The sequence below is a fragment of the Macaca thibetana genome, chromosome 9 (genome assembly GCF_024542745.1).
Source record: "Macaca thibetana thibetana isolate TM-01 chromosome 9, ASM2454274v1, whole genome shotgun sequence".
Taxonomy (NCBI): domain Eukaryota; kingdom Metazoa; phylum Chordata; class Mammalia; order Primates; family Cercopithecidae; genus Macaca; species Macaca thibetana.
Genome location: NC_065586.1, coordinates 45,679,344 through 45,742,211, shown reverse-complemented (window position 1 = coordinate 45,742,211; position 62,868 = coordinate 45,679,344). Strand labels below are relative to the sequence as shown.

The following is a 62,868-nucleotide window of genomic DNA, read 5'->3' as shown; positions in this document are numbered from 1 at the left end:
AGCCTCTGGGGACAACTGCCCTTCCCCCCCCCCCCTCCACATGGTCCCTGCCCATGAGACCCTGCCCTGCTAATTCAATGCACTGCCTTGGTGTGAGCACTGCGATTCTAATGACAACACCCCATGGCCCTAGACCTCCTGGGCAAGGCTGGGTCCAGACACAGATCCCGAATGCCCGCGGGGGAGAAGACAAGAGGCCTGGGGAGGCCCAGGACCAGACATGGGCCCCAGGCCCTGGTGCCCTCCCATTGGCCTTCCAGCTGCTGCTGCTGTGACCAGATCCCCGTCCACCCAGCCCAGCCCATGGGCCCCAGCAGGCCCTCTGTGCCCCACCTCTGGGGCAGACCCCTAAGAGTGGGACCCCTTTCTAGCCAAAGAACCTGAGATAGCCCCAAATCCTCCTAACCATGATGGATCCTGATCTGAGGGGCTGGGCTCAGGTGACTCCTGCAGGGAACTTCACCTGCCTGGATGAGGTCAAGGGTGAATTAGGTGGGGCCTGCCCCCCCACCCCATCATGGAAGAGGTTCAGCCCACAATGGCCCAAGGGGGCCACCCTTGGGCCCAGGGACCCCAGTCACCATATCCTGAGTCAGAAGGTCAAGTCCAGCCTCAGGCAGGGAGAATCTGGTTTTGACAGGAGCAGATACATTCTCAAGGTGGAATTTGCCCAACAAACTAGCTTGGCAAGGGACTAGCTGGCTGAATCACTGAGTCAAGGAGAGCCAGTGTTTCAAATAGCAATTTGCCAACTTAGCAATGACCAATTCTGAAAAACAATTTGTTTATCTGAAGTACTTAAATACTTAGGCTGTCTCATGTCTGAAGCCTGATGATGCCTTGTGTGATTTAAAGGACAGACGTCACGAATGCCGAGAGTTTTGTGGCAGTCCATCCTGCCGGTGTCTTCTCCCACTTTTGTTCTGTGGATTTGAGCTCACAGCTTGTGCTGTGCCCACCGCCTGCCCCCGCTAACGAGACTCCCGGAAACTTGGCTGGCCAGTCACCAGAGGAAGAGGGGCCCGGCAGCGCGCCAGCATCCACCCACCTGTGGGTACCAGTCAGGCTCCTGGGGGAAGCCAGAGGACGTATTCGAATGGGTACTTGAGGAAAGGGGCTGTTCACAGAAGTGTGGACAGAGTTAAGGGAACCGGTGAGAGATGAGGAATGCCCTGGAGCAGGAAGAGGGCGAGCTGTTCTCTCCCTGGGTCTAGAGGGACAGGAAAGGTGTCCGCAGACCCCAAAGACAGCTGTGGGTGTAGAGGAGGATCATCAGGAGCTGCAGTCATCAGTAGAAAGATGTGGCCACTGCCAAACCAGCAAGGAAGAATCTGAGCAAATAACTACCTCTCCTCTCTCTCTCCCACCTCCTGTGACATCCCCCACTGTCTGAATTCCACTAGGGCCAGAGAGCGAGGCATGCTGGTGATGCAGCCCAAGAGGGAGCGGGCAGAGAGGAGCCAGTGGGTATGGAGGCGAAACAGAGAAACAGAGAATTCCAGCTCACTCTGCGGGATGTCTGGGTCTGATAGAAACATGGCAGCAGCTTTATTATTATTATTATTATTATTATTATTACTACTACTACTACTACTACTACTATTATTTTGAGATGGAGTTTCACTCTTGTTGCCCAGGGTGAAGTGCAGTAGCACGATCTCGGCTCACTGTAACTTCTACCTCCCAGGTTCAAGAGATCCTCCTGCCTCAGCCTCCTGAGTAGCTGGGATTACAGGCACACACCACCATGCCTTGCTAATTTTTGTATTTTTGGTAGAGATCGGGTTTCACCATGTTGGCCAGCCTGGTATCGAACTCCTGACCTCAGGTGCTCCACCTGCCTCGGCCTCCCAAAGGGCTGGGATTACAGGTGTGAGCCACTGTGCTAGGCCTGTAGCAGCTTAATTTTACAGTGTCCCTTTTCTCCTTCTGGAAACTATATGGAGCAACAACAAGACTGAGGAGGAGGAGGAGGAGGAGGAGGAGGAAGAAAAAGCCCATCATCAACACACACATCAAACTCAACTTCAGAGAAATTAGGAAGCTGGGAAGCCACGTAAACCCAAAAGCAGGTGACACCAGCAGAACCAACACAGGAAGCCAGGGAAGTGCAGAAGAACAGGGCATGGGGGGCGACCTGGGGGGGATCTTCATTGTTGCCAGCAACACACACTCCCAGGAGGAGAGGACCCTCAGAGTGAGAACGGAGAGCTGCGGAAGTGAAGAATGAAGGAGCAGGTGCTGCCCGGGGAAGTCCAGGGGTGCGGAATCTGAGAGCATCCCTTCCCAAGAGAGGCGGGAACACTTGGGAAGGCAGGGCTGAGTCGCTGGAGGCTGTATCTGTGAAAGGAGGCTGGCAGTAGAAACTGCCTGAAGCCGAGTGGGTTCTGAGAGGCAGAGGAGCAGTGCTACAGAGGTGAGGCTGATGCTTCTGTGCAGGAAGGGCAGGCTCCTGAGGAAGGGAGCCCCGAATGCTCTCCACTAGATTCCCAGGGAGCCCCACTCCCTCCACAGGCACCTCGCACTGACATCTGGGAAATGCCATTCATATTGGAACCTCCGACACACTGCCGTGAATGTGAGGGTTTCGTGACTGATGGGGTAGGTTTCTCTCCCAACTCAGTAGTATAATTTCCATTTATTCCTCCCCCAGCCTCCCTGAATGTTCACCTCTTAGATAGCCACAGTACGGTGATCAGAACCAGGAAATCCACATTCTCATATTTAACCAGATTAAAATTATTTCACAAAATAAACAATTTTATTAATTTAATACATTTAAATAATGTTTAAATATATTTAAATTATTTAATTTAAATTGAACATATTAGCTAAACTAAAGTCCTTATTGGAGTTTCACCACTTTTTCCACTAATGTCCTTTTTCTGTTCCCAAATGCCATCCAGGATCACGGGGCATTTAGTTATTTCTTAGTCTCTTGACATTTTGTAGGACTGCAGTGACAGTTCCTCAGTCTTTCCTTACCTTTCCTAACCGTGACACTTTGAACCAGTACTGATCAGTATTTGTCAAATGTTCCTCGATTTGGGTTTTTCTGATGTATTTCCATGATTGGACTGAAGTTATGCACTTTTGGCCATTACAGTACAAAAATGATGTGGAATCCTTCCCCGTGCATTCCATCAGAGTTATGGCACTGATAGTTCTTCTTACTGATGATGTTGAACTTGTTCACTTGGTTCAGGTTTCTGCTTGAACAGGGACCTGGGAGGCAGAGCCTGCAGGGAGCCAAGATCACATGACTGCACTCCAGCCTGGGCTACAGAGAGAGACTCCACCTCAAAAAAAAAAAAAAAAAAAAAAAAAAAAAGATACACTTTCTGTTATTTGGGTAGTATATTTACTCATACTAGCTCACTAACTAAACAGAGCTGCAGATCAGTTCTTATTCCAGCACATTCTTTTTACAACACTTAAGATGACTAAATGTGACATGAAATGGGGAAGATTTAAAAAAAAGATGCCTTTGACTTCAGCATGAAACAGATACAAGTGTATGATGAAAATACAACCGCAATAAAAGCGCCACTTACCGTAAATGAGTATAACTTCTCATCAGATATGCTCAAAGATCCATCTGCATGTCTATAAAATAAGAGTGTGCATTACTTCAAAAACTGTTAGTATATTAGTATCACATATGTTTAGTAAAATACGGCCTCCTGTGTGCTTTGCTGTTTACTTTACCGAAGCAGTTTTTACAAATTTTTCTCCTGGATCCTGACTTGCAGAGGGTTTCCTGACTTCTTCTTTCTGAGGACTTCATGTCCTGTTCTGTGAAGTCTTTTCTATGTAACCAGTCAGAAATGCCCGTAAGTACTGACTCTCCCTGACAGGCAATGGCAACAAACCAAATATATTTTCACTCTTCTAACCACACACTGAAACACAAGAATGTTTTACAAAGCAGTAGTGATGAACTTTAATAAATGTAAACGTGATTCAGATTTCCGAGCTTCCTTTCTCTTTAGTTCTCTGTAGTATATTCTCATGATGTATTTGTGTATTTTCTGCTGTTTGAATTAAAAACTCATCTGCCTTTTTAAGAGGCCAGTCTTTGATGAACTTTAAACTTTGTAAAGCTAATGCATTGTGCCTACGTGATAAACCAGTGGTTCCCCAAATGTGCTCTGTGGACCTCTCAGGATCCCCAAGACCCTTTCCAGAAGGCCTAAGAGGCCAACTGTTTTTTTTTTTTTTTTTTTCCGAGACCGGGTTTCACTCTTGTTGCCCAGGCTGGAGTACAATGGCACGATCTCGGTTCACGGCAATCTTTGCCTCCCAGGTTCAAGTGATTCTCCTACCTCAACCTCCCAAGTAGCTGGGATTACAGGCGCCCACCACCACGCCCAGCTAATTTTTGTATTTTTAGTAGAGATGTGGTTTCACTATGTTGGCCAGGCTGGTATTGAACTCCTGACCTCAGGTGATCTGCTCGCCTTGGACTCCCAAAGTGCTGGGATTACAGGCCTGAGCCACTGTGCCTGGCCAACACTGTTCTGAATCATACTAATTAAACCTGAGAAAGCTGATTTAAAAATTTAAAAATTTGTAAAAGTAATACAAAGTCATTGCCTGCTTTTTCGTTGACATTTGCCATGACTGTATAAAAGTAAAAGTGGGTAAAACTGCTGGTTTCTCAGCATAAATCAAGGCAGTGGTACCAATTACATTAGTCACTCTATTCTTTACTATCCCCTATAGTTAAAAAAGGTAGCCTGAATTACTTAAGAATGTCTTTGATGAAGCAGTAGAAATTAATGTTATTAAATCTTGACATGTCTCTTTACGATTCTGGTAAGTGGAAAGTTAACAAGAAGCGCTTCTGCTGACTGCAGTACAGTCATTGTTGTTGTTGTTTTTTTTTTTTTTTTTTAAAAAAAAAGAATTCGTGATTTAATTGTGAACTGAACAACCAATTTTTTCACAGAACATTGTTTTTATTTAAAAGTACAACTGGGCCGGCGCTGTGGCTCATGCCTGTAAAATCCCAGCACTTTGGGAGGCCAAAGCAGGCAGATGGCTTGAGCTCCTTCAGCAGTTCGAGACCAGCCTAGGCAACATAACAAAAACCTGCCTCTACCAACAACACAAGAAAATTAGCCTGGCGTGGTGCCACACATCTGTGGTCCCAGCTACACAGGAGCCTGAGGTGAGAGGATTGCTTGAGCTGAGATCATGCCAAAGCACTCCAGCCAAGTGACAGAGTGAGACTCAGTCTAAAAAAAGAAGTAAAACTATCATTCTCAAAAATAAATGAAGTGAGAGTTTGTTCCTTCAAGGAAATTGAGTATTTGTTCCCAATGATGAAATTTAAGCTTTCCTGAGAACTTTGAAAAACTTGTTCCTTCTACTGTAGCCTTGACAGCTTTTCAATACTTAAAGGCGTTTTAAAGTAAGATTGGTGATTAAACTAAAAGTGATTTTTGACATAATAAAACATAAACCAATATATTCCAAGTAACTAATGCATAATATTGTAAATGCAAGTATGGGGGAAAGATCCATTTACTGTGCAAGAAAGATCAAGGAGTACTGATGGAATAAATTTATTAATATGGAAAATGCCACTGTAACTAATTTAAGAAACTAGCACTTGTGAAGTTTTGATTTAGTATTAAAGAATACCCACAACTGTCTGAAAACTTTAAAAATACACCTTTTACCAGCTACCTATTTGCATGAGGTTGGGTCATCTTATTGCTTCTTTTTTTCTTTTCTTGAGATGGAGTCTCCCTCTGTCACTCAGGCTGGGGTGCAATGGCGAGATCTCGGCTCACTGCAACGTCTGCCTCCCAGGTTCAAGTGATTCTCCGGTCTCAGCCTCCCAAGTAGTAGCTAGACTACAGGCATGCCTCCCAGTGCTGAGATTACACCATGCACCCAGCCATCTTATTGCTTTTTTTTTTTTGGGTACTTTCAGCAGAGGCGGGTTTCACCATGTTAGTCAGGATGGTCTTGATCTCCTGACCTTGTGGTCCACCCACCTTGGCCTCCCAAAGTGCTGGGATTACAGGCGTGAGCCACCGTGCTCAGCCTCTTATTACTTTTTTATAGCAAATTGTAAAGAAACATCTAGAGAATCCAGTTGTCTCCTATTAAGCTCAACATGAGAGACTTTAAATAATACAAATACATGACACACTTTTTACTCAACTTTTGATTGTAGAAAAGTTATTTTTTCAACGAAAAATTTCTGTTAATAATATTGTTCTCAAGGAATATTTTCTGTTGTTACAACCTGGGCCATGGGTTACTACTGACATCTAGTTGGTAGAGGCCATGAATGCTGCTAAACTCTCTGCAATGCACAGGACAGTCCTCACAACAAAGCGTTATCTAGCTCATAATATCAACAGTGGTAAGGCTGTGAAATCTAAACTAAAAATAGATTTTGAAAAAAAATCTCAATGTTATATTTCTACCACAGTAAATATCAGTATAATCAATATAAACACACACTCTTTGAGATTCTCAATCATTTAAGAATTAAGAGTCTTAAGGAACAAAGAAAACACAAATAATTTGCTTCGATATTTTAGCAGGCACAATACAGCTTATGATGTCTAGAGCTGTGACCTAACACTGAGCTTGGTATCTTGCAAAGCAATTAGCTAGAATAACAAGACAGATTTCTAAAAAGCTCACCTTTGCGTGATATCATGATGTATCTCCAAGGTCACTCTGTGGAAAGAAAAACAATTCATAACAATAGATGTTACCATTTGTTAGGCCTGAAGACACTTTTTAAAAGCAGGGCAGAGGAAACTCTCCTAGCGGCCCTGAAATTCAAATCTTCTAGTTCAGAACAGCACCATAAGGGCACTTTGTTTCATTTCTTGTTTTTTCACAAAAATACGAGAACTAAAATGTGAGGCAATATGCTGTTAAGAAGACGTGTTTCTGTTGATGATTATAATATATAAATAATAACAGATTTCCCTGTTATATGCTCTTCTACCCACAAAACCTTTCGTCCCATCCGATTTATTTTATGTGTTTATTTTTTGACCCAGAATCTCGCTCTGTTGCTCAGACTGGAGTGCAGTGGTGGGATCTTGGCTCACCACAACCTCCACCTCCCAGGTTCAAGCGATTCTCATGCCTCAGCCTCCCAAGTAGCTGGGGGTCACTGCAACCTCTGCCTCCCAGGTTCAAGCGATTCACCAGTCTCAGCCTCAGCACAGTTTTGTGCCACTATGCCCAGGTAATTTTGTGTGTGTGTGTTGTTTTTGGGATAGAGATTCACTCTTGTTGCCCAGGCTTGAGTGCAATGGTGCGATCTTGGCTCACCACAACTTCTGCCTCCCGGGTTCAAGCCATTCCCCTGCCTCAACATCCTGAGTAGCTGGGATTACAGGCATGCACCACCACGCCCAGCTAATTTTGTAGAGTGAGGCTGAAAACAACTGAGGGAAGGCAAATCTCAATTTTAGTAATAGGTCTACACAATATTAGCACTTTTTAAAAAGCCTGAAATATTAGCATGTAAGATGGATATGTCTATAGTGCTTCAAGTAGTTTTCATCTCTGAAATAATTTTAAAATCACAGAATTTAAAGTTACATGCTGGAAAGGACCAATGACCTTACATGACATTTAATTCAACACTCATTTTTACAGATCAGGGAAACAAACCTTAAAACTGACTTGCCCAAGGTCCCACCAAATAGGAGCAGTTTCTCATCCTAAACTCAAATGAAGCCGTGGTTCTCAAACTTTGCTGCACATTAAAATCACCTGAGAAGCTTTAATAACTGCCTCATCTTCAACATGAGACATTTCAATGTAATTAGTGTTGGGTATGACTCTGGGCATCAAGGTTGTTGGTAAAAGTTTCCCAGGTGATTTCAATGTGTAGCAAAGTTTGGAATGATAGAGCTGGGGTGAAAATCAGAATCTTCTGGGATGCCTTTCTCCACATAAAGATGCCTCACATCCATCCCTATTTTCCTAAAAGACTTCTCAGTGCCCAGAGATAGAGGGAAGGTGAAGATGGGAAGATACATGTGTTTGCAGACCTGTATTTTGAAAAAAAACCTTGCATAAGTGATCTCAGTGAGTTCCACCTATCCCACTGACAACACTGCACTACTGACTCGTGATAAACATTTTTCAAAACCTTTTCTTGAAGCCAATTTGCCCTATTAATTTGCTCAATAAACCTTTATTTCACCAATAGTTAATATACCAAATGATTATTTCTCAAACTGCTGATGGCAAATTAAAACTTACTTTACTTTCAAAAGTAGACTTCTAAAAAGTAGAATGAGGAAAAAAACATGAAATATGTTTGAGCAAGATTAATCTTCAAAGCTATTTTTGAATTGTATGCTAACACATCAAAATCTTTTGAACTCAAAAGAAGCCAGGGACTCTAGGTAAAGCAGTTTTGGTGTGCTCAAAGATTTCAGAGACTTGGCTGACTACAGACATTTGGTGATTACTCAACAGGTCCCAAAGCTCAGGACTTGAGACAGAGTTTGAGTCCAGTTTTTGCTGAAACACAATTTCATCACAACTATTGTTAAAAGGGAGGGAGGAAAGTGACATTATTATGAGTATAAACTTGCCACTTTTATTGAAGTAAAATTGAATTAGCTAAAAAGGCTAGTGCATTTGAAACGAAATTGTTTATAAGCTAGTTATGTTTACAGAATGAATAGTAAAATTAAAGATAAAAATATTAATATTCTAAATTACTACTTTCCAAACTGTGTTCTCAAAATCAACACTCATGACCCAGGAGATGATAATAATGTACACTGGACAGCCCCTGTGGAGCTGGTGCTGGTGTTGGTTGTTGTTCCTTTTAAAATAAACTTCATCTCAGGGTGCTCTCAAAGCGCATCTTTGTAGCCCATGAGGTGTTCATGCACAATGGGAGAAATTCAAATGCAGATACACTGTGGTGCCAGAAGAGGAAAAGCTGTTCCTTCTTCTGAGTCGAATGTTGAAAGTAGTACACACTGATTTAGGCCTATAATGCACTGAACAACTAAGTTTTCACAAAGAAACATTCAATAAAGGGAACGTATCCTTCTCACTGAGTTCAACAGTGTCTCAAGGCATAAAGGCATTAAAAAAAAATATGCTTTTTCTGGGATTGTTTCTTTGCTGATTTTTCCTTCCACCAAGACATCTAAGATTAAAAGAGAAATTGATACTTAATATTTAGAATCTGGATATCAATATATAGTTGACTCCAATTTCTTAAACTGATTGCTGAAGAGGAAAAACAAATGACTGAAATAATTTTAGAATAAAGGAATCCATCCCTTGGCAGTATAGTTGTACTCACGATATTATTGTCATTGTAAGATAAGGCTGGCTGGCTGTGCTGTCATCAAGGAGTATTGTCGAACATGAGCTGTATTGTTGACTGAAACGCACAGTAGATACCTGAAGGGGAAGGGAAGTGTAAGCTAAACTTATCAAAGTGTATTTTTTCTTGGTTAAAATGTGAAATGACAAACCACTAAGATATTTCTTACACTCCATGAACTGCCTGAGTGCGGTATCATGTGCACTCTACAGAAAATCCATTGGAGGCTCTTAACTTCCAGAGACGATGTTTAAGATATGGGTTATAAAATGCTGCCCTTAATATGGTACCTGTCATCAAACCTAACAAAGATTTTATGAATTCCCTTTAAAAATCATGAGAAAAGTTTAAAATAAGATTTCACTGGTTTTTTTCTACAGCAATATAAAGCAGCCAAGAATTTCTATTTCTATGATTTATTTATTACAATAAAATGTAATGCATTAAATAATACTGGTACAAGAGCATTTTATTGCAGTGAATACAAGACTAATGCATTTACTAAATTACTCATCCTAAATGTATTATTTCAGGTGATATTGTGACAAAACAAGTGTTTCAGATTCAGAGGCTCTGTGTGCCAGGGCTGCTAGGCCACCAACAAGTGAGGAAGTCACAGGTTTCTCTAGTCCTATTTTCTTATGTTGAGGATAAAAAAAGTATCACTTAAATATTCTCTCACACCCTGAAAACAGATGACAACTTAAAAAATCTAACTTTCACTTCATGTTTAAATAAGACTGCCATGACATGACTCAAATGAGACTCAGAGAATACTTTCCATTCATTTCAAAACTTGATCCATTTCATTCGATAAATCATCTGACCTGCACCTAGTCATTTTCCTGCTCTACCCCTGCTCTCTCCCTAGAATACTGCTTTTCTCTTTCCTTGCTTCAGCAAGCTCGACTCCATCTACCCTCTTGGATCTCTTTGTTGGCAGCCACGCCAAAAAAATTTTTTTGTACACTAATTAGTAGCATTCACCACTGCTTACAAGATATGAATTCTTGCAGAGTATTCCCCTCATGAGAAAGTATGCCTCTCCATAAGAGTAACGGAGGGCCCTTACTCTTCCTACCTCCAGCTGCTGAGCATAGAATTTTGAGTAAATCCAAAACTTTGACAAGTGTTTGACAATTCAGTTATAATTTGGAAGATAAGTCTTACTACATTTAATTATAGCAAAAACATTACTAACGGTTTACTGTTTATAGGTATTATTTAAGGTAGTCACAAAATATAAACAATCTAACATCAGTCAGCATAAATCAGAGCTTGAAATGTTATGATCTTTAACAAGAAATGGAAGGGGTTACTTAGTAGTTTTAAGGTTTAATAACAAAAACTAGAAAATAATTGTACCTAGTAATTTAGTAGCCTTACCATCAAAGGTCCAGTACCCATTGGACGCCGATGCGCACCGACTTCTTCCGCTGTACCTGCTGCTTCTCATTTTAACCCATTAAAAATACTAAAGTTGTTTTCCTTGTAGAGGTCTTTACCTCCTTGGTTAGGTCTATTCCTAAGTATTTTATTTTATTTTATTTTATTTTATTTTATTTTTGCAGCTATCATAAAAGGGGTTGAGTTCTTGGTTTGATTCTAAGGTTGGTTGCTGTTGGGGTATAACACAGCTACTGATTTGTGTACATTAATTTTGTCTCCTGAATCTTTCCTGAATTCATTTATCAGTTTAGGATTTCCTAGGTATATGATCATATCATCAGCAAACAGCAACAGTTTGACTTCCTCTTTACTGATCTGGATGCTTTTATTGCTTTCTCTTGTGTGATTGCTCTGGCTAGGCCTTCCAGTACTATGTTGAATAGAAGTGGTGAGAGTGGGCATCCTTGTCTTGTTCCGGTTCTCGGGGAATGCTTTCAACTTTTCCCCGTTCAGTATTATGTTGGCTGTGGGTTTGTCATAGATGGCTTTTATTACATTGAGGTATGATCCTTGTATGCCAATTTTGCTGAGGGTTTTAATCATAAAAGGATGCTGCATTCGGTCAAATGCTTTTTCTGTGTCTATTGAGATGATCATGTGATTTTTTGTTTTTAATTCTGTTTATGTGGTATATCATATTTATTGACTTGTATATGTTAATCCATCCCTGCATCCCTGGTATGAAACCCATTTGATCATGGTGGATTATCTTTTTTTTTTGAGATGGAGTCTTGCTCTGTCACCCAGGCTGGAGTGCAGTGGGGTGATCTTGGTTCACTGCAACCTCTGTCTCCCAGGTTCAAGTGATTCTCCTGCCTCAGCCTCCTGAGTAGCTGGGATTACAGGCACGCACCATCACACCCGGCTAATTTTTGTATTTTTAGTAGAGACAGGGTTTCACCATGTTGGCCAGGCTGGTCTCAAACTCCTGACCTCGTGATCCACCCACTTTGGCCTCCCAAAGTGCTGGGATTACAGGTGTGAGCCACCGTGCCCGGCTGGATTATCTTTTTGATACGCCATTGGGAACTATAGAACATTGCTGAATGAAATCATGGACACAAACAAATGGAAAGACATCCCATGCTCATGAATGGGTAGAATGAATATTGTGAAAATGACCATACTGCCAAAAGCAATCTAAAAATTCAACCTAATTCCCATAAAAATACCACCATCCTTCTTCACAGAACTAGAAAAAAACCACCCTAAAATTCATATGGGACCAAACAAGAACCCACATAGCCAAAACAAAACTAAGCAAAAACCACAAATCTGGAGGCATCACATTACTTATTTCAAACTATACTAGAAAGTGAGTGGAACAGAAGCGAGCCAGTTTGTCTTGCAGAACTAATGGCAGGTTGTGAACTTACAGGGAAATGGCACTTTGGAAAGTAGGGTAAAATGTAAAACAGTAGGCCATAGTCACCAAAATAGCATGGTAGTGGTACAAAAATAGGCACATACACCAATGGAACATAATAGAGAACCCAGAAATAAACTCAAATACCTATTGCCAACTGATTTTCAACAAAGCCAACTAAAACATAAAGTGAAGAAAGTAAACCCTATTCAACAAATGGTGCTGGGATAATTGGCAAGCCACATGCAGGAGAATGAAACTGGATCCTCAACTCTCACCTTACACAAAAATCAACTCAAGATGGATCAAGGACATAAATCTATGACCTGAAACCATAAAAATTCTAGAAGATAACACTGGAAAAACCCATCTAGACACTGGCTTAGGCAAAGATTTCATGACCAAGAACACAAAAGCAAATACAACAAAAACAAACAGGTGAGACTTAACTGAAGAGCTTCTGCACAGGAAAAGGAACAATCAGCAGAGTAAGTAGACACCCCACAGAGTGGGAGCGAATCTTCACAGGCTATACATCGGACAAAGGGCTATGATCGAGAATCTACGAGGAACTCAAACAAATTACAGCTACAAAAATATGGAACCAGCCCAAATGCCCATCAGTCAATGAGTAAAGAAAATGTGATATACATACACACACCTATATATATATAAGGAATACTACTCAGCCATAATAAGGAATAAATTAATGGCATTCCCAGTAACCTGGATGGAAGTAAAGACTATTATTCTAAGTGAAGTAACTCAGGCATGGAAAACCAAACATCATACGTTCTCATCCATATGTGGGAGCTAAGCTATGAGGATGCAAAGTCATAAGAATGATACAATGGATTTTGGGGACTCGGAGGAAAGGCTGGGAGGAGGGTGAGGGATAAAAGACTACAAACTGGGTTCAGTGGATACTGCTCAGGTGATGGGTGCACCAAAATCTCACAAATCATTACTAAAGAACTCAGTCATATAACCAAATATCACCTGTTCCCCCAAAAACCTATAGAAATAATAAATAAATAAAGTACACCATTTTTCTCAGCAAACATAAATAAAATAAAACAAAGACTAAAGTTCACATTTTTTGCTCTCCTTTTGGGCAGGACAAATTTTAGATATGTTTTGAAAGAATTAATAACTTTTTTCCTTTTTCTGAGACAGGGTTTCCCTTTGTTGCCCAGGCTGGAGTGCAGTGGTGCAATTATAGTTAACTGCAGCCTCAAACTCCTGAGCTCAAGCGATCCTCTGCCTCAGCCTCCTGAGTAGGTAAAACGAAAGGCACATGCCACCAGGCCTGGCTAATTTGTTATTTTACCTTTTTGTAGACATGAGGTCTTGCTATGTTGACCAGGCTAAAAATGAACAAATCTTAATTAACTTAAATATTTCTAACACTTTGGGCGTTCATGAAAACAGCTCCATCTCTGTTGTGAAGTAAAGGGAAGTATATGGCGGTGGATAAAGTTTGAAAATATTAAACAAGGCCTTAGGAGAAAAGTGTAATATGCTTATTATAGATATATTAGTTTTAAAACTTCTCTGGGTTAATATCATTAATTATACTCAAATTAGACTTTGATTTAAACATAGGTCCTAAATTTGGATTAAATATAACAGACTGACCACGAATTTATTTCCTCTCCCTCCACGCCATTCTCTCATTCAGCCTCCCAAGTAACTGGGACTACAGTCATAAAATAAAGGTTACACACATGACCAGGAGAGAAGGTTGACAGAGATAATTTTTAATAAATGCTGTGATATAAAAAGTAGATAAAGGAGTGGTAAATAACACGGAAGCACAACTTTGGTCCCTACAGAAAGTGACTGGAACAGAAGCAAGCCAGTTTGTCTTGCAGAACTAAAGGCAGGTTGTGAACTTAACAGGCAAATGGCACTTTGGAAAGTTGGGTAAAATATAAAACAAAAGCCAGCAAGGTCAGTTGAAAATCTCTAACCAGAGTCCCAAGTCCACCTGTCCTTCCATCTGACATGAAACTTAGATGTGTGTTCTCTGGATATATCAAACTTGAGAATTTCTGGCTCAGAGATACCATGACTTAAACCTGAGATATAAAGAAAACTATATACCAAAAATGGATTTCCACCTTCCTTCGCTAACTCTGCTTTTGGAAAGCAAGTGGCCACGCTTTTACTTTCCAGGCAGAAAATTGGGAGATCCTTCTCAGAAGAAACTGAAATGTCTCAAATAAAGATCCCCAGATAATACACTGAGGTCCCCCAAATGAAAAGCTAGTTTGGCTTCCAACACCTCACACTGAGTGCTACCAGTTAACAGAAGTCCTACTTCCAAATAAAGCAGGCCAGGGACCACCACATATTGGAGGGAAGCCTCCAACAACAGAAATCAGAGCAACAGAAAAAAGGAATTCATGGGAGCAGTTAAAACCAGGAGCAAAACTTAACAAAAAAAATCTTAAAACACTCTCAAAAATATAAAATTCAATAGAAATAGTAGAGGATAAAGTCACAGAATATACCAGAACTAGAATAAAAAGACAAACTGAAAAAAACAGAAGGGGAAAAATTAAAAACCAATGCAGGTGTACTGGTCTAAGCAGCCTAGCGTCTGAATAACAAGACTATCAGTAAAAGAAACAGAGAAAATAAAAAAGTTTTCAAGGTTTAGTAGCCTAAATAAAATAAAAAGATCCCCAACATGCTGTTATTATAAAATTTCAGAACCTCAGAGAGACAGAAGATCCTAAAAAGCTTCCACAGATACCTAAAACCTGGTTGTAAATAGTGTATCACACACTGGCAACAGATTCAAGAACAACACTGTAATGACAGCACAACTGCAAAATGTCTTCAGAACCATAAAATCTAGATTCAACCTAGAGGTGTCCTCTCTATCAAAGAGGAGGGATTTTAAGACTGGCCAGCTCTCTAAACATCTCCACCCAGGAAAATGTGTTCAAGCACAACTAGAGAGGATAACAGGACAGAAGGAAACACAGAATCAGGGACTCAGGCGATCCCACACAAGACAGCAGTTATGTGAGATCCCAAAAGACTTTAAGGAGATAGCGCAGAAAAGCAGACATCGAGCCTATCTAGGGAAAGCCACTCCATATTGAACTAGGATGACAAAAGGCCAAAGAAAGTTGCCCCCGACACACACACAAAAGGAACAGATGTGTTTTCGCAGACGGAAAGTATCTTTGAAAGGCATGTGATAAATGCTACAACACTTGGGGGAAAATAGCTGTTAGAAAATAAGCAAACGAATATAGTCAGAAAATTAGCTTCAAGCTAAAAAACAATGGATGTGAAAGCAAACAGACCACCCAGAGGCTACTTACTATATTTGGATGGATAAACTAACATCGGCTAGGAAAAAAGAGAAGATCCAGGAGAATTGCAGAAGTGCTCAGATTTCAGAACTGTTTCAGAGACAAGATGAAGGACATGCAATGCAGAGGCACAGTGAAAACACCATATGACTTAGCAGAGAATAATATTTGCAGAGTCATAATCATGTAAATATTACTGATTTAATGAAGAAGTGTGCTACAATTGGAAGAAACAGAGGGAGGAACATAAGACCATGGTGTAGCAAGAAAGGTATGCTTTCACCTGCTGTGATAGAAAGTCAGTAGACTGTGCTGGCAATTAACTTAGCTCTTCTATTTTTGTTATTTCATTAAAAATAAGATTAAATATTTAAGGCAAAACTTTTTTTATTTTTATTTTTATTTTTATTTTGAAATAGAGTTTCACTTTCTCACCTAGGCTGGAATGCAATGGCATGATCTCAGCTCACTGCAACCTCTGCTTCCCGGGTTCAAGTAATTCTCCTGCCTCAGCCTCCTGAGTAGCTGAGATTCCAGGCATGCACCACCATGCCTGGCTAATTTTGTATTTTTAGTAGAGACAGAATTTCACCATGTTGGTCAGGGTTGTCTCGAACTCCTGACCTCAGATGATCCGCCCGCCTTGGCCTCCTAAAGTGCTGGGATTACAGGTGTGAGCCACTACGCCCAGCCTTAAAGCAGATCTTTTTACCACAACCAGACTATTGAAATTTAACTTAAATATCAGAAATCCTTAAAAGGACACCCTAAGCTAAAGACTCTTCTGGATACATTTAATACTTAGGAAAATAGAAGAGATTTAGAAAATCCAGGCCGGGCGCGGTGGCTCAATCCTGTAATCCCAGCACTTTAGGAGGCCGAGACGGGCGGATCACAAAGTCAGGAGATCGAGACCATCCTGGCTAACACGGTGAAACCCCGTCTCTATTAAAAAATACAAAAAATTAGCCGGGCGCGGTGGTGGGCGCCTGTAGTCCCAGCTACTCGGGAGGCTGAGGCAGGAGAATGGCATAAACCCAGGAGGCGGAGCTTGCAGTGAGCTGAGATCCGGCCACCACACTCCAGCCTGGGCGACAGAACAAGACTCCATCTCAAAAAAAAAAAAAAGAAAATCCACAAAAAGGGGTCCATACTATCGCCACTGGGTCCATATTGTAATTTAAAGAAATCAAGATCAAGAGAGAGATACTTTTATGTCAAACTATTCATTTCTTAACTATTTGACTGTTTACTTACGTGGTTTGTATAGTTGCTTCTTCTTATTTCTACAACTAAGAATAAAAAAAACCAAACTGGTCACTTCTGATACAAATACCATAAAATAAAAGTAGTTACTAACATCTTATTGATTACTCCTATGTAAAATGAGGCAAAATTCCATTTAAAAAATTATTTTCAATAATTTATAATTTAAATTATCTGGCATGATTAATTTCATAACGTTTCTATTATGTACAAATGAAAGTTTCTATTTCATAAAGTTTATATTACATAAAAATGAAAGAATCCTCATGTATAAAAGAAAAGGGCAAAAAAATTAGGCCAGATGAAAATCTTAGCTAATAAAAGGTTTAACTGTTGCATATATGAGCCATGATCCATTAGTATTCTCTCACTCGGTATTTACACATAGCTTACTTTAATTATCAGAAGCTAAGCGCTAACAGCTCTAAGAACTACTTCCTGACCAGGCACCTATCTCTAGATGCAACAGAATCCCCGTAAGCATCCTGAACCACACTTAGTGGTTACCTACTAATATGTCACTAAAAACAAAACAAAACAAAAAGGGGTCTTTGCACAACTGGAAAGTAACCTGTCTTAAATTTTTTTTTTTTTTTGAGACGGAGTCACACTGTCACCTAGGCTGGAGTGCAGTGGTGGGATCTCAGCTCACTGCAACCTCTGCTTCCCAGGCTCAAGCAATTCTCCAGCCTTAGCCTCCCCACTAGCTGGGACTACAGGCACACGCGACCACGCCTAGCTAATTTTTGTTTTTTTATTTTTAGTAGAGATGAGGTTACACCGCATTAGCCAAGATGGTCTTGATCGCCTAACCTCGTGATCCACCCACCTCGGCCTCCCACCACCTCGGTCTCCCAAAGACCTGGGATTACAGGCGTAAGCCACAGAGCCTGGCCTAAATTTTAATTTTAAAATGAGTATACAAACCTAATTGGACATGGTGTCTGCAGCACAAAAAATCATTTTTTTTTTTTCTAAAATAAGGCCATAATAATAAAAGCCCCAAGAGGGACTTGGGCCATGCTTTGTTTCCTACACTACCTCTGCCTTTGATGCTGGAAGGGCCTTGTAGGCAAAAGTTCCTACCACTGAAGAGTGAGGGACATGGAATAGCTTTTCTTTTACCGCTTCCACGCTCTCTAGGTGTCAGAAGCCCATGGCTCTGGAAGGAGCTGGGAAATACAATTCTGTTTTGGATATGTTCCCCCTCCAAATCTCATGTTAACATATGACCCTTAATGTTGGAGACAGGGCCTAGTGGGAGGTGTTTGGGTAATGGCGGGGGATTCCTTATGAATAGCTTGGTCCCATCCCCATGGTAATAAGCAAATTGTCATTATGGTAGTTTAAAAGACTGTAGTACCGGCCGGGTGTGGTGGTTCAAGCCTGTAATTCCAGCACTTTGGGAGGCTGAAGCGGGCAGATCACCTGAGGTCAGGAGTTCAAGACCTACCTGGTCAACATGGTGAAAACCTGTCTCTACCAAACATACAAAAATTAGCCAGGTGTTGTGGTGCCCGCCTATAGTCCCAGCTATTCAGGAGGCTGAGGCAGGATAATTGCTTGAACCTGGGAGGTAGAGGTTGTAGTGAGCTGAGATCACACCATCGCACTCCAGCCTGGGCAACAGAGCAAGACTCCATTTCAAAAAAAAAAAAAAAAAAAAAAAGAGTGCGGCACCTTCCCCCTTCCCCTCTCTCCTCCCTCTTTCACCGTGTGGAACCACCTGCTTCCCCTTTGCCTTCTATCATGATTGTAAGCTTGCTGAGGCCCTCTCCAGAAGCAGATGTTGAAGCCATGTTTGTACAGCCTGAAGATCTATGAGCCGATTAAACCTCTTTTTGTTATAAATTACCCAGCCTTAGGTATCTGTTTCCAGTAATGTAAAAAATGAACACAAATTCTAACCAGAAATAACTGACTCAGGATGGGCAAAGTCTACTCAAACTATAAAAACGAAGTTAGAAACTCCCATATTTTACTGTGCTGCGTTACTTCACATATTATTATAGAACCCTCACTTGTATTCTTGCTGTTTAAGTCAACTGGAAAACTTGGCTGTGTATGGCTTTTTAGCAAATAAATGAGGATTTAACATAACATTAACAAAAATAAGCAGGAGTAGGGCATGTTTAAATTGACATTACATCAAATGAAAAGGTTAATAACTTAAAAGTTTTGAGTAGCATGAACTTGGATGTGGTAAATGAATGTGGTCAGAGGACTGTGTGAGAGGAGGCCCAAATCACAGATTCAATCCCCGATGATAAACAGCTATGTTTTTAATTTGTTTAAATGAAAACCAAGCTGAAGCCTAAGTTCTATCATTCATCTTTAAAATGTACTCTTTGGAGCAAAGGAAAAGGGACCAAGAATTATGAATAAAGAGAAATCCATGACTCCTCCATCACATGACAAATTAATTGTGTTGATAAAAAGATGCAAAATGCATAAACAAAAAGTTTACATGTTTTCACTAAAATGGTAACAACTAAAGGAAAGTATATCACACATTAAAATAAGACAAGTGAATATGTGAAAAGTTGAAAAATTTAAACCAGTGTGAGTTTTTCTAAATACTTCCTATAATACACCTGATCAAACAAGAGTTTTTACTCTTTCTCTTGGTGGAAAAAACAACATTGTCTCACCATCTGTTTGAGAGTTCCTGTGGAATATTGTGGTTGCCTCTGGATTGGCAGGAGGGTTAAACTCCAAAGCTATATGCATAGAGGGAGAAAGGAAAAAAAGATGTAATCATTTATAAGAATTTATCAATTCATTTATTCAACTGCTGCATTTAAGCTATGTCACTACCTCTCCTTTTATTCTTATCCATTGAAATGAATGTATGGATATAAGAGAGAGCCAGGCAAGATGGCACATGTTTGTAGTCCCAGCTACTCAGGAGGCCGAGATGGGAAAATCACTTGAACCCAGGTCAGGAATTTGAGGCCAGCATGTGTAACATAGTGACACCCTCCTTTATTTAAAAAAAAAAAAAATGAAGAGGTAAATGTCGGCTTTGAGTTGTGTAAAATCAACTTTGCATAAAATAAATCGAGATGGCAGTAAGTTTTAAAAGACAAGTCTATTTTATAGGCAAAATATAAAATGTATTCTAGAGTTTTAAAAATTTTTAAAAAGTAAATTCAGCATATCTGTCACTTCCATATCATTCTGAGGACATAGAATGTTAGTTCTGTTGAGTAGCTGTCTTCCACAGACATGCGATATCTCTAAGTCTTCATTTCTTCATTAGCAATACATAGGGAGAACATACACAGGCCTCATTTGTATTGGAAAGGGCCAAGTGAGACATACATAAACTGTGTTGTAATCCTAAAGAATGACAATAAACAACCGTTTTTGGGCTCTCATCCAATACTGCCCATCTACTAACTGGTGTGTAACATCAATCAGGTTTTCCTTACATCACCAGACTATAAGTTTACACAAGCACTTACATGCTTTGTAAGTACTTTAATTCACATATTTGTTTATTCTAAAGCAATCCTTAAATATCTTGAAAAGTGAAGATAGTACTTACAAGTTACAAAGTCATACTCATCATGAGTCTTAATTAGCCTACCTCTTAAAAAATTAAGAGCCCAACCAAAGTTTAAATAGAAGAGCTATAAGATATCTCCTCTACAGCAATGAAATCTCTGGCATTTAAATGAAACCAATAAGCCGACTGGATTTAATATCTTTATGATGCAATGCTTTCTATTTTGAAAATTTTAGTTTTTATTCAAGAATCATGTTATTACCCAGAATTACTTTTACCTAAAGTCATCTCTTTGCAAAATTTTAGAGGCAAACCAACTGTTTTCTCTTTTCTACTGGCTCCCATCCCCCACCTCTCCCAGCAGAGTAGAGACTTAAAAATCTCCAACTTTCTTCCTTTTCTTCTTTTTTTCTTGTGAGACGGGGTTTCGCTCTGTCACCCAGGCTGGAGTGCATTGGCATGATCTCTGCTCACTGCAATCTCCACCTCCCAGGTTCAAGCAATTCTCCTGCCTCAGCCTCTCGAGTAGCTGGAACTACAGGCATGCGCCACCACACCCAGCTAATTTTTGTATTTTTTTAAGTAGAGACGGGGTTTCACCATGTTGGCCAGGCTGGTCTCGAACTCCTGACCTCAGGTGATCCACCTGCCTCAGCCTCCCAAAGTGCTGGGATTACAGGTGTGAGCCACCATGCCCAGCCAAAACTCTGACTTTCCTATCTTTGAACAAGATGCTATTATCAGGAGGTGAAAGGACAAAGGAGGAGCCACGGCAACAATCACTCTTACAGGGAAGTTGTGACATTTTAACTTGCAATCTTTATATTACACATTAAAAGTCTACATTGACGTTTCATGTCTTTTGAAAGTTTTGGCCATGAACCAATCCCCACCTCTCTTTTAGAACAAGGAGGTAAATAAAGTCTGTTAAGTCACCAGAATAAATCTGGAGACACATTTTGTGTTAAAGTAAGAATTTTAAAGTAATCAGAGCCTCATGGGTAAACTCCTTTGACAAACCCTCCCCCCCACAACACATAACAATTTTTCTGCAGTCCTGGCGGCGACGTTTCACACCTTTCACAATTATTTTAAGCACCCTCCTTTTTTTTTTTCTTCTCTGTTCAAATTACAGTTAGAAGAAACTAAGCAGCCTCTATCAAGGTGACTTACAGCAGCCCATTAAGAATACCATACAGCCTCTCCCATGGCAACCTCCATTCTGATTTTAAATAAGAAATCCCCGAATATCTGAATACGAACTGTCCTGAGATTTAGCTACTTTAACAAAGGAAACAATTAGGCACTTACCTGGTTCCTTCACTTAGGTACCATGTGGACAGGTACAAAGAAAAAATAAGGTGGGTGCTGGAAAGTTGGGATATTTGAGTTTTTATTGAGAAAAGGAAGAAAATGGTCCAAAGCCTCAACAAAGTCCCACAGGTTAATAAATAGAGCTACAGACAATGTTGTCTCACCATCTGTTTGAGAGTTCCCATGGAATATTGTGCTTGCTTCTGAATTGGCAGGTTTAAACTCCAAAGCTATATGTATAGAGGGAGAAAAGAAAAAAAAAGATATAATCATTTATAAAAATTTATCAACTCGTTTATTCGACTGCTGCTTATTCGACAAGAATAGCCAGAAATAAATGGTCCCATGCCAGCCTGGGAGAATGAGATGAGAGAGCAAGAACTGGGCGATTGGGAGGGGAGGCGAAAAGAAACTGACTGGACTCGGTGGGGAAAGACTAAGGGGTGGGAATGCAAGGCAGAGTCAGCTTTTGTTCCTGGCCAGCCCCGGGAAAGCTGGCTACAGGCAGAAAGGAGCTCGAAGTGCGCAATGCCTCCCAGGGGACCTTGGGGACCAGAGGCAAGACGAGGGCAGATGGCACCCGTCACCTCCTTACCTTCAGGCATCTCCTGGTCATGGATGTGGTGCATGTGGAGGTCCTCACCAACTTCAACAGTCACTGCAGCAGGCTGTACAGCAGCAGCCATGGGTGCTCCTGCCTCATAGATCTTGGACTCCGAGGGGCACACTGACCCCTGCTGCTGGTCAAACTCAGGGCTGTCCCTGGGGCACACACAACAGGTCAGTATGTTCCCCATGGGACGTCTCTACTGTCTGCCACCACCTGTGCCTCTGCTCACAGCTTTGGCCACACACTCCCGCTGTCCTAGGCCGAGGCTATGCTGCACTTGCAGAGATGGTCTTGCCCACTGCTCGCCTGACTACCTCACAGCCCGGCCCTGGCCCCAGATGGGGATGTAGGCCAAGGCCTGTGCCCTGCCGCCTCTCCTGAGTTGACTTGTCTGGGAGGGTGAAGACCAGCCGGCTTATTTAATAGGTTGTGAACCCAACAAGCGCTGAGAGACACAACTGCCTAAGGAGAGAACAGAGGGAGCTCCTCCTCCTTCTGTAGTCACCTACAGACTGAAGCCCACTGGCCCAGGTGGGAGACTAGGCATGTGGCACACAATGCCCCACCCCACACTTCACAATGCCCTCCCTGACAGCTCACAGTGCCCCACCCTGGTTGCCACCCCTCCCCAAGAGCTCAAAATGCCCCTGCCTGGGCTGCCCCACCCTGTGGCTTATGAGGCTGCTGCTCTCCTGGCCCCTCGTGCAGTGCCAGTGGGACTAAGGTTTTCATCCATCACCTGCTTCCTGAGATTTTTAGTCCTAAGAAAAGCACAGGGTAGTTCGTTGCTTGAAGCCATCTTCCTCTATGAGTTCTACACAAAGCCTCAGTAGAGTGGGTCCCATTAGCAACCAAGTTGAATGACTTTTATTTGCTGACTGAATGTAGATACACCTGAATTACTGACTGCTTTTGTAACAAAACACTCCTCTCCTGTCTTCCAATGGGTGGTCGTTTTTGTCTGCAAATTGACCACAGCAATCCCTGGGGCCCTAGCTCTATTCTCAGTAAAGAGTTACGGCTGTGTGTCTTGAATGACACCTTAGGACCCATCCTGCCTCCACCTCCTTCTCCATAAAATAGAAACCTAACTTGTCCCTCCAAGCTCTGAAATGCTGAAACTTACCAACTCCCTTTTCTCCCCGCTATTTCTTCCTTCCACGGCAGGGACTTTCAGATTTTCTTTCTTTTACTAACAAATCACTAAGCATGATTTTGTCATACAAAATCGAGAGCCATAAAGTGGGTTACCACAGTCCTAATTTAATAAAGATGAATACTCGACATCTGACAAGTAGTGTGTGCCTGACAGTGTCTCCACTGTGCTACGCTCATTTAACCCTCAGAAACAATCTCATTTACAGATTTTACAGAAGAAGTGGAGATGGAGAAGGTAAGTAACCTCCCCAAGGTCACATGACTGCTAAGGGTGGGGCCACAATTTGATCCCAGGTAGTCTGAATTCCCCAATTCCTCAAGCATGGTTATCAGAAAGTATATTAGTCTGTTTTCACACAGATATAAATACCTAAGGTTGGGTAATTTATAAAGGAAAGAGGTTTAATTGACTCACAGTTTCACATGGTGGGGGAGGCCTCAGGAAACATACAATCATGGCAGAAGGGGAACCAGGTCCGCCTTACATGGTGGCCACACAGACAGTGTGAACATGTGAAGGAGCAACCGTCAAACATGTATAAAACCATCAGATCTCAGCTGGGCACAGTGGCTTACACCTGTAACCCTAGCACATTGGGAGGCCAAGGCAGGTGGATCAACTGAGGTCAGGAGTTCGAGACCAGCCTAGCTAATGTAGTGAAATCCCATCTCTACTAAAAATACAAAAATTAGCTGGGTGTGGTGGTGCATGCCTGTAATACCAGCTACTCAGGAGGCTGAGGCAGGAAAATCGCTGGAACCCAGGAGGCAGAGGCCACCGTGAGCCAAGATCATGCCATGGCACTCCAGCCTGGGCAACAGAGCAAGACTCCATCCCCAAAAAACAAAACGAAATGAAACCCTATAAGATCTCATGAGAGATCACTGAATATCACAAGAAGAGCATGAGGAAAACTGCCCCCATGATCCAATCACCTCCCTCCAGACCCCTCCCTTGACACATGAGGATTATGGGGATTACAATTCATGATGAGATTTGGGTGGGGACATAGCAAAACCATATTAGAAAGTAAAGGTAGAAGTCAAGCTTGGACGGGAAGTGGCACTGTAGATTATTATTATTATTATCTTTTGAGATGAAGTTTTGCTCTTGTTGCCCAATGAAATTGTTTCTCTAATTTCATTTTCAGATTGTGTCTTGCAGATGTACAGAAATACAATTGATAAATGATTCTGGCTAATAACCTTTTATGCTTCTGAGAGGTGACAGCATGCTAGCAGCCCTGCTCTCGGCACCTCCTCGTCCGCGGCATCCACTCTGGCAGTGCGTGAGGAGCCCTTCAGCCCGCCATGTCATAGTGGGAGCCCCCCTCTGGGCTGGCCAAGGCTACGCATGCTGCTCTCAGGCCAGCGCGAGTTTTGGGTCGGTGTGGGCTTGGCAGGCCCTGCACTCAAGAGTGGCTGGCTGGCACTGCCGGCCCTGGGCAGTGAGGGGCTTAGCACCTGGGCCAGCAGCTGCAGAGGGTGCACTGGGTACCCCAGCAGTGTCGGCTCGCCAGGACTCAGCTGCCTCCCCGCGGGGCAGGGCTCGGGACCTGCAGCCCGCCATGCCCAAGCCTCCCCCTTTCTCCCCACCCCCACCGTGGGCTCCTGCTCAGCCCAAGCCTCCCTGACGACTGCCCAAGGGCTGAGGAGTGCGGGCACACTGCCAGCACCAGTGGGCAGGTCCGCCTGCAGCCCCTGTGTGTGATCCACTAGGTGAAGCCAGCTGGGCTCCTGAGTCTAGTGGGGACTTGGAGAACATTTATGTCTAGCTAAGGGATTGTAAATGCACCAATCAGCACTCTGTGTCTAGCTCAGGGTTTGTAAATACACCAATCGGTACTCTATCTAGCTAACCTAGTGGGGACTTGGAGAACTTTTATGTCCAGCTAGAGGATTGTAAATGCACCAATCAGCACTCTGTGTCTAGCTCAGGGATTGTAAATGCACCAGTCAGCACCCTGTCAAAATGGTTCAATCAGCTCTCTGTAAAATGGACCAATCAGCAGGATGTGGGTGGGCCAGATAAGGTAATAAAGGCAGGCTGCCCCAGCCAGCCAGTGGCCACCCTTGTGGGTTTGGGTCCCCTTCAACATTGTGGAAGCTTTGTTCTTTTGCTCTTTGCAATAAATCTTGCTGCTGCTCACTCTTTGGGTCCATGCTGCCTTTATGAGCTGTAACATTCACCGCAAAGGTGTGCAGCTTCATTCTTGAAGTCAGTGAGACCAAGAACCCACCAATTCTGGACACACTTCAACCTTGCTGAACACATTTTTTTTTTTTTTTTGAGATGGAGTTTCACTCTTGTTGCCCAGGCTGGAGTGCAATGGCGCAATCTTGGATTACTGCAACCTCCACCACCCAGGCTCAAGTGATTCTCCTGCCTCAGCCTCCCAAGTAACTGGGATTACAGGCATGCACCACCATGCCGGGCTAATTTTGTATTTTTAGTAGAGATGGGGTTTCTCCATGTTCGTCAGGCTGGTCTCGAACTCCCAACCTGAGGAGATCCACCCGCCTCAGACTCCCAAAGTGCTGGGACTACAGGCATGAGCCACCACACCCAGCCTGATTAATATATTTTTAAAACAACTTTTTTTTTTTGGAGACAGAGTCTCACTCTGTTGCCCAGGCAGTGACACAATCTTGGCTCACTGCAATTTCCACCTCCTGGGTTCAAGTGATTCTCATTCAAGTGCCTAAGCCTCTCAAGTAGCTGGGATTGAAGGAGCACACCACCATGTTCAGCTAATGGTTGTATTTTTAGTAGAGATGGGGTTTCACCATGTTGGTCAGGTTGATCTGGAACTCCTGACCTCAGGTGATCCACCTGCCTTGGCCTCCCAAAGTGCTGGGATTACAGGTGTGAGCCACCACTCCTGGACAAAAAAACCATCTTTTTGATGTGGATTTTAAAATGCCTCTCCTTCTTTCAACATTGATTAAGTCCCTTCTACATGCCAGGGATGGTATGTGTGAAATAGTCCCAATGCTCAATGAGTGCAGGCAGATACACAAAGGCTTAAGGAGTTCCGTTTTCTGAGACCACACTGCTGGACAGTATATGAACCTGGGATACAAACCCACCTCTATTTGACCTCAAATTTGATGCTGGGGTGGTTTTAATTTTATTCTGGGAATTTCAGTCATTGAACCATAAAAAGGTGAGAAGTCTCTGTCAGATGTGTGTGTAGTGGTCTGTATAATAAGGAAGAACTGAAGGAAGCTACCAGAGCAATTAAGAGACTATCTAAAGGCAGAGTAATGCTAAGGGCAGTGGCAGTGACAAAACTGGAGGAAAAAACCTGTGATCATTTGGGAGAGAGAATAGGAAGTGCTTGGTCATGAGATGTGAAAGAAGAGGGGAAGCAGAGGAAAAACAGAACCACTCAGGCCCTGCTGGCGAAGACTGGGTATGTAGCGGTGCCTTCCTCCTGGCAGAGAATGTAGGAAGAGAAATGGGTAAGGAAGAAAAGATAGTTTTTTACTCTCAGTGTCACATTAAAATGGAACTCTCTGATCAAAAGTTGAATATAGGCCGGGCGTGGTGGCTCATGCCTGTAATCCCAGCACTTTGGGAGGCCGAGGCCAGTGGATCACGAAATCAGGAGATTGAGAATATCCTGGCTAACATGGTGAAACCCCATCTCTACTAAAAATACAAAAAAATTAGCCAGGCGTGGTGGTGGGCGCCTGTAGTCCAAGCTACTTGGGAGTCTGAGGCAGGAGAATGGTGTGAACCCAGGAGGTGGAGCTTGCAGTGAGCTGAGATGCGCTACTGCACTCCAGTGGGGAACTGAGCGAGACTCTCTCAAAAAAACAAAACAAAACAAAACTACTGTGGGAAAAAGAATATTATGTACAGAAAAGTCTACACTTCTTGATACAACTAATTAAAGAAAGCCTGACACACTAAACAAAACCCCAAAAAATACCTTCCCTAAAAGTGGGTAACTTGAAAAGTAATTTGAGTAAAAATCAAGGAGTTGAATTATAAATAAGCATATCAACAAAGTGAAAGATGGATTTAATTTTTCCCACAAAAAGTTAAAAGAAATAACAGCAACTTTAGAGGAAGAGGAAAAAATAAGAAAATTATATGCAATTGCAAAATGTATGAATATTTACAAACTCTAACACATAACTACAAAACGGACCAGAAGAATCATTATTAATGGAAACAAAGGGTCGTTTCAAAAATCAGAAAAGGAGGGATGATTCATATTTAATTTAATTCTGTGGAAAATAAGTAATGTTTGAGGATAAAACTCGGTGATATGTTGAAATGCAGGAAACCACAGTGGAAGGAAAAATAATTCAAGAAAGCTCAGTTTCAGTAACCAATATCTAGTAAAATCTTCAAGACCTAGAGGCTCCAATCTGTGTTAAGTGTCTGAAGACCTAGAAATGTCATTAGATACCATTTTGGATAATTCTTGTAGACTTGAGATAATGTCTATTTAAAGTTACAAAATAGTGCCTGTATTTCTGTATTCATTACAGAAAACAAATGGATATGGAAAGGAAACTAGCATGCTATGCCACAATCTCTAAAGAAAGATTAGGGAAGTTTCAGCTTAAAGGAAAAATAATCACAACAAAGTTTTACAATTCTTTGCAAGCATATATGAAAAACATACAAAAAGTTTGTAATGATCTTTTCCTAAGCTAAGAGAACAGAAAAAATGAGAAAAATTAAATTATAAAATGAAACTTTGGTTTAGAGGTAAGAAACATTTTATGACAGTCAGGAGATCAGGGTTGCACAGTGTATTATGTGAATGTTGTGACTTTTTGGTTTCATTTTGGATATCATAACTTGACATTTTGTAAAAGTGATTTTGCTTGGGAATTTTTTCAGGTGCCCTATAAAGTCCTTTCCCATGAGAAGCGAATAATAATCTTCCATATTCTTGAGATATCTTAATGGCATCTTTTACAGTCTTCCATTGTTTAGGTAAAGCTGGGAATCATTTTTGGGTATCGTCTCATCCAACTTCTTTACCCATCCCCACCATAAGTCAGGAAGGTCTTGGATATTTTCTGCTCTAGCAATTAATTCATCATTAATCCTGGAGTTACTTGCTATTCCAGTCATTTGTCCTACTTCACTTCCCGTAAGCATGATGAATTTACCACCATTAACTCCTAAACCATATTGAATTTGTACATCTGATTTGACTTTGTGAGCAAAAGTTCTATGTATATCCTGTAATTCTTGCCTAGTATGAAACTTACTTTCAGTAGAGATTGTATTTCTGCACTCATGCACCTATGCCACTTGCACTGTTACTGCTGGTCGGGCTTTCCAGGGGTCATGATAACCTCCTGGGTTCTCTGGAAGAGGGACATATTCTTCAAGATGACGTTGTAATATTTTATTAGCTAAAATCATCTATCTAAATGGACAGTTCCTAATGTCTTGAGTAATAAATCTGGTACTTTTTATTTTTCTTCGCTCTTCGAGTTGATGTGGCCAATTCCTGAGGTTGGATAATCAGACCAGTATCAGACTGGTCTTTGCCAGAACTTTTTGCCTAATACATTTCTCTACTGCTTTCTACAGGTCACTGGATGTTAATATGGGTTCTGGAATGCAATTTTTAAAAATGTCTTGTGAATGACTTGCAACATGGTCATTTAATTTTCAAATATAATTTGCAAGTGAAATGTGTAGGACTCCGATAAGGCACAATGACCTGGGTCCTGGGTATGATCCCCTCCAAAGAGGCAAATAGTGAATTGAGCAAGCTCACTCATGTCTGCTTATACCAGTCACTTCTGAATTGCTCAATGGCAGGCAGGGGGAATGACCCCTGGTTGGCAGATGCCCACTCACTATGACCCTGGATTGGACACATAGTTACCTTGAGTCAGGCCAGTCATGTGTTGTTGGACTATTCCTTGGAGATACACTCATTAGTGACTGTTAAGGTACCTGAGTTATTAGGTGCCTGTAGACTATGCCCAGTGATATGTGCATTATGTACAAACTCCCTAGCTGTGCTGACACTGACTGAAGCTGTGAGGTTTCACAATGACACATCAGCCAAATACAGATGTTCAGATTTGCCATTTATCAAGAGGTCTTCACACTATTAATTATGCAATTATCATTCTACACACAGGCAGTGATAAAGCGAGTAAAAAGCCACAGCCATGGCTCAGGAGACCAGTGTACCTCCAGAAGAGTCCAGTGGGTCCAGAAGCCCTTTGGATGCTGGTCAGAGGCTCCTTTTGGGCAGCAGACAACAGGTCTGGAGAAGTCCTTAGAGTTCTCACAGACAAAGATTCTGAAGGCATCTGACACAAGACCTTGTCTTTGCTGGTTTTATGATCCTCTGCAGATGGGTCTATTCTCATTATCTCAGCAACCTTTCACTTCCTATCAGTTCATTTCAGGTCTGTCATGATCCCAGGCAGCAGTAGTTGTTATCACGTGAGTACATTCATATATGTTTATCTCTTTGGGGATGGGGGGACAACTTCACTGTGGACTTATTTCTACTGGAGATGAGTGACCCCATTTTAAGACAACAGGATCACAAATTAATATCACCTATCATCAGGGCAGACAATAGCTACCACCTGGGGCTGAAAGCAGGTAACTCCATTTATTCTGAAAACATTCTGTCTTGATTATGGCGCCAGTTGCTGTGAGGGACTTCCTTTCCACCACCTGTTTTTCACAAGGTTTGAGTCTGAACTGCTAACATTCTACTGATTTCTGGGTGAAGGGACTGACTACACCATCCTAGCCTGTCACAGCACTTGCCCCAGTACTTCCACTTTAAGAGTTTTCCACCTTGTCCAGAACCACAGTCCATTAATCCCCTCATTTTCCCTCTTAAGAGAATAAACAGGCTGGGCGCAGTGGCTCATGCCTGTAATCCCACCACTTTGGGGGGCCAAGGTGGGCAGATCATTTGAGGTCAGGAGTTTGAGACCAGCTTCACCTACATAGTGAAACCTTGTCTCTACTGAAAAGAAAACACAAAAATTAGCCGGGCGTGGTAGTGGGCGTCTGTAATCCCAGCTACTTGGGAGGCTGAGGCAGGAGAATTGCTTGAATCCAGGAGGTGGAGGTTGCAGTGAGCCAAGATTGTGCCACTGCACTCTAGCCTGGATGACAGAGCGAGATGCCCTCTCAAAAAAAAAAAAAAAAAAAATTACCTTCATTCTGAGAAGGTATAATCATCAACACATTCTTGAGCACAACTATGCACACATGCACTTCCGCATTCACAAGCCATGCTGCGTGCACACACTGATGCCCCAGATTCCTTTTTTGAAGAGATGGTGTCTTGGTTGTCACCCAGGCTGGAGAGCAGTGTTAGCATCATAGCTCACTGCAGCCTCAAACTCCTGGGTTCACATGATCCTTCTACCTGAGGCTCCTGAGTGGCCTGAACTACAGGAATGAGGCACCATGCCCAGTCAATGTTTTCTTTTTTTTGTAGAGATGAAATCTTGCTATGTTGCCCAGGCTGGTCCTGAACTCCTGGCCTCAAGGAATCCTCCTGCCTTGCCCTCCCAATGTGCTGAGATTACAGGTATGAACCATTGTGCCCAGTCACTAGATTCTTTATTAAGAACAAAATTTGTTTGCTGACATGTAGGCAATGAATTGCTAAATAGTAGTTCATAAATTGCTAATTTACAAGTCAATATAAATGAGTTGAGTAAACACAAAAATAACAGCATAAATTAATAAACAGTTTACGACTTCAAGTTTCTTTTTTTCCTTTAAAATGTAGTTCTGACAGAGACTACTACTTGTCCATTCCATGGAACAGTCAGAGGTGGTTAAAATCTCAGAGGTACACTTATTAATACCTTGCTGCCTTTTGTGTAGCTTCCTCTCAGTACTTCACCAGTTGGGACTGACACCTCTCCAGCTGGGTTCGGGAGCTAGACAGGAACACACAGAACTGGGAATCCAAAGCCATCTCTGACACTAAAAGCAATGAAAACATAAATAACCAAATATATTACCAAGAAATGAACAAGAGATCGGCATTAAGTATGGTAGGAAGAAAGCATTTAATTGGCCAGGCTTTCATTCTGACAAAATAATTTACAGCACACATGTCTCTATCTGACATGTGTGAATAGAAAAAGAAGAGGTGACAACAGAGTAGAGGATTCCTCTTCCAATTGTCTCTGATCTATACAACCTTTGTTACAGGTCAGAGAGTTCTCCAATTTATTAATAAACAACAGAGATAATGTGGCAACCAGGACACAGAGACAAACTGAGAGTACTGCTCAGTTCTCTGCCTAGGCCTGATTCTGCTGATCCCTGACAATGAGCGCTGTGAAATTTCGAGGCAGATCAATACACACACACAAACACACAAAAGAGATACTTCATGGGCAAAAAGCACCAAAGATATAAAACAAAATGTCTGAAAGACCATAAGACAATCTCTGATGAAATGCTGTTTGCATTTTGCAGAAGCAAAATATTCACCACCAAACCTACAATTAGCTTAAAAATTACAATAAGTACAGTACTTTTGGATCCCATCTCCAATTCATACCTTATCAACATGTAATAATCACACTGCATCTACAACAAAGCTGGATGGACTTTATATGCTGAATACAACTTGTATAGTAAGAAGGAAAGTTTTTGAAATACTGAGAATACAACGTTTGTATGCCATGCTCTACTTCACAAGTTAAAAGAAAATACAATCATTTCTATTCTTAAAATGTGTTGAAATAAAATACAGAAAAGAGTATTCTAATACCAATTAACATTAAGAGAACATATCTCTAAACCAAAGATCTTGGATCTTCTAGAAAGACAAAATCAACCTGTATATATCTGGGTAAGAAAAAAAAATTAAGAAACCAAGAAAGGAGAGAGGATGTTAGCACATAATCATCTCCCAAAATGGCTTTCCGACACATTCAACCAGTTTTCAAGTCCATTTGTTTTTCCTCCTTTGGCATCAACAGCATATATTACCAAGGAAACGCAAAATAATTCAATTTGTACATTGATCAGCTCATCTAGAAATGGCAATATAGTCAATGAAAATACAAAGAAACAGAAAACGTCAAGGAATTATTTAAGATGTTTAAGATGACATAGCATATTGAAAAAATGATCTGATAAACACTGGAAGAGTTAATAAGCAAACTCAGGCATGGTTCCCTAACACCACACTTCAAAAGAACTTATAGAGAGAATAAAGGAATAATCCTTTAAAAAAATCTAATTTTAGAAAAAAATTGCTCAACAGGGAAGTTAGTGTTTTGTAGATCTTTTGGAAAGCTGATTAATTTCTAAGCTAAACACACATGATCCTTAAGAGAAATGGCTGAGTCCAGGCCCAAGGCAGAAAGAGGGCAAAATGAGCCTGGATCCTCTTGTTCTGTCAGAAAGGAAGAAATGCTCAAGACTAAAAAAGACAGTTGAAAGGACACAGGAGACAGGCTGAAGGCTCCCGTGGCCGAATCTGGGACACCATAGGCATCAGAAAGAACAATGACAGTGATGGAAAATAACCCATGGAATAAAACGCAAGTGCATTAGTCAGCAGTGATACCAAAATAAAGGGAAGAATTGAAAGCTCTTTGCTAAAATTTCCAGCTAACAAATGTAGGAGGAATGACAGAGGAAGAACATCCAGTTTAAGTCACCAGTGCCATAACTGATAGAGATCATAAGAAGGCTAAAATCACTGGATGAAAGAAAACTATGCGAAGCACAATAGATAAAAATATGAAAACATAAATTAGAAAAAACTAAAAATTTTACCATAAGAGATGGATAAGTTAGAATACAGGAATAATAGGCCAGGCATAGTGGCTCACATCTGTAATCCCAGGATTGTGGGAGGCCAAGGCGGGAGGATTGCTTGAGCCTAGGAGTTCGAGACCAGCCTAGGCAACATAATGAGAACTCGTCCCTAGAACAAAACAAAAAAAGTTAGCTTGGAGTGGTGGTGTACTCTTGCAATCCCAGGTACTTGTGGGGCTGAAGCAGGAGGATCACTTGGGCCTGGGAGTTCAAGGCTGCAGTGAGCCAAGATCACGCCACTGCACTCCAGCCTGGGAGACAAAGTGAGACCTTATCTCAAAACAAAAACAAAAACAAAAACAAAGAAACCACAATAACAAAAAAACACCGGTAACAACAAAATCATGACTACATAAAGACTGTATAGAAAAAAAAAATGCTCAGAATATAGAAATAAAATTATGTATTTTACCTGTAACTATATTAGAAGAGAGTATTCTTGTATACAAGGATAACTAGAAGGATATGCAAAAATGAAAATAGCTAATAACACTCGTTATCTTAGGCACTGTGGTAGGTAGTTTATGCACATTGTAACAAATTACATACTAGATTATCTCAAAATTATCAGATAAATTTTACTGGGAATCATAAATCAATACAACAAAACTAATGTTTTGCAAACATCCACTAAGCATAAAGGTATACAAATTCTTAACCCAGGCTGAAAAATAATTCACATAAGCCATACATCAGTGGAAACTTACCCATGGGAGATAATACAACATAATCTAAATAAAACTTTCAGAGACAAGGCATGTGGCTTCTGGACAGCCACAAACTCCCTGACTCTCCTCTAGTGTTTTGGCCACCAAAAGAAAGCCAAGTGGCCTCAGGTCTCTTAAAAAACAAAAAAGCAACCTATGGAAGATGGCGTGGTATTTAAGGAACATTTGGGTCTGTTGAAAAATGCATCCTGTATTTTATTTCTAGAAAAGACTCCCTCATAATGTCAGGTAAGTGAAGAGCCCTCAGAGACACATGCATACACAAAGAAAAGCAAAACAACATAGAATGAATCCCACCAAAATGTGTTATAATGGCAGAATTACAGGTGATATGATCTTCTGTAGTATATCTTTTCATTAAAAATAGAAAAAAAAGCAGACTTCCCCTTGATTATCTATAGCCTCTGACCCAAGTGGCTTGGAATCAGAAAAACAGCGTCACCCGACTTGAAGTCATCTTGGCATCAATGGTGGAGATGGTGGAGATGAGACTCTGGACCAGCTCACGGGTGGGCCCCACCTCATCCTGTAAAGACCACCAAGAAAGGGCATGTGAGGAAAGCACAAAGATCCTGGAGAGACACTGGTTTCACTCAGTTCTCAAAATTATCTTAGACACATTTCCTGAGAACTTTCCTAAGGCCTCAAAAACCAGAGAAGAAAATCCTTACAACAAAGCTTGAAATGGATCCCCATATCCATTAAACTTTTCCAAAGTTCAGTGAGTATATAACCTGATAACCTAAACACCTAGCTAGAAAAATCTCAGTTCCAGTGCTACAACAGTGCTAGCTTTTCTAACATTTTAAAATAACCCTGATTTTAACCCAATAAAATTCCACGTGAGAACTAAGAAATAAACATTGGAAATCTGCTTTAAAAGGAAGAATGAGGAGACCATTGTGAATGAGAAAAAGAAAAAGACCAACGAGAGGTGGCGAGCACACTGGTTTTGTAGAAACAGAGATAAGCCGTGCAGGTGCCACACTGGCAGCAGGGCCTGCGCCGGGGCCACGGATCAAGGAGGCATGGAGGACAGGACGCTTCTGCTTGGTACAATGAAAAAAAGGTATTCTTTTTATTCTACATATTTACAATATGCATTTGGGCCTTTATTACAAGTACAAGAGAAAAATCTTCAATAAATAAAAGCTGAGTACATTACTTTTTTTGATTAAAAAATAGACTCGGAAAGAATAATGAGAGTTCAGAGCAATGACCCCCATCTCACCGATGCCTGAAAACCGTGGCTGCCACTAAGGTCAACATAGACAGCGTCTTTGTCATACAGCACTCGCCCAACTCCAGAAAGAGGCGCATAAATCACCTTCTCCTTCTCATTTAAACAGCGCTTCTTTCATGGTTCAGGAAGAGCACAAGGGTCTGGGAGGAAACTGATGTCATGCATGGCAAAATCTTCTATTCCTAGAAGACAGGACCCAAAAAGCCAGCTTCAGCTGACAGGAAGTAAGTAAGTATCTACTGTTGACTTGGGGGTTAACAACGATCCACAGTCCAAGGGCTTAACCCATGACCCTAAAGAAGGGCATCATGCCACACGGGAATAGTGTCCCTCTAGCTACAAGACAAGAGGTCAGAGAAGAGGGGATTCAATAACACTTTGCAGGCCTACACATAGCTGGCTTACTTTTAAAACCTCCAGCAAGGCCATCTTCCCTTATATGGTCATTTTTCAGTTTTCCTGAGAAATGAAGCCATTCCAAGAATCCTATGTGTAATTCTAGTATGTTCTACAACAAGAGAATACCTGCCATGTGAATTTGGCTTTTATTTTTCAAGTGTGCTACTCTTAATAACATAAAGTGACACCTGCCGGTCACATTTGATGTTTGTTTGGATATTCTCTGGGTTTGTCAAATCTTCCATCCTAGAAAAATAAACACAACCATACAGCAGAAATGAATGCCAAAAGTTCCTATACCTCCTTTCATGTGTCAATGAGTCATCACACTCTTGTCCACTAAGCACGCTGTTTAGAAAACTAGAAAATACAGAAATAAGGAAGCACCGTTCACCAACCAGCAGCGGAAAAGGGGCAGGCACACAACTGTGTCTCTAGGCTGAAAGTGACATTCATTCCTTAAGACACCAGACAGGGAGATGACGTCCACCTGGGGTCAGGGAGGAGTGAAGAACATATTGAGAAAATCCGTTTCTGGAAGAGGGTGAGCCTGTGCTCTGGGATTTTTACTGTGGTTTGGATTCTGGCAGGTGGAGAAAGGGTATTCCAGGCTGAGAAAACCACAGCACAAAGAAGAGCACAAAGGAAGGAAACTGAAGGCACACACGAGGACTCAAGCACCCGGACACGAAGGCAGCATCACTGAAAACTGAGGATGAACGTAGGATGGGGCCACATCCTGTAGCCTTAAATGCTTCCAAGTCCTCCCATTGTCCTAAACTTCTCATAGTTAATTTACTCCTAAAGGCACAGCATCTTTGAGCAATGATATAAGTAGACATTTTCCATCAACTACACTTCTACCCCCACTATTCAAACAGGCACAAAATAAATCCTATCACTGTTCTTTTTCTAGCCTTTTTAGCTTTGAAATATATGGCCCAGGAAGAAAAAGTTTACAGTCACTTTTTACCTGTCTGCCAGGATATAAGGGTGAGAAGTTTGCCATGTGAGAGGCCTAAACTTCATAACTGTAATAAAACGGCCCAGATTGTGGATTTCTTGGTTTTGATATTCTCCATGCACCATTCCAGAAAGGTAGAACAGCTTGGTACCCTAAACATTAAAGGAAAATTAAAAATTAAATTTCAATTAAATTCTCGTCAATACTGCAACAAAATAAAAGCTCTAAATAAGAGGCAATCCTAAGAAGGGAGACTTCCAGCAAAACCACTGTCTTGAGGCTTCCAGAGCCTTGCTGGCTTCTTTCAGGACTTATTAGAACCCCACAGAGGCAGACTGCTCTGCAGCCGAGCAGGGGCATCCATCTAAGTATGGTGAGGAGAGGGAGGTGAGGCCTCTGAGCACAGAAACGGTTCTGTGGCCGATGGACCAGAGCAGTATGGAAAGGAAGGGGCAGTGCCTGGTCCTGTAACTGGGAGAAACTTCTGATGTACTCTATTAAGTCCCCACCCCAAACACCCAGACACTGCCTGGTGCAGCAGGTACAGGGACAAATGAGATACACCAAGAGGCCCAGAATAAGCACTCTCTTGAGGGATACCTTCCAGAGACTGGAAACACATACACAATGGGGATTCAGGAGGCAAATTCTAGAGATGTTTAGCAACGTCTCTTCAGTCTTTCTGTTTGTTTGTTTGAGACGGAGTCTCACTGTGTCACCCAGGCTGGAGTGCAGTGGTGCAATCTCAGCTCACTGCACCCTCTGCCTCCCAGCTTCAAGCAATTCTCACGTCTCAGCCTCCCGAGTAGCTGGAATTACAGGCGCGCACCACCACACCCAACTAATTTTTGCATTTTTAGTAGAGATGGGGTTTGGCCATATTGCCCTGAGCTCGAAACTCCTGGCCTCAAGTGATCTGCCCAAGTCTGCCTCCCAAAGTGCTGGGATTACAGGCATAAGCCACTGTGCCTGGCCTCTTCAGTCTATTTTAAAAGGATTATACTGCTGGTGTCTAACAATTATTTCTCTTCCTACCAGGTAAACTTCTGTCCAGAACCTGTGTTTTAATCGCTTCTTTGTCTTCTTCCGTTTCTTATTATGCTTGGAGGAGTCGAGGTGGGTGAGAACTCCCATAATTTTAGGAAAGCCATGTACTTGACAGATGTTTAGAAACTCAGAGGTTTCCATTTCAAACCCAAAGCTGGCATTTAAGCAGTACCTACAAACAGAACACATCATTTTTCAAAGAAACTACCAAAACAGACCACCTACACTAGGGGTTGGCAACTGGCCCACGTGCCAAATCCACCCATCACCTGTGTTTGTAACTAAAGTTTTATTGGAACACAGCCACATTAATTCATTTGCATATTGTCTATGGCTGCCTGGGCACTACAATTGCAGAGCTAAGTAGCTGTAAAAGATATGATCCACAAAGCCGAAAATATTTACTATCTGGCCCTCGACAGGAAAGTCCCACTCCAGACTAAATCTAATGACTACACAGGCATCTCCCAGAGAAACCACCACCCTCTGACTTGCTCTAAAAGGCAACCATAAGACAATGCCCACTAGGATATAAACTTGCATTTTAAGAATTCTAATGCGTGAGAAGTAACTCAGAAAAGGCTGGGTCTAACCTAGTCCTTACCTAAGAAATCCTAATTTAAAAAAATGAAGTTTTCTATAATATATTTTTAAGCCAAATAACAGGTCTCTGACACCCAAAGAATGGGAAGAAAGTGATAATCAACGAAATATATTAAATAGGTACAGAAAACCAACCTCTTCTTTCAAGCTCCACACACACACACACACACACACACACACACACATCTGTTTTTTGCTAGGAAATATGCAGTGTACACCTCTATCTTGTATGTCAATTTGTATAACTCAATTGCTCAGAAATTTTTTTTAACAGCTACCAGTTTAGAATTAAGTCAAAAAACAGTAAGATTATGATGAATGGTAGTCTATAAGAAAATATAAGCAGATAAGACCAATTTTTTAAATTTAAGACACTTCAAAGATGCAAAATAATTTCAGAATTGATTCCTGGAAACTTCTAGTTTTAATATTAAAGATAGTTCTGTTCTTATCTTTCCATGGATAACTGAAAATAACACAAAATGGAAACAGAAATGCCCACCTTTGATTAAACTAGGAAACATTCAAAACCTAAAACCACAGAATATATGAAGTCGGGCTTGCAGGAAAGCACAGCTGCCACTGCAGACCGAGGCAGCAAGCAGCTCTCCAGCAACACTGGACCAGCTCGAAGAACAGGTGGAAAATCCTCACACCACATCTGATGTCAGAGTGCCAAGGTGCAAGCAGCTGGTTGTAGGGTCAGGAAGAACAGGGAGCAAACAGGCCCTCAGCTGCCAATCTTTGTCATTTAAGCCAGTGTTACTCCCCTAATCCACACACATACGTACACACCCAAATCCACGTACTGTGTGTGCCTTTGCCATAGTCAGGAGGCTCTAACAACCCAGAGCAGAGCAATCAACATAAGGTAGGCTAAATAAATTATGGTGTATCCATAGAATGGAATATTATATTAAAAAGAAGGAGGCAGAGCTATAGTACTTACTGATTATATACCTCCAAGATACGTTACAGGAAAAAAGCAAAGCACAGAACAGTGTGTAAAATAAGCTACCATTGGTGTTTTTAAAGGGTGGCATGTGTGTTTATATGTATCTGGAAGGATACTGCTCTGCAGGGCCCTGAGAGACCAGCGGTTAGAGCAAGGAAAGAGAAAACGCGCATTGGGTGTACCCTGCACTAGTTAGAGTGCGTTACCAAATGTGTGTGCTCCTTTTGAAAATCTGAAAAAGATTCACATAGGCATCTCTCTCAATGATGGTTAAGAGGCTGGGAAGGGGAGCAGGGAGGGAAGGACAAAGAGGGAAAGGTTAACAGGTACAAAAATACAGTTAGATAGAATAAATTCTAGTGTCCAACAGCACACTAGGGTGACTATAATTTATTATATAATTCAGAATAACTAAAAGAATGAAATTAAAATGTTCCTAACACAAAGAAATTATAAATGTTTGAAGTGATGGATATCTGGCCAGGCGTGGTGGCTCAAGTCTGTAATCTCAGCACTTTGGGAGGCCGAGGCGGGCGGATCACGAGGTCAAGAGATCGAGACCATCCTGGCTAACACGGTGAAACCCCGTCTCTACTAAAAATACAAAAAATTAGCCGGGCGTGGTGGCGGGTGCCTGTGGTCCCAGCTACTCAGGAGACTGAGGCAGGAGAACGGCGTAGGCCCAGGAGGTGGAGCTTGCAGTGAGCCGAGATCGCGCCACTGCACTCCAGCCTGGGCGACAGAGCGAGACTCCATCTCAAAAAAAAAAAAAAAAAAAAAAAAATTAAAAAAAAAAATAAATAAATGAAGTGACGGATATCTGAATTACCCTGATTTGATCATCACACATTGTATGCTTCTATCAAAATACTACATGTCCCCTATAAATATGCACAACTATTATGTATCCATAATAACTCAAAATAAAAAAGTAAAGGTATCTCTTAATATGTATGTCTTTAAAATTAGAAACTTGCTACATTTTAAATAAAAGAGAAACAAATGACTTCTATGAACTGTTTCAATCTTTTCAAGTATACAAGGTTTAGTAATCTTTACACAACTTTACATTAATTACACTTATTTTTACTAATAGTAGCATTACATGTTCAAAATTTGAATGATATTTAGTTGTCTGACATTAAATGGCACAACTTTAAAATCTGTATTACTTTTTCCTTTATATTTTAGGAGTCTTCCTGGGCCAAAGTATAAAATCTGTAGCTCTAGAAAGAACTAAATAAAAATGAAAAAACCAAGGTATCTGTCACCCCACACTTCCTAATCAATATGGCTTATTTTTTGCTTTTTTTTTTGAGACAGAATTTCACTCTTGTTGCCCAGGCTGGAGTGCAATGGTGCCATCTCGGCTCACCACAACCTCCACCTCCCAGGTTGAAGCGATTCTCCTGCCTCAGCCTCCTAAGTAACTGGGATTACAGGCATGCACCACTTCACCTGGCTAATTTTATATTTTTGGTAGAGACAGGGTTTCTGCATGTTGGTCAGGCTGGTCTCGAACTCCTGACCTCAGGTGATCCGCCCACTTCAGTCTCCCAAAGTGCTGGGATTACAGGTGTGACCCATCGTGTCTGGCCTTTTTTTTTTTTTTTTTTGCTAATTTGTATTTTATTTTTGCTAATTCAAAAGATAGTTAATAGAATATCAGAAATAGTGAACATTATAATTTCCATAAATGCAAGAGCGTGTACATTTTCCACACACTGAGTACTATCTACATTTTCTATTGATAAATTCTGACCACTTCTTCAGGCAATTCATGTACTTACTTTAGCATTATCATTAAGGATGAAGGTTCTAGAACCATCAGGAACAAGGGTCCCATCTTTACACAAATTACTTAACTGCTGGGAAGCTCTGTTTCATCTTATGTAAACTACAGATAATACCTACTCACCTCAAGTGTGTATCAAGGGTTTATGTAAGCTAAATTTATAGAAAGCAGTTAGCATAGTGCCAGGAAGGGTCCAAGAAGAAATGGTACTTACTATGATATATTTGTACATATATATGCATGCATGTTAATGAGCTCTTATTAGCTGTGTTCATTAAAGGTTTTCTCCATGCTGTCATTTGCTTTTAGATTTTGGAATACATTTCATTGTGCACATTCCATCTGTATTATTAATATAACAACATTTATTGCTATTATTATCATCATCAATTCAGTCACATCTACTGTATCCCTGATATTGACCATGATTCCTTTAATAATCATAAAACTCTCTTCCCTTCATGGGGTAAATAACCTATCACAACGCTGTAAGTCTCTATCAGCACCCCAGGCTGCCCCTGCTGACTTACCAGATCTGCTGCTTTAGCCAGATCAACCATCATGTTAATGTCACACCCACATTCAATAATGGTGAGTCTGCGCTTTTTACCTATAAGTGAAAAGATGAAAATTTTACTTTAAAAAGACCCTGAAAAAATTCTAACCATGAACTCTTAATTTTCATTTTTTAATTGCATCCAGTGAAACACCATATACGTTTACAGGAGGATACCAGAAGTTCATTTTTATAGGCAAAAACTGGTAAAATAAAATAAATTCCATCCTGTTTTTTTCCCTGTGTTCTAAATTTAGATAATATCAAAAGTCTACCCAGATGAATAAAAGCGCTCAAACAGGGAAAATTCTGGCTCGAAAAGCTCCATGATAACCATGATCTTGCTGTTCAGCTGCGGGCCAATGTCTTCACCTCTATCAAAATTTCCTGTATTCCCACTATTGCTAAAAACATCCTCAAACAGAATGCAACAGAATCCTTATAACAATAATTATTTCTAAATTAAGGTAATAAGAAAATGGTCAAGAAAATATGGGCTGGGCACAGTGGCTCAGGCCTGTAGTTCCAGCACCTTGGGAGACCAGGGCAGGTGGATCCCTTGAGCCCAGTTTTAACACCAGCCTGGACCACATGGGGAAACCCCATCTCTACAAAAATGTAAAAAAAAAAAAAAAGAAAAATTAGTGAGGCATGGTGGCATGCATTACTCAGGAGGCTAAAGTAGGAGGATTGCTTGAGCCTGGGAGGTTGAGGCTGCAGTGAGCTGTAATCACACCACTGCATTCCAGCCTGTGCCACGGAGTAAGACACTGTCTCAAAAAAAGGAAAAGAAAATGCGAAAGCTCCAAAGATAAAGAAAAGCCTCAATCCAACTGTGTTACTGCAATAACAAGAGATTTCAGAGTGCGCATTGCCATTCTACCACTGGAAGTTTGTTTCATCTTCCCTCAAACTTGGAAAGGGCATCATCTTCCAAAGCTGACAAATTCTCATAGGGAAAAGAGAAAACATCCACTTCCACCAGCATGTGGCTTCATAAGGGCAAGCATGTGCACCTGGCACATAGGAGGTACGTGCTCTCTGTTAAATGATGTGTTCACAGTGACCAGGCCTGCTAGGCCCTTCCAAGGAACATGCTTGGCAAAGCCATAGAGCAGTCAGGATAAGATACGTATCACATCCTTATCTCTGGGAACTTACCCTTTTCTGAAGTTATAGCCAACTTAGTAAAAGTATAAGAGAGGTAACATGATATAAAATATTTAACATGTTCCACTCAAGAAAACAACAAACACATGCATGTCCTTCAGATGACAACAGTCACGCCAACTCTGTGTCTGCAGCGGCATCTCCTACCTGACGCGACCATCACAGGGCCTGTGATCTTGGTCAACTTCTGCAGGGTGAAGTTCCAAATGAGGCATTATATCAAAGTGCTCTTTCCAACTTTGGAGGCTCCATCACCACTGCCACTATTGATGGGGGCTCTAGTGGAGTTCGATCAACCACTGGAATATGATGCTTTTTTGTCTTCAAATCCTGAGTCCTATTTATTTAAAAAAAAAATAATAAACTCACTTTCAAAATAGAGTAAAAGGTATCAACCTTATAAGTAAACTTTTTAAGGTATACTTACAGATATGAGTACTTTAGTATATTTTATAGAGAATACAACAGACAATATACAAATATAAGTAACTTGTCAATTATTAACTTCTGACCCCCATCCAGATCAATTGCTGTTCAATAAAGATGTAACAAGATGACTTCAATAGTATAGAGTTGAAAATTAAATACTCCTTAAATCTGACTATTTTATGAGTGATTTTAATAGTTTTTTAAAAACCAAAAGGTAAATACCGAGGCAGTGCATCATAACAGATAAGAGCAGAGGCTCTGGAGTTAAATTTGGCTCTCCTACTTACTGGTTATATGATTGGAGGTAACGTGTTTTCTTGACCTCAGTTTTCTTGTCCATAAAATGAGGGCAGGAATGATCCTACTCTGGTAAGGCTGCTGGAAGGATTTAGTTGAATAATGTTTAAAGTATACTGCTAAGAATATCACAAGGACTCACTAAATAAAGCTATGTTAGTATTACATACTGTAATTTTTGTATTTTATATTACAACTTTGTAAAACATATCCAGGGGGAAAAAGCACACTTATCACCATAGAAACAGTTTAAAGTTTAGGAAGAAATAAATTTTATAAATTCTTGTATCTTGGGCAAGAAACACCAACCAGTGTACAGATGCTGGAGGCAAGGCAGCTTCTATGGCAAAGCTTCTCACATTTTAGTGAAAGCCACACACCACGCATCTGCAGGTCCTTTGGAGCGGGACTAAACTCGTGAATCCAAATGTCACCTGTGACAGGCTCCTACTATTTAAAAAGAATCAATGGAAGAATGACCAGACTGTACCCTAACATACCTGTGAAAGGATCGAGCCATCCCCACAGCAGACTGAACTGCAAAAGCTTTGGGATTTCTCTTCCGGGCATCTTTGTCTCCTAGCTGGAGATCCTGCAGATGCCGCTTCTTTTTCTTTGCAGCTTTGGGTCCACTGTTTTTCTTTCTGTGTTTCTTCTGGTCTTTAGTCTCCATAGTGGCTATTTACCAATAACAAGTCACTCTAACCTACAAGGAAGAAGGTTGGGGTAAGGAGGTGGGAGAAGCATTTTACAATCCAGGCAATACCCAGGCAAAAACATTAAATTTCATTTATTTCTTTATGAAGAGATGATGTTATTTGTTCACTGAACAAGGGTAGAAACTGCTTAACCATCCCCAATTTAATTTCTCTCTGTTATGCTATAAATTAGATGAGTTACCTCTGCTAAGGTTACATTTTATGGTTAAGTTACTTTCTATTCATCTTAAGTGTCAACATCAGCACTATCTATTTCTGCAAGGATGGAAATATTCTATATCTGTACTTTTCATCCATTTAGCCTTTAGCCACATGTGGTTACTTAAAATGTACTTAAAGAAACTGAAAAAAATGAATTTTTAATTAATTTCATTCTAACTCTAAATAGTCACATGTGGCCACTTGACAGCTCAGACCTAGATATCAACTGGACTAATGAAGTGGTTTCCTAATTTAAACTGAAACTTAGATTTTAATAAAATATTTAAAACGTTTTTATGAACTTCCAATATGATCGCAGTATTAGTTTTAGTACCTGTTGACTCTGTAAAACTCCTAAATTACAACTCATCTACACACATTTGAAAAATAGCGATATCTGTATGTGCCAGATATGAATGGTTCGAGATGATGCCTGGAGACCCCATGGACTTACAGAGACCCAGTGATTTCTGAGGTACCTAGGAAGCTGTGGCCAATAAATTGGTAATCACTGAATTAGTGAGTTTTTTTTAGGATATCGGGCTGCATAAAATCTGACAGTTTGATTGAAAAAAAGCGGGGCAGGGTGCCATTTCATTCAATAAAGGTCTTATATTCATTCCGTTTAATAAATGTTTGTATCTGTTTATGATGTGCTAGCCACTGTGCCAGTAAATGGATATAGCTATGATCTGACTGGCAGAGGAAATCCAAACTAGTGTCTTCCGTGCCATGCAATAAGGGCTACATTGCAAGGCTGCACAGGGTGCTACTGGAGCACACAAGTGAGTCAGAGGCTTCCCACAGACACACGCACGAGCGGAAACAGAAAGTCTTTATATATCACCATAATGTCAAGGAACACTGGCCGGGAGTTAGGAGAGCTGGGCACTAGGAACGCTTTGAAACTGAATAGCTGTGTGATTTCAGAGGTTATGTTGCTTCTCTACTATGTTTTAGTGCCGAACTCGTACTGTTTCTCTCCCTTCTCTTCTTGGTGGGAAAAGCACAATTTGGGCTCAACAGATTCGGCTCAGGTCTAAGTCGCCTGCCGGGGCCACGTCGCCAGGAAACGACGTCTCCCCGACACCCTCCCTCCCAGTCCGGGCCTTCTGCAGGGATTCATCCCGTCACTCTCCCAACGACCCCCGGGCACACCTCCGGCAGATGCTAAATATGCTGCTCCTCGGGAGCAAAGATGACCCGGAGGACGGGCAGAGGACCTTCCCACGCGCACGACTCGCGATCTTCCCAGTGCCCCAGAGCCAAGGACCCCACGGCCGCCTGCCCCAGCCCGCGCACCGAACCTGCTCACAACTACAACTCCTTAGGGCCTCTTGGACACTGCCGGAAACGGAAATTCACCCTCGTGCCGACTCGCTGGAGGGAAACAAAAAGGCAGAAAAAGAGAGACCGCCGCCTGGACGACTTTCAGGGGTGAGCGGGAAGAAAGATTAGTCAACAGCTGAGTGCAGGCGCCGGCGCTGTCTGCGCGGAGCGTTCCAGCGGATCCCTTCCGATTCAGCCCCACCCCGCTCTCGGAATCCGCCGCCTCAACTCCCGCGGTGGGACTCCCTAGCAGCGTGCACCGCGCTCGCCCCAGTCCTCGCCGAAGGCCAGAGCAGCTGTGCGGCCTGGCGCGGGTTACCTGATGCCGTGCAAAAGCCAGAAGGAGACACATTTGGTTCTGGCCGCCCCGGAGTCACCGTACCCGGGGCGAATGGACTATGGCTGATTGGGAGTCCACTTCCTCCTCTATAAAGATGACAGACGAGGGAGATCTCGCGTTCCGGGGGTGCCCCATAGCCCTCTTTTGACCGGAAGCGGTGGCTCACGCCTGTAATCCCAGCCCTTTGGGAGGCCGAGGCAGGACGATCACTTGAGCCCAGGAGTTCAAGACCAACCTGGGCAACATAGGGAGGCTGCCTCTCAAAAAAAAAAAAAAAAAAGAAAAAGAAAAGAAAAGAAAAAGAAAGAAAGAAAAGAAAACAAAAAAATAAAAAGCCAAAGTCATGGCGGGCGCCTGTGGTCCCTGTGGTCCCAGATACACTGGAGGCTGCGGCGGGACGATCGCTTGAGCTTGGGAGGTGGAGGTTGCAGTGAGCTGAGATCGAGCCACTGCACTCCAGCCTGGGCGACAGAGCAAGACACTGTCTCAAAGAAAAATAAATAAATAAATAAATTAATTAATTAATTAATTAAATAAGGCCCTCTTTTCCCAGCACCAACAGACTGAGGGCAGGGACAAACTGACCCAGCCTAAACTGCCTCGCCTTCCCTGCTCTTGAGAAAGGGGCTTTCCCTGAGGGGACGTAGCATTTTGCCATTTTCTTCCTGCACAGCTTTGCCTTCCCAGGGATCCGCCCATTGCCACCTGAGGAAATGCTTTGGAGCCCATCTAACACCCAGCCCAGCTCCTTGGGATGCCTACAGAGTGTACATTGTCAGAGGATGCATCTTCCTCCAGTCTTGGAGGGGTTCCTTGCAATATGATCCCCCCAGTGCACTCAAATCTCAATTCTACACCAAAAAACTAGGCCCACTCCTGTCACCAAGACCCCAGGCTTCAGGTCCTGTCACAGGGACCTTGTTTTCGCCCCCAGCAGCCCCCAGGTATTCACTCTGCATAGGCTATATACTGGGTGCTAGACTAGGGAGGCTACCCATGTGGCCCATGCTTCCCTTATCCCTGAAGAGCTTAGGATGTAACTTCCTCACACTAGGCCTCTTACTTCTTGGAGATGTCAGTATCCGGGTAGATAATCGTTCTAACATCCTTTTGATCTCATGAAGCCTACTCTTGTCCTCTGCCCTACCTCAGCTTCCCCCTCCCTCCATGATCAGACCTTCGACTTTTTCAGGACCAATGACTGCAACCCTCACAGTATCCCACTCTGACCACCACCTCCTATCTAGAGCAATGGAGAGACTTTGTAGGTGAAAGCCGTCTTTGTTACTGGTTCTCCTATGCTCCCTCGCCTGGCTCCTGCAGGTGCTTGACTTCTTCAGGGACACAGTGGCCAGTGCCCAGCAGGTCCCACTCCTCCCACCAGCTCCAGGCAGTTTTGTTATAGAGTAACTCTTCTGAGACACCACTCCTTTCCCCAGCACCTAAGGAAGTATTTCTAGTAAGTTCCAGTGGTATAGCACCGGTGACTCTCCTGACATGCAGAGAGCCATGGCTGGGTTCCTCTGATGAGGTGCAGGGGCAGGGCACTAAGAGGGGAGGACTCTCCTGAGTTCCCTACCTCAGCCCTAGACTAGTGGCTACTCCTACTATACTTCCTACTAGTCTGTACCGGGTTACTCCACTTCCCTGTTGCAATTAACAATTCCTTATGTACACTTTTCCTGTTTAAATGACTGTGTGGCTTCTCTTTCCTAATTGGACTCTGACCAATACGCTATCATTTGCCAACAACTCCCAAAGTTTTATCAGTGACTCAGACCTCTAACCTGAACTCCAGCTGCCTCCATGACATATCCATTTGGATGTTTAATAGACATTTCCAAAGTGATATGCCCAACAGAACTCAGGATCTTCCCTCTCAAACCAACTGCTCAGCAGTCTTATGATCTCAGTTGATGGCAACTCAGAACCGAATTGCAGGACACCCAGGTTGTATCTGCAGAGAACTGGAGAACTGCTTAGTATGGAAGACTCACACATTTGGTGTCAGAAGCGTGTGAGTAGAAACAGTTTTCCTTTTATGTTTGTTGGATGGATAATGATAAACCTAGCAGGGCACAGAAAGCTAGGCAGCAGTGGAACTGAGAATGAAGTTATAGTTAATAGCAGAGAGTGAAAAAGAAAAGACAGATAAAACATTTTGAAGAAAGGACAATAATGTATTCCGAACAGGTAGGATTTACGAGATGAAGGAGAGAAGTGGCAAAGATAACTACAAAATTTCTAGCCTGAGATACTGGTAGAAAAAAATGGTGGTATCAGGGACAGACAGAGTTATTAAGAAAAAGGATTGGATTTTAAAAAGGAAGATCTGGTGTAAAATTATCCTCAGGAAAATTGGAAATCCAGGCACATACTTCTCTCCATCATGCCCTTGCATAGTGCAGTCCCTCTGCCTGTCCATGCCTTGCCTCCCCCTCCCTAGGATTCCTCTCCCTCTCTTAAGACCCATCTCAAATATCACCTAGACTTGTAAGTAATTTATATGAAACTGGATAGCTGAGGTTTCAAGCCTTTATCCCTTTTAAACTTTTTTATAACAAGTTACTGTTATCTTTTACTAAATCCAACTTTATGTTCACCATTTTAGCTAGCATCATTTCTGATTCCAAGACCTGTTTGGTGTGAGAGTGCAACTAAGTTTACAGTCAATCAAGATCAAAATAAAAGAATCTACCAAAAAAATTTACAAGATCTCCTTTTAATGAATAATCTTCCATCCATCAGGCTGCAAATTAAATACCTAACATAAAACAAAGCTGTATGTTTTATGGATATGTACCTATATAACTGCAGGGAACATGATTTGGAAGGATATACACTTAGAGAATACTGGGGTCATATGTGGTACTCAAGGGAGTCTTCAGCTTTCTTTTTGTATTTAAATTTTGATAGAAATATATAAGTATACGTATTATAATTTTAAATTTTTAATGAAAAAAAGTATTTTTCCTTTTTTTCACTTGATCTGTCAACAGGTTATATTTTTCCAATATCAGCTGAACATTTGCTTCCCAGAAAGCTTAGTTATCAAAATTTATTCTTTTCAAAATTTATTCAGGTTAAAATAAAAGATTTAGACAATGAATTAAAAATCTAAGATGATATTTGCTTACTTTATACAGAACAGTACATTGATGCTGCTAAAGCAATTAAAGTATAATTTTTCTTTTCTTTTTTTTTTTTGAGATGGAGTCTCAAAGCTCCAGTACTGGTGGACCATGCATGAAATGGGAAAAGCACCCTCAGGGCAGCCCCCAGGGCCACACACCAGCTCGCACACTCCTTCCACACTACATATTCCCCAAGGCCCCTGGCAACACCCCACATGGCTTTGCCAGCATGTGTGTGCACGGGCAGGTTTTGCTTATCTTGTCCTGCGTGTATGTGTACACCCTGCCCTGCAACTGCTGCAGCAGGAGTGCAGTCTGCTCCACTCTCCCCTCTGACCACCAATAGTCAGAGCCTTGGCAGGCACAGAGCCAGCTAGCCCCAACCCCGCCTCTGCCAGTGCCCCACTCATTTGCCAGCACTGCCACAAGTGAAACTAGGTATAGAGAACAGCAGACTCTTCCCTACCCTGAGCACTCTCCAGCACCCTGCTGTCATGCCAGTACCACTACTGGTGCAACCACATGCACAGTCACCAGCAGGGGCCCCCACCCTGCCAGCTTTGTTCCCTTTGCCACTGTGGTAAATGCTGGCACTGAGGCAGGCATGCCAGCACCCACAAGCACCCTACTGCAGCCATGCCACTGCTGCCACTACTGCTGTCACATGCAAAGAAGGATGGATTCCACTGTCTCTGCACTACTAAATGCTTTGGCTGACACCACCCATTAGAGTGTAGTGACCAGCAGTATGAGAGTATCTTGGCTCACGGAGTGCAGTGGATTCTTAACCTCGAGGAGACAGAACAAAGTTGGGGCTCGACACAAGTCCTCCAGCGTTAGAGCACGCAGTCCAGGAGCTGGGAGCTTGAGTGCTGCCTCTCTAAAATCTTCCAGAAATGAAACCAGTTGACTGAATCCACCTTATATCACAGTGAAACCCTCAAGGTCATCAAATAGGATAAAAGGAAAAATATCCATCCAAAGGTCAGCAACTTCAAAGATTGAAGGAGCATAACCCTGCAAAATTAAAAAAGAACCAGTGCAAGAACTCTCACAACCCAAAAAATCCAGAGTGCCTTCTTTCCTCCAAACAGCTGTACCACTTCTCCAGCAAGGGGTCTGAACTAGGCTGAGATGGCTGAAATGACAGAAATAAAATTCAGAATATGGATAGGAATGAAGATCATCAAGATCGAGGAGTGTGTTGAAAGCCAATCTAAGGAAGCTAAGAATCATGATAAAACAATGCAGGAGCCAACAGACAAAATAGTGGGTATAGAAAAGAATGTAACCAACTTGATAGAGCTAAAAAACACACTACAAGTGTGGGGAAAAGAAAGAAAGATTAGACTGCTGCTGTGTCTATATAGAAAGAAGTAGACATAAGAGACTCCATTTTGTTCTGTATTTGAGATGCTGTTAATCTGTGACCCTACCCCCAACCTTGTCCTTGCAAGAGACATGTGCTGTGGTGACTCAAGGCTTAATGGATTTTGGGCTGTGCGGGATGTGCTTTGTTAAACTGTTTTAATTTAATTTAATGTAACTTAATTTAGGAGAGCTAAGTAATTAAACATGAGGCCAAAGTACATAAGAAAGTGGCAGTCTTTTATTGCAAATATGCACACACTCTCGGGCAAAGTTCTCTGGTCCTCAGGTGTGGGGGGGGCCAGGGAAGTCGTGCTGGCGCTCTCGGGTGATGTTCTCCGGTCCACGAATGTGGGGGGCCGAAGAAGTCACGCCGGCTCCTGCTGGCAGCGGACTTCTATGCCTGGGAGCTGGAAGGGGAGGAGTTTGGGGCGTTTGTGTAGGAGTGGCTTCTTGAATTTCAGTGTCCTCGGCTTGACGTCATTCTGCGCATGCTCAGTTGATTTGGTTCTTTTCCCAGGCGTGGGAAAATCTGTGATGAAGAACCCGGAAACAACAGGGACTGCTCCATCTTGTTCACCTTCCTCCATCTTGTCCCTTTTCCTTCACCCAAACATAAACAAGTGCCTGAAGGCAGCTTGCTGGTTAAAGGTCATCACCATTCTCTTAATCTCAAGTACCCAGGGACACGTACATGGCCAAAGGTTGCAGGGACCTCTGCCTAGGAAAGCTAGGTATTGTCAAAGGTTTCTCCCCATGTGATAGTCTGAAATAGGGCTTCGTGGGAGGAGAAGGACCTGATCGTCCCCCAACCCGACACCCGTGAAGGGTCTGTGCTGAGGAGACTAGTACAAGAAGAAAGAAGGCCTTTTGGTGGATGTTGGCAGTTAAGGTAGAGAAAAGCATTTGTCTTCTGCCCGTCCCTGGGCAATGGAACATCTCGGTGTGAGACCCAATTGTATGCTTTGTTTACTGAGAAAGGAGAAAAACCGCCTTAGGGCAAAAGGTGGGACTTGCTGAAACAATGCTGCTAAAAGGTTTATGGAGATGTTTGCATATGCATATCAAGGCACAGCATTTTCCTTTGAACTTATTCATGTCACAGAGATCTTTATCCATATGTCTTACTGCTAATTTTCTCCCTACAATGATCCTATTGTCTTGCCACTCCCTTATCTTTAAGTTGGTAAAGATAATTATCAATAAATACTAAGGGAACTCAGAGACCGGTGCCAGCGTGGGTCCTCTGTGTGCTGAGCGCCAGTCCCCTGGGCCTTCTTTTTCTTTCTCTATACTTTGTCTCTGTGTCTCGTTTCTTTTCTCAAGTCTCTGGTTCCACCTAACAAGAAACTCCCACAGGTGTGGAGGGGTAGGCCACCCTTTCATACAAGAATTTCATTAATAGCAGAATAGACCAAGTAGAAGAAAGTATCTCAGGGGTTGAAGACTGGCTTTCTGAAAGAAGACAGGCAGACAAGAATGAAGAAAATAAAATACAAAGGAAGGAACAAAACCTCTGAGAAATATGGGATTATGTAAAGAGACCAGATCTATGACTCATTGGTGTCCCTGAAAGAGATGGAGAGCGTATAAGCAACTTGGGAGATATATTCCAGGATATCATTTATGAGAACTTCCCTGACCTAGCTAGAGAGACTGACATTCAAATTCAGGAAATGCAGAGAACCCTAGTAAGATACTTCACAAGAAGATCATTCCCCAGACACAAACTCATTAGATTCTCCAAGGTAAAAATGAAAAAAAAAAAAAAGTTAAAGGCTGCTAGAGAGAAAGGTCAGGTCACCTACAAAAGGAACCCCGTCAGGCTAACAGTAGACCTTTCAGTAGAACCTCTACAAGCCAGGGGAGATGGGCAGCCTACCTTCAACATTATTAATAAAAAGAAATTCCCACAAAGAATTTCATATCCAGCCAAATTAAGGTGCATAAGTGAAGGAAGAATAAGATCCTTTCAGACAAGCAAATGCTGAGAGAATTTGTTATGACAAGACCTGCCTTACAAAAGCTCCTGAAGAAAGCACTAAATGTGAAAGGGAAAGATCATACCAGCCACTATAAAAACATACTGAAGTACGCAGACCAGTGATAGTACAAAGCAACCACACAAACAAGACCGCATAATAACCAGCTAACATCATGATGACAAGAAAAAATTCCACACATATCAATACTAACCTTGAATGTAAATGGCTAAATGCCCCAATTAAAAGGCACAGCATGGCAATCTGGATAAAGAATTAAGACTCATTGGTATGCTTTCTTCAAGAGACTCATCTCACATGCAATTACACTCATAGGATCAAAATAAAGGGATGGAGAAAAATCTACCAAGCAAATGGAAAACAAAAAAAAATCAGGGGTTGCAATCCTAACTTCAGACAAAGCAAACTTTACAAACCAACAAAGATCAAAAAAACACAAAGAAGGGCATTACATAATGGTAAAGTGTTCAATTCAACAAGAAAACTTAACTATTCTAAATATTAATATTTACGCACCCAAAACAGGAGCACCCAGATTCATAAAGCAAGTTCTTAGAGACCTTTAAAGAGACTTAGACTCCCACACAATAGTAGTGGGAGATTTTCACATCTCACTGACAGTATTAGATAGATCACTGGGGCAGAAAATTAACAATGATTTTCAGGACTTGAACTCAGCACTGGATCAAATGGGCTTGATAGACATCTACAGAACTCTCCTCACAGAAATAACAGAATATACATTCTCATCACCACATGGCACATACTCCAAAATTGGTCACAGAATCATACACAAAACAGTCCTCAGCAAATGCAAAAGAACTGAAATCATAACAACCAACCTCTCAGCCCATAGTGCAATCAAATTAGAAATCAAGACTAAGAAATTCACTCAAAATCATACGATTACATGGAAATTGAATAACCTGCTCCTAAATGACATTTGGAACAATAATGAACTTAAGGCCAAAATTAAGAAGTTCTTTGAAACTAATGAGAAAAAAGATACAACATACCAGAATCTTTGGGACACAACCAAGGCAGTATTAAGATGGAAATTTACAGCACTAAATACCCACATCAAAAAGTTAGAAATATCTCAATTTAGCAACCTAACATCACAACTAAAATAACAAAAGAACCAAGAGAAAACCAGCCCCAAAGCCAGCAGAAGACAATAAATAACCAAAATCAGAGCTGAACTGAAGGAGACTGAAACAGAAAAGTACTTGAAAGATCAATGAATCCAGGAATTGGTTTTTTGAAAAAAATCAATAAAATAGAAAAACTGCTAGCTAGACTAATAAGAGAGAAAATCCATATAAACACAATCAGAAATGATGGAGGATATATTACCACTGACTCCAAAGAAATACAAATCAACATCAGAGAATATTATGAATACCCCTATGCACACACAAGAAAATCTAGAAGAAATGTGTAAATTCCTGGACACATACATCCTCCCAAGACCGAGCCAGGAAAAAATTGAATCCCTGAATGACCAATAATGAATGAGCTCTGAAACTGAATCAGTAATAAATAGCCTAACAAAAAAAAAAAAAAAAAAAAAAAGCCCAAGACTGGACAGATTCACAGCTGAATTTTACCAGTTGTACAAAGAAGAGCTAGTACCATTCCTGCTGAAACTGTCCAAAAAATTGAGGAGACGGGACTCCTTCTCCTTCATAACTCATTCTGTGATGGCAGCATCATCCTGATACCAAAACCTGGCAGAGACACAACAAAGAAAGGAAACTTCAGGCAAATATCCTTGGTGAACATTGATGCAAAAATTCTCAACGAAACACAGCAAACTGAATCCAGCAGCACATCAAAAAGCTTATCCATCACAGTTAAGTAGGCTTTATCCCTGGGATGCAAGGTTGGTTCAACATATACAAATCAATAAATGTGATTTGTCACATAAAGAGAACTAAAGACAAAAACCACATGATTATCTCAATAGATGCAGAAAAGGCTTTTGATAAAAATCAACATCCATTCATGTTAAAAATTCTCAGTAAACTAGGTATTGAAGGAACATACCTCAAAATAATAGGAGCCATGTACGACAAACCCACAGCCAACATCATACTGAATGGGCAAAAGCTGGAAGCATTCCTGTTGAAAACTGGCACAGTCAAGCATGCCCTCTCTCACCAATTCTATTCAACAAAATATTGGAAGTGTTGGCCAGAGAAATCAAGTAAGAGAAAGAAAGAAAGGGCATAAAAATCGAACAAGAGGGAGTCAAACTATTCCTGTTGGCAGATCATCCTGTATCTGCAAAACCCCATAGTCTTGGCCCAAAAGCTCTTTAAGCTGATACGTTCAGCAGGCTCAGGATACAAAATCAATGTACAAAAATCACTAACATTCCTATACACCAACAACAGTGAAGCCAACAGCCAAATCAGGAATGCAATTCCATTCACAATTGCCACAAAAGAATAAAATACCTAGGAATACGGTTAACGAGGGAAGTGAAAGATCTCTATAAGGAGAGCTACCAAACACTGCTCTAAGAAATCAGAGATGACACAAAAAATGGGAAAAATTCCATGCTCAAGGATAGGAAGAATCAATATTGTTAAAATGGTCATACTGCCCAAAGTAATTATAACTTTGATGCTATTCCTATTAAACTACCCATGACATTCTTCACAGAACTAGAAAAAAATTATCTTAAAATTCACATATAACAAAAACAAGAGCTTGAATAAACAAGGTAATCCTAAGCAAAAGCAATAAAGCTGGAGGTATTATGCTACCCTACTTCAAACTATACTACAAGACTCCAGTACCTAAAACAGTATGGTACTGGTACAAAAACAGACACCAGTGAAACAGAATAGAGAGCCCAGAAATAAGGCCACATACCTACAACTATCTGATCTTTGGCAAAGCTGACAAAGACAAGCAATGGAGAAAGAACTCCCTATTCAATAACTGGTGCCGGGATAACTGGCTAGCCATATGCAGGAGACTGAAGCTGAACCCTTTCTTCATACCATATACAAAAATTAACTCAAGATGTATTAAAGACTTGGCCTGATGCAGTGGCTCATGCCTGTAATCCCAGCACTTTGGGAGGCCCAAGCAGGCAGATCACCTGAAGTCAGGAGTTCAAGATCAGCTTGAGAAACATGGTGAAACCCCAGTCTCTACTAAAAATACAAAAATTAGCTAGGCATGGTGGTGCACATCTGTAGTCCCAGCTACTTGGGAGGCTGAGGCAGGAGAAACAGTTGAACCTAGGAGACAGAGGTGGCAGTGAGCTGAGACTGAGCCACTGCTCTCCAGCCTGGGTGACAGAGTGAGACTCCGTTAAAAAAAAAAAAAGAGAGAGAAAGAAAAAAAGAAAAAGGGGTGGATTAAAGACTTAAATGTAAAAGCTCTGGAAGATGGCTGGGGATGGTGGCTCATGCCTGTAATCCCAGCAATTTGGGAGGCCAAGGCAGGTGGATCACCTGAGGTCAGGATTTCAAGACCAGCCTGGCCAACATGGTGAAACTGAATCTCTACTAAAAATACAAAAAATTAGCCAGGCATGGTGGCGGGTGCCTGTAATCCCAGTTATTCAGGAGGCTGGGGCAGGAGAATCATTTGAACTCAGGAGGCAGAGGTTGCAGTGAGCCCAGGTCGCACCACTGCACTCCAGCCTGGGTGATGGAACAAAACTCTGTCTCAAAAAAACAAACAAAAACAAAAAAACCCCTGGAAGACAACCTAGGCAATACCACTCTGGACATAGGAATGAGCCAAGATTTTATGACAAAGACACCAAAAGCAATTGCAACAAAAGCAAAAATTGACAAATGAGATCTAATTAAACTAAGAATTTCTGAACAGTGAAAAAAATCTATCAATAGAATAAACAGAAAACAACAGGAGAAAATTTTTGCAAACTATCCATCCAACAAAGGTCTAATATCTAGCATCTATAAGGAATGTACACAAATTTACAAGAAAAAAATAATCCCATTAAAAAGTAAGCAAAGGACACAAACAGACACTTTTCAAAAGAAGATATAGGTGATGGTTAATATTCAGTGTCAACTTAATTGGATTGAAGGATGCAAAGTATTTTTCCTGGGTGTATCTGTGAGGATGTTGCCAAAGGAGATTAACACTTGAGTCAGTGGACTGGGAGAGGCAGACCCACCCTCAATCTGGGTGGGCACCATCTAAATAGCTGCCAGCATGGCAAGAATAAAACAGGCAGAAGAACGTGGAAGGATTTAACTTGCTGAGTCTTCCAGCCTTCATGTTTCTCCCATACTAGATGCTTCCTGCCCTCGAACATCAGACTCCAAGTTCTTCAGCTTTTGGACTCTTGGACTTACATCAGTGTTATGCCAGTGTCTCTCAGGCCTTTGGACACTGCAGACTGAAGGCTGTGCTATGAGGTTCTCTACTTTTGAGGTTTTGGGACTCGGACTGATTCTCCACTGCCTTCCTTGCTCCTCAGCTTGCTGACAGCCTATCGTGGGACTTCACCTTGTAATCGTGTGATTTAATTCTCCTAAAACCTCCCTTTCATATATACATATATCCTGTTAGTTCTGTCCCTCTAGAGTACCCTAATACAACATACATGTGGCCAACAAGTATGTAAGAAAAGGGTCAACATCCTTGATCATTAGAGAAATGCAAATCAAAACCACAATGAGATGCCATCTCACACCAATCAGAATGGCTATTACGAAAAATAACAGATGAAGAAAAAATAACAGATGCTGACGAGGTTGTGGAGAAAAGCGAACACTTATGCACCAGGTTTTTTGCTTGTTTGTTTGTTTGTTTGAGACTCAGTCTTGTTCTGTCACCCAGGTCGGGGTGTAGTGGCACAATCTCGGCTCACTGCCACCTCTGCCTCCCTTGTTTAAGCAATTCTTTTGCCCCAGCCTACCTAGTAGCTGGGATTACAGGTGTCTGCCACCATGTTTGTGTTTTTAGTAGAGACTGGGTTTTGCCACATTGGCCAGGCTGGTCTTGACCTTGGTAACTCCTGACCTCAGTGATCTGCCTGCCCCGGTCTTCCAAAGTGCTGGGATTACAGGTGTGAACCACTGTGCCCAGCCAGGAAAACTTAACACACTGTTGATGGGAGTGTAAATTAGTTCATCGCAACCTTTTTGGCACTAGGGACCAGTTTCATGGAAGACAATTTTTTCATGGACCAGAGGTGTAGGGGAGATGGTTTTGGATGATTCAAGGACATTACATTTATGTATTTATTTATATTATTATTATTTTTTGAGGCAAAATCTAACTCTTGTCACCCAGGCTGGTGTGCAGTGGTGTGATCTAGGCTCGCTGCAATCTCTGCCTCCCAGGTTCAAGCAATTCTCCTGCCTCAACCTCTCAAGTAACTAGGATTACAGGCACACGCCACCACACCTGGCTAAGTTTTGTCTTTTTAGTAGAGATAGGGTTTCACTATGTTGGCCAGGCTGGTCTCAAACTCCTGACCTCAGGTGATCCACCTGCCTCTGCCTCCCAAAGTGCTAGAATTATGAGTATGAGCAACTGCGCCAAGAGCAGGCACATTACATTTATTGTGCCCTTTATTTTTCTATTATTATTACATTGTAATATATAATAATTATACACCTCACCATAATGAAGAATCAGTGGGAGCCCTGAGCTTGTTTTCCTGCAACTAGACGGTCCCATCTGGGAATGATGGGAGACAGTGACAGATGCACACACTGCAGGGGAAGTGCATTAGATCATCAGGTATCAGATTCTCATAAGGAGCATGCAACCTAGACCTCTCACACGTTCAGTTCATGATAAGGTTGGTGCTCCTATGAGAATCTAATGCCACCATTGATCTGACAGCAGGCAAAGCTTAGGCAGTAATGCGAGTGATGGGGAATAGCTGTAAATACAGATGAAGCTTCGCTTGCTTGCTCACTGCTCCTACTGCTGTGTGGCCCAGTTCCTCACCAGGTCATGGACCTAGTCCATGGCCCATGGGGTTGGGGACCCCTGATCTAATGTAACAACTCTGGAAATCAGATTCTATACCCCCTATTTGTTGTTGCTGTTGTTGCTGCTGTTTGTTATTGTTGTCCAGTGTTTAATGAGCTTTCTGAAATAATTTTGTAGTCTGGGGCTACTCTTCAACACTCAGCCAGGCACTTTACATCTCTGCCTTAGCCTTCACTTCCTGCTTGCCCAGAGCCTCAAGGTCAGTCAGAGGTGAGAGCTTTGAGCCTTTCCAGGTCTTTACTGAACATGTACACAGCCCTACACTTGGGAGTAGCCTCACAGATTCCCAGGAATCATTCAGTTGGAATTTTCAGAGCTCTTATGGACATCTCATTCTCCTGTTTTTCTTTTAAAGCTTTTTGGTTAGCCTATTGTCTGCCCAAAATGTTATGTACAACCTCATACAGGCACCAACTTGAATAAAGGCCTTCAAATGTTTTTGACAAATGCCCTCAAGGAAAAGGCTTTTGCGTTAAGTGAGCTCTTAGAACAAATAAAGACATCCTGGCAGTGGGATGTTTCTGAAAACCACCAGCCAATTCAAATGACAGTTCTCTGGGAATGAGGCTTTGAAGGAAATCCAGCCCCGTTCTGTCTTTCCAGTGGTTGCTGGGCTATTGGTCTTCACTGTAATTATGGGCTGTTAATTTTCAAAGCTGCAGTGGAGCCAGTGAGGAGGGGATGAGAATAGAATAGGGCAAGTTAAAAATACCATATGACTCGCTGTACTTAATGAGATTTTTCAATTTGTTTGTTTGTGTGTGTTTATGTATATACACACATACACATACACACACACAGTGAATGGAAAATAAATCTTGGGGCCCCAAAATCACTAAGCTAAAGGGAAAAGTCAAGCTGGGACCTGCTTAGGGCAAACCTGCCTCCCATTCTATTCAAAGTCATCCCTCTGTTCACTGAGATAAATGCATATCTGATTGCCTCCTTTGCAAAGGCTAATCAGAAACTCAGAAGAATGCAACCATTTGTCTCTCACCTACCTGTGACCTGGAAGCCTTCTGGCTGCTTGAGCTGTCTGACCTTTCTTGACAGAACCAATGTATATCTTATATATATAGATTGATGTCTCATGTCTCCCTAAAATGTATAAAACCAAGCTGTGCCCTGACTACCTTGGGCACATGTCATCAGGACCTCCTGAGGCTGTGTCACAGGTGTGCATCCTCAATCTTGGCAAAATAAGCTTTCCAAATTAAACAAGACCTTTCTCAGATATTCAGGGCTCACATTTTGGCAACCATGAAGAGATTCTGGGCAGAGGCATCCCTGACCTTTGACAAATCTCCTATCCGTGCTCGGTACCAGCTTGAACTATCTTTACGGCTCAAACCAATAGGACAATTTGCTGAGGCCTGGAGGCACCCCCTCCAATCACTGATCTTCCAAAATTTGATCAAGATCTAAAGTTTATTTTGCTGTACAACTCCTTTTGTTGGAGTTTTACTAGCTTCCAACACAAGAAAGGCAAGTTTTTCCTGCTGTGATGACGATGAAATGCAGGTAACTCCTTTATGGAGTTTGAGCTTGCTTCCAATGGGGAAGACAAATTTGAGTTTTTTCCTGCTTCTAGGATGGTAGAGAGCGGCCTTCAGCCTGAGACCCATCCCTTACCTAAGGATGGGTAACTGAATTGGAGTTTGTATTGGCTAAAGTTAACAACCAGTTGGTTGTAATTTCTCTTTACCATTAGAGCACTCAGTAGTTGGATAAGTTGTACCATATTTGTTTTGCTTAATTGTTTTTGTTGTTGTTTGTTTGTTTCTGTTTTTGTTGTTGTTTCAGTCTTTTTCCCATTGGGATTGATCAGCTCTATCCGACTCCATCAAATCCAAAGGAAACTTCCAAATTATGGGGAACAAGACCTCTGAAGTGGCTAAATTCCCACACTGTGGTGGGGGACAAAAATGGCCAACAACAGGAAAAAAAAAAAAAAAAAAACAGGAGAGATTTTTTATTTTGATTACTTAAGGGGCTTTATTTACATATCAAGGCCACCTTTTTGCTAGCCAGGCCAAACTGAAAGGGCAATGGCTGTCACCCCACACTGCAGTTCCATAGCTAAGGGCTCTGGCTTCTTTTTTTCCACCAGGACAGCTTGGGTGTGGTTGCTAAACTAAGCCATTTCTGGTTTGATACTTGATACCTCTGAAATAGCAGCAATTTGTTCTAGCTGAATTATGGTAATGAGATTTAAAAATATTTTTTAAAAGGAGCTCAATGATTGAAAGCTTAACTAAAAGCTAACATCCAAGATGTGTGTGTGTGTGTTTGTGCATGTGTGTGTGTATGTGTGTGTGTTTGTGCATGTGTATGTGCATGTGTGTGTGCATGTGTGTGTGTGCATGTGTGTGTGTGTATGTGTGTGCATGTGTGTGTGCATGTGTGTGTGTGTGTTTGTATTGAAAAGGCCTTCACATTTTTTCTTTTTCTCCTGGGACCTTGTCTTTCTCTTTTTTTTTTAGCTAAAGATTTTTTTCTCAGTTGACTGAATTCTGTTTTTTTCATTTACTTCTGCTGTCTCTCCTTTCTTTTGCACCCTCTGCTGCATGAGGGACCTACAATATTATAGTTTATAATAGCCTGACTTTCCTTCAAGAAAGCGGAGAAGGTGCCAGACTCCCTTTTGGGGAGAAACCTGTTTTTCCTTATGAAACCCCAAGAGTGTAAGCAGACAAGTTCATCTCAGCTCTTACGCTGCTTGCTTTTGTATTGTGTTACCTGACTTATTGACTAAAAGAGTTATTGCACCAAAGGCTTTTTCAAGGAAGAGTGTAGTTTAGACATTAGAAGTGTCTTCGTTTAAAAAAACTTTTTAAATGCACTGTGAAAGCATCACATGGTCTAGCCTCATAATAATTCTCCCTTTTTGGAGACCCAGGATTCAGTGTGGGCTCTGCCCGGAGCTCAGAGATCTAGTCAAAAGATAGGTAGTTCCTATATAAATAAAACTGGTCTCCTCATATAATCCTATGATAGATTTCTCTCTTTTTTTTCCTGAGACAGAGTTTTTGTTCTTGTTGCCCAGGCTGGAGTGCAGTGGTGCGATCTCGGCTCACTGTAACCTCTGCCTCCCGGGTTCAAGTGATTCTCCTGCCTTAGTCTCTCGAGCAGCTGGGACTACAGGCACCCACCACCACGCCTGGCTAATTTTTGTATTTTTAGTAGAGACAGGTTTTCACCATATTGGGCAGGATGGTCTTGATCTCCTGACCTCATGATCCACCTGCCTCGGCCTCCCAAAGTGCTGGGATTACAGACCTGAGCCACTGTGCCTGGCTATCCTATGATAGATTTCTATAATTTTTGTTTGATTTGGCATACCACCTTTTTTTTTTCCTATCTATAATTTTTGTTTGATTTGGCATACCATTTTTTTTTTTTTTTTTTTTTTTTTTGAGGCAGAGACTCTCTGTCACCCAGCCTGGAGTGCAGTGATATAATCTCGGCTCACTGAAACCTCTGCCTCCCAGGTTCAAGCAATTCTCCCACCTCAGCCTCCCAAGCAGCCGGAATTACAGGCATGTGCAACCACACCTGGCTAACTTTTGTATTTTTAGTAGAAACAGTTTTTCACCATGTTGGCCAGGCTGTTCTCAAACTTCTGACCTCAGGTGATCCACCCACCTTGACCTCCCAAAGTCCTGGGATTATAGGCCTGAGCCACTGCACCTGGCATGGTAAGTGGTTTTACTGCATGTGACTAATTTACGTGCAACTAGTCATGCAAGTTCAGTAACCCAAGGCGGTCTATACCCTGTTCAACAAGAACCATCTACTGATGACACTTCTGGAAGTCTGGGCAATGTCAACTTGCTGTAAGAGTTCCCAAATGCTCTCAATTATCATGTGATAACAAAGTTTTCAAACCAGTAAATTTTGATTAGCCCTTTACTAGGAATAATCTTGAATAAGCTAGTACTGCCCTCCACAACCACAATTAAAAAAATCAGTGTTGGTTTTCTATTAAATTCAAGCATCATGTAAATATGTAATGTCAAAAATGAGTATTTCCCATATTCCCATAGAATCACAAAGATGATCACTGGTAATATGCTTGCTACATATATTTTACCAGGTTTTTTCTATTCTTTTTTTTTTTTTTTTTGAGACAGAGTCTCACTCTGTCACCCAGTCTAAAGTCCAGTGGCACGATCTTGGCTCATTGCATCCTCTGCCTCCCGGGTTTAAGCAATTCTCCCATCTCAGCCTCCCAAGTAGCTGGAATTACGGGGGCCTACCACCACGCCCATCCAGCTAATTTTTTTGTATTTTCAGTAGAGATGAGGTTTCACCAAGTTGACCAAGCTAGTTTCAAACTCCTGACCTCTGGTGATTCACCCACCTCTGTTGATCCGCCCAAAATGCTGTGATTACAAGCATGAGCCACCATGCCTG

The 62,868-nt window shown here is 41.8% G+C and overlaps 2 protein-coding genes across 8 annotated transcripts; both read right to left on the bottom strand.

The window, feature by feature from the left end:
- Positions 1-2,739: 2,739 nt before the first annotated feature.
- On the bottom strand, positions 2,740-22,691 carry LOC126962627 (arf-GAP with GTPase, ANK repeat and PH domain-containing protein 5-like). Of its 2 annotated transcripts, XM_050803885.1 has the most exons (8): positions 22,180-22,691; positions 21,749-21,814; positions 19,411-19,479; positions 16,751-16,785; positions 9,323-9,423; positions 6,670-6,705; positions 3,555-3,606; positions 2,740-3,299 (listed from the first exon to the last, which is right to left on the bottom strand). In XM_050803885.1, exons 1-8 carry the CDS (start codon positions 22,379-22,381, stop codon positions 3,171-3,173), a joined length of 690 nt encoding a protein of 229 aa, XP_050659842.1. In that variant the 5' UTR covers positions 22,382-22,691; the 3' UTR covers positions 2,740-3,170. The 2 variants fall into 2 exon arrangements, with proteins under 2 accessions (XP_050659842.1, XP_050659843.1); XM_050803886.1 differs by lacking the exon at positions 19,411-19,479.
- LOC126962630 (ribosome biogenesis protein BMS1 homolog) lies at positions 22,262-45,047 on the bottom strand. 6 transcript variants are annotated; one of them, XR_007728739.1, is made up of 7 exons: positions 43,346-45,047; positions 42,777-42,966; positions 41,434-41,513; positions 36,513-36,655; positions 35,129-35,322; positions 33,128-34,423; positions 30,511-31,312 (listed from the first exon to the last, which is right to left on the bottom strand). XR_007728739.1 is itself a non-coding variant. In XM_050803916.1 (5 exons), exons 2-5 carry the CDS (start codon positions 42,842-42,844, stop codon positions 31,267-31,269), a joined length of 441 nt encoding a protein of 146 aa, XP_050659873.1. In that variant the 5' UTR covers positions 42,845-42,966; positions 43,346-45,047; the 3' UTR covers positions 30,511-31,266. The 6 variants fall into 6 exon arrangements, 3 of the variants coding, with proteins under 3 accessions (XP_050659873.1, XP_050659874.1, XP_050659872.1); XR_007728738.1 differs by lacking the exons at positions 33,128-34,423; positions 35,129-35,322; positions 41,434-41,513 and adding exons at positions 22,262-22,346; positions 37,539-37,722 and having other exon boundaries at positions 31,192-31,312; XM_050803916.1 differs by lacking the exons at positions 33,128-34,423; positions 35,129-35,322; positions 41,434-41,513 and adding an exon at positions 37,539-37,722.
- Positions 45,048-62,868: the final 17,821 nt, after the last annotated feature.

Coding starts and splice junctions, on each gene's coding strand:
- LOC126962627 (XM_050803885.1), bottom strand. CDS start 22,381: ATGGGGAACATACTGACCTGTTGTGTGTGCCCCAGGGACAGCCCTGAG. Junction 16,786..19,410: donor CAGGAACTCTCAAACAGATG/GTGAGACAATGT, acceptor TTTTATTCTTAG/TTGTAGAAATAAGAAGAAGC. Junction 9,424..16,750: donor GAAGCAACTATACAAACCAC/GTAAGTAAACAG, acceptor CTTCCCCTTCAG/GTATCTACTGTGCGTTTCAG.
- LOC126962630 (XM_050803915.1), bottom strand. CDS start 42,844: ATGCCTCATTTGGAACTTCACCCTGCAGAAGTTGACCAAGATCACAGG. Junction 36,656..37,538: donor TCTGGACAGAAGTTTACCTG/GTAGGAAGAGAA, acceptor TTTAATGTTTAG/GGTACCAAGCTGTTCTACCT. Junction 35,786..36,512: donor CCTTATATCCTGGCAGACAG/GTAAAAAGTGAC, acceptor TTATTTTTCTAG/GATGGAAGATTTGACAAACC.